Source organism: Brachyistius frenatus, unplaced genomic scaffold, assembly GCF_029030835.1.
Source record: "Brachyistius frenatus isolate BFR_SWC_R1_liver_20210118 unplaced genomic scaffold, ASM2903083v1 Contig_212, whole genome shotgun sequence".
In the NCBI taxonomy this organism is placed as follows: Eukaryota; Metazoa; Chordata; class Actinopteri; family Embiotocidae; genus Brachyistius; species Brachyistius frenatus.
In genome coordinates, this window is record NW_027210811.1 from 5,614 (window position 1) to 77,702 (window position 72,089).

At 39.2% G+C, this 72,089-nt stretch overlaps 1 protein-coding gene across 1 annotated transcript; it reads right to left on the reverse strand.

Annotated features, from left to right (window-relative positions):
* Positions 1–1,221: 1,221 nt before the first annotated feature.
* vstm2a (V-set and transmembrane domain containing 2A) lies at positions 1,222–60,303 on the reverse strand (the record flags this gene model as incomplete). Its single annotated transcript, XM_069719354.1, has 4 exons — positions 59,912–60,303; positions 58,439–58,605; positions 2,932–2,982; positions 1,222–1,558 (listed from the first exon to the last, which is right to left on the reverse strand). Coding segments are annotated over exons 1-4 (634 nt in total), but the record flags the coding sequence as incomplete, so codon positions are not given.
* Positions 60,304–72,089: the final 11,786 nt, after the last annotated feature.

Below are 72,089 nucleotides of genomic sequence, written 5' to 3' on the forward strand. Positions count from 1 at the left end.
CCATTTATTTATCTCCTGGCATTTTACTCACCACTCCATTATTTTGTTGACTAAAAGCATCTTAAAAGGAATAATAAAGCTCTAATGAGCTTGCTAACGAGCTTGCTAACAGTCAGCTGTCAAACTTCTTAGCTCATTTGCTTAGTCACTTTTCAACCCCCACAAGCTATTGTGATTCCTGTCTTAGCATATTCGGCAAATCACATCTCCGAGTGTGCTTACACTAACATTAGTATCTTGGTTTTGTGTCTTATCCTGGCTTCGATCATATTCAGGGTATGACATTCACATGGAACTTGAAACATCTGGTTATTTATACATGATCATCGGGTTTCTGATCATCTGTATACAGTTGTGCCTTTATTTCTCACATTCCAGCCATTATATGTCTGTTATCAACTCAGGATGTTAAAAAAACTGCTCACTCCAATAGTATCCCAGTTTATGTTGCCGTTCTCAGGTGTGAGGTTATATATCAAGGTTTCTCAAAGTCACAATAAGATGTTTACACGTGCCACACCCACCCAGATGCTCCAAAAGTCCAAACATACCGAGGATATTAATTTAAACACAGGTTTTACCAGAGATAGAGATATGATCGACTGTAGTCAGTAGTTCATCACTGCTCAGACAGCCTGCTACTGGTCAATAGTGCAAACTGTGCGTGTCACAGTTCACCAAAGTTTATCTGAAAGTTGAACATTTGCACAGATTAATTTATCATGCTGCAAATCCTTTGCAATGAATTGAAAATTTCAGTTTTAACACTTGTGTGTCCAGGCCTTTAAACAAGAGCACAATCTTGGCAGCATGACAGAAGCCCATCAACAGTCAGTTGTGATGTAAATTTGTGCTCCACTTTTAGTTTTTTTTTTATTGAAGAGTCATGATGTGGTGCTGGTGTTTATCCACAACACCGAACAGCAGGGTAAAGTCACTCTTCAGGTGTGGTTTTCCTTCTCTTTTAATAATTGAAGATCTGTTTTCTGAAGGCACCGTTTTACAATTAATTACTGTATAAAATCCTGCTGCAGTCTATTGTTGGTTATTTTGAATCTCAACCAAACAAGCCTTTTAACCAGAGTGGATGACTCACACATGTGTCAGGAGGTCCAGGATTTATAGATTCATAGTGGTAGGGAAAAGTCTGGCTACATAAGTCAAGAGGGTTTTTAGTGTTGCAGAGTATTCCCATTACATAACCCTCCCCCAGGGCCTTACCTGAGCCGGGGTTGTGTTTAGCTGTGTTGGAGGATGTGTGAGAGGTGGAAGTGGAGGCCACCCTCTGGTCTGAACTCATGTTGTCCTGGCCCAGAGGGGAGCTAGACTTTCTCGGCTTCTTGTCTGTCAGGTGCAGCGGGGAGCTCTTCTTGGGAGGTGACAATGGTCGTCGAGGCCTGGCCGTGGCGTTGACCTTCAGCCAGGCTTGGGCTTTGTACTCCACAATCTCTCCGTAGTTAGCTCGTGTCACCCGGCACTCATACAGTCCTTCATCATTCTTGCTGACTCTGGAGATCTGCAGCTTGTGTGAGATGTCATTGCCCTGGACTTTCACTGTCTGTTAGAGTAATTAAAAGAGACCACAGTGTCATAACATTGGATGGTATAATACCACACGGTTTCATCATCATGTCAATTCATTTTCATATGATCCTTTTGTCCAAATCTATTGGTGCTACATAAAATTGTATTTTGTAGGTTTAGTTTATGTAGTCACATTTGCCATTTAGTCAAAACACCTGAGCCAAATCATAATAGCAGGATTAATATGGTGTACTTTTGTCAGATGTGTGTATTCCTGAGATGGAGGATATCAAATTATTAGCATATTCTGTGTCAGGGGTAAAAATAATAAAATATAGGCCAAAATAAGACGTCCTGAGACAACAACATGCACATGGTACATGCTGTTAGACTGTAACATCAGACTACTCTTCAATCCACAAGTATGTATTTATTAATGAAGGGTGAAGTAGTGACTCTATATGGATCTGAAAGCATCGAAGTCGCTCACCCGTGCCTGTCGGGACAACTCAAGTGGTTTTACTGGTGAGCCACATGAAAGGCAGGTTTCTGCTCAGTTCACTTAACAATATTATCTCTAACATTGATTTAAAATCCTACTCTATGTACTTTATATACTTTTAAAGCACAATTGAAGTAGTTATATTCACTAGCAGTATTTGTTTTCCTGTCCTCAAGTCCTAAGATGGTGTCCGGTGGTGGACGGTGAGTTTACAAAGCGCAGCGGTCTGACTGGGAACTGGTTTTGCAATCCTTTGGAGACCATGGTTTTGATTAAATATAGAAACAATCACCAGGTCCTGTTTCACTAACTCACCGTTTGCTTTTTCTTTTCTTTTTTTTAAACTTTTGACTTTGAAGTTTAGAGTTATCTGGAACACTGCATTGCAATTATTGCTATTGAAAATAACATTGCACAAATTAATTACCGAAATTTAGGAATGCAGCTACATTACTCGAAAAAATGTCAGACAGGATAATACACTGTGATGGAGAGAAATGATGACCCAGTTTCTAATACACTGCCTTCTACAAGTTAGCTTGAGCTTGAATATGTCCTTTTTCCATCTCACACAACTGTTTGACTATCTGAGGGCTCCAGTGAAGTCATTCAGTGGAAGGCTGTGTGGTGCACTGGGCACAAGAGCCACATACAGAGAGGCAGGAAAAAAGGGGCAGGATGGCTGCTGGGACATGAGCGCAGGAAGGGAACCACTTTGACAGTAATAGTAGACTGCCAATGATTTCACTGATTAGCTCCTTTCTCTGGTTGAAGGTGTATTATTCGAGAAATCAGCTGCTGTTGTGTTTGCTCAGAATGAAACGCTGCCAGCTTGGGTCATGACGGCACATGGTTGGGAAGCACCGGGCTTCAGCCCTGCATGCATGATGTGTTCTTCTACTTACACTTATTTTTGTCCCCTCATCATCAGGATCAGGCTCTGCTATCATCTCCATCTGGGAACACAGAGAGAGAAACAACATAAGCAAAGTGATAGTAGCTTACAGAGCTACCAGGAGGACACATTCAAATATGTACAGTATGTAACGCAAGTCTGGTGTTGAACTCCTGAAAGCCAATGAGATTACTACAACAACTTAGAGAATAGACATCATCTATCTACTGAGGGTTATTAATCTTTCAAACGTACATCAACACACAGTTTACAGACGGAGTGATGGCATTGCTACTGTTCTGCCTTTAAAAGTAAAAGCCACACTAGCCACCGTTTCTGATTTATTTTTAGATTCTTTGAGTGCTTTTGTGGAGAAATTAAAGACAGCTTCCAGATGCTGCTGTGAATTGAGGGGGGGGGGGGGGGGGGGGGGGACGGGTTCAAACCAGGATGCTGTGTCACAACGAACAGCTTCCTGAGACTAATTATGCCTCAAAACTGCCATCAGTCTCTGCAGTAAAAGTAATATTACCCATGAAAACGTATGACAAATAAAATGTCAGAAGGCCGGGAATAGCTTTTCACAAAAGCACCAGAAGCAGTGAAAAGCAGCAGCATAGCTCCTGGGCTCAGAAAAGACCTCGGTTTGAGCCCTGCTGGGATAATTCTAGCACGGTGGCAAGTACTAAGCCTACAGCCTACATCATGGACTGGGCATTGATTTTAGTGGCTATAATTTATTTATCCCACATCGGATGCCAAATGGATGTGTGCCCGGGCAAAAAAAAAAAATAGAAAAGGCTGCTGACTACAAAACTGAAGAGGAGCAGGAGCGGCGCTGCAGAAACGGCTTGAGAGGAGGTGGAGGAGGAAGTTTCTCCAGAGGACATGGAAGCAATTGGCTCCATGGTTGAGACAAAAAAAAAGAAGGGCAGGAGAGGCATAAGATGGCTGCTTATGAGCGTTTGCTGCAGAGAGCGTTCCTTCAAGTATTGTAATTACCTCGGAGGAACCGGGGCGCTTTTCTCTGGAGGATGTTTGGCAGACAGGTGATTAATGAGCAGAATTAGAAGCCATAGCTCTCGCTGTCTGCATGTATGCACGACTCGTACATTGTGACTTCACAGATGGACCTGGCATCCTCTATTGTATCAAGGAGACGTCTTTAACGGCGAGGCAGGATTAATTGTTCTCAGTCTTGGCGTAGGGACTGTTTCAAGTCATCAATTTCAGCCTCCTCTTTTACAAACCACTATAACAGTGGTTATATGGGCTGGGTGTGCAGTCTATATATGTCACCTGTGGAGGATCGAGTCAGACTCTCACTGGAAACCAGATGCTCCACTTTGGTCCACACAGAGTGACTGCTGTATTCCGAGAAACACGGTGAATGGAGGGAAATGGTTTAATTGCTGCTCAAACATTTCATTATAGAAAATCCTATGGGGCTTTTAAAATGGCTTTTCATCACAACACAGCTGAACTCGATTATTTTTCAGCTTCCAGCATCTAATCGATTACTGCAATTTTTGTAACATAAAATTTATCATTTTAATTCTTTGTTTGAATTAAAATCATTTGCTGACTTTTCTCAAAGTGCATGTTATTGCTCTGCGCTCTGAGTAAGTTGGTCATGTGGGAATATGGTGAATAGCAAAGCTTTGCTACCACTCTTATGTTAATCTTGTATGATGTCCTGATTCTGGACACTTTGCCTGTCTCCTTCCTCTCTAGCTTGCCCGCCACTGGAAGCAAGTTGGGGCTCAGTGTCTGGCCCAAGGGCACTTCAGCACGTGGACAGGACGTGTCATCAGGGTCATGTTGTGCTTGGTGGGGAGACATTTGAAGCTCACAGTTTAGTACTTGACGTAGTTTTACCAGGCAGCGATCATCAAAAAGACACTGGAATGTGAATTATTTTTGGTGTTTGAGCCTCATGGGTTTGAAAATTGCTATTATACATTTCCATTCACCGACATCACGAGGAAGACCTGAAAATAAGGACCTCATCATTTTCCAAATTCAGCTCGGACTGATCAGAGCTCTACTATAATAAATTCTTCAACTGTAATTAAGTACTGTCTCGGAGCATCGTCCTACTCCAGTTTTTGTCACTTTGATTTTGTCATTGTCCTCATCATTATGTCCTCGTTCATGCTAACTCGGGAAAATCGCCAAGCTTGAAGCATTTTATCATCCAAAGTAGCTCCAACTCCAACCTCTTTGTCGTTATTTGCAATGTATCGGTGTACATCTTAAACGCTCCACCTTTCTTCTGTTATTGTTCAAAAACTATGTCCATAGAGGTCCTGTTGTTGAATCCAAAGAAACATGCTCAGTTTGCATTTCATTGATCTTAATGTATTTGTTCCTATTTTCCCCTAAGAAACCTTTCCATCGCTCCAACAGCTCAATAAAGTCCTCACTGTTTTATCTCCTTCCATCTTGACCATGTGATGCACTTTGTTTTTGTTTAAGCCAAAGTTCCACAGCATATATTCTACAATCAGTGCAAATTAGTCCAGATCCATTCTGCTGCACTCAATAGTCAGTAAGTAAGTAGTAAGACGCCACAGCATTTTTATCACAGCATATCACATGCTGGCTTTGTTGCACTGACTTCCCATTTATTTAGGTTTGGTTGTATCATTTTGGTAGTTACTTTTAATCTCTGGCTTGGCATTAGCCAACTCAGGTCAACAGAACAGGGGTCCTGGTTGGCCCTGCTCAGAATCTAAGACCTGGTCTTGCATTGCAACCCCTTAGCCTACAGTCAGTTAGTTATGCAGTTAATATTCCAGCCATATCAATTCACACTCTGTCACTGTTTACAGTTTAACACACAACAGAAAACCTACAAAATATTTTGGGGGATTTTTGTTCAACAGCTCATACCAGGGGTATATCAGCTTTTGCTTTTAAATACAGTTTTGGTGCTAATATGTTTCAGTGAAATGTTATGAGAGTGTGATCATAGCTGCTATATATAACCTCCAGTTCATGCCTCGTCTCAATCAAGTTAGAGGTGACTTTTTTCACTTATGATTAAAATATATATTTTTTAAACTAAAGCCCCGTTGAGGCTGCCACCGCAAATCAGTTTTTTGTCCTCATATCCAGATTGTATGCGCATTAATTTGTCTGAACAGCAAAAAACACACAATGTTATTTTCGCAAACTGGATCCAAACCACGTTTCGAGGTGGTTTGAAATGTGATTCCAAACTGATTTCTACAAATGCTTCTCAGTCCAGACCCTCTGCTGGCTCAGACCGGATTTATTGCATCGCTCGCCACACGACACACAATGAAGACAACATTTTTAGTGCCAGAGTGAGCAGAATCTATGCCACCACTAACAAAACACTATCTGAAAGTGTAGATGTTGGCGCTGTGGAAGGAAACGACAACAACAGACAGAAAGCAAAATAACTTTGCTGCCACTTCCTGCCCAGCAGCTTCCGTGTTGGAAAGCCGTGTTGGAAAGCCGTGTCATCAGCGTAGCTGCGCATATATGGTTACCACAGCAACCCACGCAAATAGGTTGGTGATACCTGGACACTTCAAATCTGATCCACTCACTTGCAAACAAAAGTGCGGATAGTCTGTCCTCAAGAGCTGATTTGATAAACAAATCCAATTTGGCTGCAGTCTGAACACAGCCTGAGTGACTTTAGCACGGTAACCTTATTTCAATTGCCATATGTTATATAAGTAACCAACTAAAACACACGGGCAGTGGAAATTTGCAGACTTGTAATTACTAAATAAGTAACTTGCAGATGCAAAATATGTCACTAATAAATAAAATCAATGGGAGACATGGCTGCTGTTGTAGTGTCTACATTTTACAGGTTCTGTGTGGGGTGCTGGTCAAAAATATTCAACTGGATCTTTTCTAATGGTATTTCTGATGGTTCAGTCCAAATCAAATCTGCACTGCTATGTACTGCCTCCAGGAAATAGCCACATTCTCAAACTCTAAAGTCTGACACTTACAAAAGCTTTCACCTTTCCCCACCTACTTAAACCTTAAATGGTGTTACACAGTCCCTCAATACTGTGTGAAATAGTTTGAGTTTAAGCAGTGCAGCTGGTGACTGACCTTTGGGGCTTACTGCAGCTGTATTCACTCACCGCTGAGAGCATTCAGTTCTACAAAACCTGGACAAACTGTATACAACCCAACTTGACTTCTGCTCATACCATCTGTCATACAGTCTCACTGCCCTCCACATTTCTTACAAGCTGAACTGCAGCCCAACAAATACCAAAGAGACTGACCTCCTCAGTCAGTGACTGTGTCCAAAATCCTTTATTATTTGATTGAGTTCATATTTTTAGGGGTTAATGATGCATTATGTATTATTTCTTCTTTATTTCTTGCCTGAAGGATGTTTAAATAATTGAGATACTTCCAGACTCTGTACATACTGAGATAGAAGAAATAACAGGAGAGTCCCCCATCACTAACTGTATGTTATATAGATTAGCCTAGTTTAGCTCATTTACTGCAGTTATGGAACAACTGGATTTTCCTTTTGCAGTATCACAGCTGCACAGCATTACAGCACCCGATGCATCTCCTTTTCCCCTTAACGAACTAATTACAGAGAAGATGTTTTTTTGGTCATGTTTCTACAAAGACTGTTTGAACAAAGCCAATCATGTGCATTGAAGATATGTAACATGTCCTGATTGTGGTGATGGTGTTGGCGGCCAAATGTTCCCATTTTTCTGAGTAAATCTGAAGCCTAATCATGTGTTTCTCCATCTTTCAAGAAGGAGCTGATCCTGAGCTCACAGATATTATATTTAAGTCAACATAAAGTCCAAAATCTAATTTCATGCCAAGGCTTACACATAATATAAATTGATTTGTGTCGATCAAACAAACAGAGGAGTCGGCCAAGGTTCATCAGGGTTACAGAATATATTCCACATTTTGTACATCCAAGACAACAGCATCAAGTTGCACAGACCGATGACACGCAGCGGTATTTTAAAACACCAACAGGTCTGACTGTGTGTGGGCGGATAAAAAGAGCAACAATATGAATCTTTTTTGTTTGTGTGTTTGTTTTCCGGATTCTGCTCTGACTCCAGGTCAGATGACTGTGCTCACTTTGTTCATGAATTAAGAATAAATCCATGTCTGGGTTCACCTGCGCCTTTCAAACATTTCAGAAGATTTGATCCAAACTGACTTGTTGAAGTCATAGGCACTAAAACTAAAATAAATAAAAAAGTCTCCATTTTATGAGCGTGAACCCATTAGTTAGCGGGCACTGTGCAAGTGCCATTAAGGCAGTTGTGACTTAATGAATGGCCGATATCAATTCAGGATCCCTGCATTTATCACCTGCCTTATCTGCCACTAATATATTTCTGTGCGTTTCAAATAACACAAAATGAAGAAGGATACATTCTGTTGGATTTAACTATTTCAACTCATCAAGGTTATTTCTTAACTTAGTGTCTACCTGATAAACGTTTTCTGAAGGAAATTTTCAAGCCTGTGACAGCAATGTAAACGTTTTCCCAGACACTCTCTGTGTAACTTCCATTATTTTCCCATTTATATTTAATTTCTATCGCATGAGTGGCTTCTGAGCCAAAGCTGCGGCCACTCGCGAGTATCGCAATTTCAATCGCTTGTCTTTTTATTGCAAAACTCTTGCACCATGACACGCTGCCATTCTTCATGCAAATCTCAAATTGACTTCTTGTAAAATGTGTGCCGCAATTATTGTGCGTCAAAAAAAGCTTCATTGAGTTGCTGAAACTAAATCAATGTCACATGAAGAAAAATGGTCATCATTTAAACTGAAATATGAACTGGACCATCCTGTGTTGCTGCGATAGTATTGCAGCTCTTATTGTGAAGGGATAAGATCACGTTAGAGCCTGAACGTGGATGACACTGAAAACACATCAATGTGACCAAATATTGAAATGAGTTGCTCCAGCGATCATCGGCTTTACAAACACAAACACACTGAGTTTAAACTCAGGTCATGGAATTCATATGACACATTAAAGCCTGTAATCTTAAACTGTGATGGTTGAGGAAATGTGTCAGAATACACTGTGAAAAGCTTCTCTTTGTCAAATTGCATTATAAAACACCAGCTTAGTGGTAGTATTGAAATACGCTTAAAGAGACCTCGAAATTGTCCTTTTACATCTGATATGAAACTATGATATTGAACCTGAATGCCTCTGTAATGTTATGTCATATATGTGTCATGATAGTGGATTTAAAATGAAAAGTCATTCAGTTTTTAACATTCAAATTTGAGATTTTTAAAGTCAGATTTAAATGAAAATTACCTGCCTAATTGGCTATTTAAAAAAAAAAAAAAAACGTGTTAACGTTTGATACTAATTATTTTATTATTTATTTGATTGAAGTCATTGGGCTAATTAGTGCTGAGAGAAGTTGATCTTCCTCATAAAGACAACCTCATCATAAAGTTGAGGGCGTCCCCATGTACCCAACCGGACTTTTTAATGTTGTATTTTGTAGTTGTTTTTAATGAAGTAATGAATTCATTAAATTGATTGAATTAGATGTTTTATAATTTGTGAGCAAAAATGGATTTTGTTACTTTCAAAGAGAGTCAGGCCAGTTGTTTCCCTTTGCTTCCAGCGTTTGTGCTAAGCTAAGCTAACCATCAGAACTCTGTTTCTCTGCTTCACTTTCAGTGTCTTGTTATTGAACACACTCTGTTTGTCGCTGTCATGTTATTAGTTACACCTATGAAAAGGCCATCTTCGTGCTTTTCATCAGCAAACATTGTAAAAATCGACTAACTCTGACTTTGTCGGATCATTTATGTGACTTAGCACAAAAATGTTGTTTGTGTTTGTAATCTTGGATCCCAGAACCTGAAGCATATCCTCACCAAGCTAAAGGTTTAACGTCCTGTCCCACCGGTGCATCATGTCTTGCTGGCCTTTTTACGGATTTTCTGCAAACCCAAAGCGGTTTGTAAAGTGGACCTGAAAGTGAACCACAAAACAACGAATCGCTGCTGGTCTCATTTCTCAGCTGTGGCCTATTGTTTGCGTTTAGCACACAACAAATCTTTCCTTTGGTGAAGCGGCTCTGTTGTGGATTGGTTGTGAGTGGCTTTGAGATATAAATTGCATAATTCGATTTTTAGCTGATTTTTGATGTTTTGTGCAGCCCTAAATGCTTTGTTCTGTCTGTCACATAAATATCCATTAGTGGATACCTAAATCAAGTTTCCTGTCCCTAAAATAGCTTCATACTTTAACAACCATACTTCCACCTCTTGGCTCTGTTCCCTGCACATCTGGATCCATTTTGTTGGTAGCTGATGGTTCTCTTTTGTCATATAACTGTCCAAATGTGTGGAGTGTGCCATATTGTCAGGATATTTCACTTGCACCACTGGGTGTGACAGCAGAGAATGTCTCAAAGATCTGAAACACCATATCTTAATGTCAGTCTCTCAGAATCAAAGAGCAAGGCTTTCTTTGTAGGACCGCCATTTGCACTGATGCTCAGTAATGATACAGAGAGGAATCCATCATGGAGGAGGGCTGAGAGATCAGTGTCTCCACCCACAGTAGCAGGAAATAGACGAGCATCCGATGCAGCAATATGATGATATGTTTTGCGTAAGACAAATATAACTCACAACTGGATGTTCCCACTTTGGAGCTAATTATACGCCTGTACACCCGCTGTGATTGAAAGCAATGAGCTCGAGGCCTTTCTCTGAGGGATGTTGATAAAGGATGTCGGGCTTCATGAACCGAAGCTGAGTTCGATGAGACAACATGTGACGCATTAAAAAAAACCTAAGAGGATCTGTGGGGAGTGTACATCTGCACAAAGTAGTACGGAGACGTAGTTTGGTTTGAGGGATATTGTAAAAAGACAGCTGCCATTAGAGAGGATTGTAGAGGAGGCCACAATTTTTTAATCTTTGCACTCGTTATATGTTTGGGTATCAGCTTTAATTAAGAAGAATCAAAGTATTATTTTAAATGACAGAAATCAAATAATCAGTGAAATATCAGGAGCCATGACTTATTGATTAAACTGATTTCCGTCTTCAAGTTGGAGTAAACAGAACAGGTCTTTTTATGTTTAGTAATTTATGATTTACAGACAAAGAATAAATGAAATGATGGATGACAACAGGATATAACTAATGTCTGAATGAGCAAAAATAAATGCCAATTGATTTATGGAGGAATAATTCATATCAATAATCTCTAGTTTGATGGTTAAAGAGGTTATTTTGACATCAGCCTGAATCATTTGTTTCAGCAGTTCTGGTCAGTCTCAGCAGAATTTGATGTGTGTGGATGCTAGAAACTTCTTCATGGTGGACCAGAGGAGTGTCTTTGCTGACGTGATGCTTCGTTGCCTGGCAATGTGTAATGCCGGAGGGGTCTTTTAGATGATTGAGTGGAGAATCTGCCCATAGATTTCTAGCGTGTTCACAGTTGATTGCAATCAAGTAGACGACTGGCAGATGTTGTCAGCTTGGAGTTATTGTGGGTTGACGGCAGAATAATTGAACTATTTTAACTTGCACTGGGACAACCCAAAAAGTAAAGAAGTCTTTACAGTGGAGCGGGAAAGAAAACAAATCATAAACTGTTGCTAATATAAAGGCATTTTGAATCTGCTGATTCAGTTTTACATTTACTTGGCTTGTAACAATTAAGAACGTAAAATTGCTTTACGTAGAAAAATAATGTTATTTTGATACATGCAAGAGGGGAAAAAGTAGCCTGGCTGCGCCGACTGTGGCTCTCATGGCTGTGAATAAAAGTGTGGCTACTCTGCCGTATTAGTGTTTGCACAGCCACTCTGAAGGGCGGACCAATGAGCGACCAGTGTTGGTGGTTAACCGCCTTTGTCCCGCCCCTCTTTCACTGTGATTGGACGGCTGGTGACAGTGACGAGGGCAACTATCGCTGACCGGAAAAAAAAAACGCGAAATGCTCAGCGCAGAATAAACACTCAGCACCTCGCCACGCTGCTGGCGTTCATTAAAATCAACTTCAAAAACCTTTGGTGGACACAGTAGGTAGTTGCAGCGGTGCCAGAGGATCGGCCAGTTTCGGTGCGAGCTGATTGGTTGAAATTAACCCGAGGTATACGCCCAGTAGGAAGGAACATTTGCAACCGATTTTCTATGGAGCATCCCAAGACCCATATATTTACAGAGGGAAATTGTAAGGAAATTTACCAGTTTTATCAGCTGGAAAACCAGGTGTTACCTGCATTTTCCAATGGGCTGGGGTCTGTCACGTCGCGTCACCTGTGCGCCGTTGTTACTTCCGTCCCCTGCACGAGGACTTCAGCTTTTTCATTTCAGAAGGGAATTGTTTTGTCTGCCCTATTTTATTCTTCTTCCTGTCCCCCAATTGGGGGCCTCTAGGGCTTAAAGGGTTAATGGTTTCTATGTTGTCCGTTTTGTTGTAATTTCCTACTTTGTCCTGTGGTCTCCAAAGTTATACAGCGTGCTTTGTTTTAGTCATTAAAAAAACACTCATGGACATTGATGTCATAATGTGATGTACGATCAGTAGTCTGCACAGGGTGTTTTACTTTGAAAATTGACTGCATGCTCAATGCTTTCCTCTGTCTGACTTCCTGCCAGGCCGATCTGCTCTTTGCAGATTGATACAATCTCTGTCACACTTCTGTCAAAATTGACTCTGCACCTATCTTTTTAGCACAGCGGAGCGCCGAGCCGAAGCTGCTGAGATCCGCAGCGGTGCGACCGCTGGAATATCAAGCATTTACTGGAATGGCAGCAATCAGGTCTGGTGGCTGTGACGGAGCCAGAACATGATGCAGAAGGATTCAGTAAAAATAAACCTTTAGATGACTTTGTCAACCTTTTGTCTGGTTTTATCCTGAGGGAGAAACATTCCTATCAAAGTTTAAGTGGTAGAGTTTTGAGTTTTTGGGCCTAACTGTGTATGTCTCTATAGTAAAGGCATACACTAACAGAAAAATACAAATTAACTGCAAAACAGGAGTTTCATAACAGGATGTTATTAATTGCTAATTAATTAAATGACAAAGGATGCCTAATGTAATTAATATATAAATGAAAATGTCCCAATAATCTTCAACTCAGCCTGTAACATTCAAGTCCTCTGGATGGCAATATGGTCACATGGAAAGAGATGTATGTCCCTGAGGTATACAACGATTTATAATCTGTGTTATCTGTTGAGTCTTTCAGATGCAGTGACTAAAGGTGAAAAAGAGCAAGAGAAGTTCCAAAAGTAGTTATCTGTATATTTTGAGTCCTGTTGACAAAGAGTGATTAATGCAGTCCCTTTTTAATTAAAGATGAAGTTTTACTGTGCTCCTTTTTTCTTCCACCCCATGGGAAATTCATCAGGAATGTTTCCTGGCTCCATGAGTCCAGAGACGGCTTGTAAAAGTCCTCTCAGAAAACAAGACTTATTGTGAGACGTCAGTGTGTTCGGTTTTGTTCATCCTCAAGTGGAGAGTTTTATGATGTGCCCTCAGTTTGATTGATAAACAGCCGATCCTTGGTATGAAGCATGCGCTACAGGATACGTTGAATCATCTTCTTTCTATTGTGGCTCTAAAGAGATGGTAACTGACAGAAGACAAGCATTCTGACTTGTTAAGCCAACAAGAGACGCCAGCGCTGAGATCAATTAAACACAATAATTGACTAAGATCCTTGCATCATCTTTTAAACTATGAAATCTACAACTAGAAGTGCAAGACATGTCATCATCTTGAAAGACTCGTGCCTGTCAGAAAACACAATTGATCAGCAACATAGAAATTTATCTTGAATACCCTGTGCAAGGCATCATCCTCTGACAGCTGCTTTAAAGATTAGATAGAACATTTTTTTAATTGTCTCTCACAGAAAAAGCAAAATAAAAATAATTAAGTAAATGATAAAAAAAAATTCGAATTAATATGGGGAAAAAAACAACAGCTTTTTTTTCAACCCACCACTAGTTAGAATTGTAATTGCTAACAAATTGAGATGCATCCATTGTGTTGGAAATAACAATACTGTATATATTAAAATGTGGTAAAAGGGCAGTCGGGAGGTTTGTCTTCTTCAAAGTAAAAGTCATTTCTCCGTCATTTAATTTCTCCATTGGACAAAGACAATGTGTTTTACCTATAACAATAACAATAAAGTCCATCTGCAGAGGACTGTGTGATGCCATCAAACGTTTTCAGCCACTTACGAAACACATCACATGGTGGTTTTGTCAAGAATGAGCTTTTAATCTCAAGCACTCTCAGAAACCATTATTTCATTAAATTGCATTGTGCTCTTTTGGAAAGAAATCCCCTTCACTGTTATTGATCCTTGAAGGCAAAGGTGTCACTTCCCTCAGGTCTTGAGCAACCTCACCCAAGCTAGTCACTACAGTGATCAGTAATAACAGTCATGTGCTTGTGGTTATTGTAACAGGGTTTTTGTGACATGTCCCACTAATCCTCTGCTTCACTACCAATGTGGGTTTGACAGTTGAGACATCTTCAGTGTTTTTTTTTTTTTTTCAGCTGAAGTGGTTCTTTTTCTGAGCAAACAAAATAATTTTAGAGCAACCATCATCAATCTTAAATGAGACTCTCTCACCATTCCTAACATTGCTTGACACCACAACATCATTCTCATGCCCCGGTCCTGCTTTAAACAATCTGACTCAAGAACGGTACAAACAGAATCCTCATCATCGTTAGCCTCAGGCACAACTTCATTAGCAGAGCTGTTGTCATCAAACAAAGCTGTAAACCAGGTGCTGCACTATCATGTTTTTTGAGAAAGTAAACAAACATTGTCTGGCTCTTTCATTATATATTGCCCACATCCAGATAGCTAACACTCTTTTTTGTAAACTTTTTAGAATAAAAATGAAATACTTTTTACATTGACCTTTCTCATTGTGACAGGGAGGTATTCAATTGAATTAAATTAATCAATTAGACAGGGTGTAGTATAGTTTCAGGTGGCTAAAGGCCTAATATGCATAGCTGAGTTCTGTATGACACCATTAGGTTGAGTTATATACAACAAGATCTGTAAGTCCAATGTGTTTCAATCAAATGGTTACGAAACCATGAAAGGCTTCATGCACAGTACTGTTTCTGAATGTGCCAGTACATTACGGAGAATCTCACCAATTCTTAAATCTGTGGAGGTTTAGGTTTGCTACACTTGTTCTGCCTTTGAGAAACTGAACTTCCCTAACCTTCTGAAAGTAACTGGGAAATCATCCATGTAAAATCCTTTCACCAGTATATGGCTGGATTTAAAGTGCTCTTTCCTCGATTCAAAACCATGGCAGTTCTCTTTAAACAACTGTGATCCAGCCAGGAAACCGAACTAGCTCCAGGTTTTTTTTTTTATTTACTTGTTTTTTATACAAGATCATTCATCTTGTAAAGTACATATCAACGTACCCTCCAGGCAAAATAGCACTGGAGTAAATGCTGCATGCGTAAGGCCCTTACAAACTGACAGTGTATTGATACTCAGTGACACATATCCAATGATGATGGATGTGTTTAGCATCTTTGAGATCCATTACAGCCAGAACAACTTAATCATGCCTAATAATGAGTTGTGAATGTTGCATGCATTTCATATCCAATCTCTCCTCTAGCTGAGACCCCTGGGAGCGATGTGGCCCCTTTTTAAGAACAAAGTGAGGCCTTAGTGGGTGTAAAATACATAAAGCACGGTAGTGTGCTCGGTAAAGTGCTTCCTAATTACAATGCTCACTGACTCCCAGTTGAAGATGTTTTGGGTCTAAGCTTAGTTGTTAACTCTAATTACATCCCACAGCTGACAGGGGTCCCATTCACATGCACACACTAATCCCTTTACAGTCCATTGGTTTATGACAAGAGCTATGTTAATTACATGTAAAGCCCGCAATTGTGCATGTAGAAAACATGAAAGTGCTTGAATTGTGTACAATTACTACATTACTTTATCCAGTGAAGGGGAAATGACCATTTGACAAGCAAATGTTACATGAATTTAAGGCCAAAGCAACACTCCCAGAGAACTGTGAAATGGTCTGAGAGCACACCATAAGCAGGAGGTTTAGACCATGGTTCTACCAACTGATACTAAATATGACATTGGTCACATCTATTACGTCACTATAATCATCTCAACTCTGTTCATAACACCCAAACATTCACTCCCTGTGTACAACGCTGAGTTCAAGAATTAGATATTCACATTCTGTTCAGACGCTGTACTTGCAGTTCAGACGTCCTCAGACGAACACTTGACTCTCTCTGTGTCAGAGCATCAGAATCACACAGCGTTAGCTTCAGAGAATTACAATTAGTGGGCCAGGCCCAAGCCCAAAGGGCTGCTGGAGTGCTTCCAGCTCTTCTTTTCACATTTCATCCAAATCGCTGCACTTAAACAAATAATGCTTTTCTGTCTCATACGTACATAAATTCATCATAAAATGTGCCTGCAAAGGAAACAACAACAACAACAACAACAACAACAACAACAACAACAACAAAACTCTTTAAATGCTACTCTAAAACTTTTCATTATGCATGTTGAAAGTAAAAGACCCACATGATGGAATTATTCTATACCCATTCAAGTTAGGATATAGGGCTAAACTGGAAGTTAGAGAACTCAGGCAGCGGAAGTCTCTGGCGGGACTGATCTGTCAGAGAGCACGGTCAGTTCCCATTAATCTCAGAGCAGGAATGTCACACCTGAAATAAGATGTAAAAACTCTGTACACTGTGAAATGCAATGAGATTTATCTGGTAATAATAGATAATTAATTCAGCAAGGGCTTAAAGGACGTGTGTAATAATATGTAAAAAGGACTAACGCTTTAAAATTGCTGGGGTTTTGGTTTGAGTTTACTGATTCTTCAGATCTCTGACTAAACTTACTTCAAAAGGTTGAGTATGTAGACTGTTCTAATACCATGTGATATAATAAATAATTATATATAAAACAATTAAAAAAAGAAGCCTTGTAGCCCAAGGGCTGAGTTAAAAAAATAATTTAAAAAAAGTAGAAACAGTGCTTTTCCTGTAATTCTTGACGAAAACGATCCTGCTGGGTCAAATTCATTTTGTGGATTTATTTTCTTAAAAAAACTTTTCAAAAAAACTTACCATAAATACTATACTGTATATTTCAATTAATATTTCTGATTTGTTCTTGTTCTTTAAATCTTGAAAATTGCAAAAAGTGGTGGTGCTTTATCGTCCATGTGTTTTGCTACAGATATTCAACCTTAAGATGCCTGTTTGTAAGAAAGCCACAAAAGATGCAAATAACCTCTAACGCTACATGAGAATAGAATCTTTATATTAAAAAATTAGAAAAACACGTTTATTTTTTTCCTCTAAAAAAAAAATGGGCTTGGACATGGTCAGTGTCTGCTGTCTGCAGCTGTAATTACTCATAACTGTAAATAAGCAGCCGTTTCTGTGTGATTGTGTTTTGTCTTCAGTTAGAAAACAATTAGACGATTCTGATTATATCTGATGAGTTTAATTTTGCTCCTCTTAAATTGCATTATTGCATTATTTGTGAGGCAAAATAGCCAATAACCCTGACTTAGAATAAGTTAAAAAAAAAAAAAAAAAAAAAGAAGAAAGAAAGGAAGAAAGAATATTGACTCTTTGGACAGTAAGTGGGCATTTATCATTCTGAGTGCATGCTGTGTACATATAAATGTTTCTTTCTCTGTTTTGTTCCAAAGGTTTTCGATTTTTTTTTTTTATTGCAAAATGTGCTAAATTATTAAAACAACAAAGGAGGGGGTGAGAATAATTAAAAAAAAAAAAAAAACGTGATCCTGTTAATAGAAAGCAGAGGGAATTGGCATCACTGTAGTTTTGTGCTTTAGACACACAAGGACATTACATTATACAACAAGTAGTTCCGACCCAGCGATCTGATTGGTCAACTGTACATTTGGAACATGCTCATCATAACAGCACGCCCTGCACATCACTAGAAATATCACTCTGCCTTCTAAATGGAAATATATAATTGGGATTGAATTTCATATAATATGCAGTATAATGTTGTTTTTACTTGTTATAGGCATTCAGTGATGCTTACTGACCACATCACTGTTGTGCCAATAATCACGTTAAAGCACACCCTCTCGTGTAATATTGCTTACACATTCTGTATGCTGACCCTTGTTGCATGTCATCCACCCCTCTGCTGCTCAGAAAATAGACAGAAGCCAAGTATGACAGCCCATGTTAATAGTCAGTCATAAAAGTATGATGAAGAAGTGTCGCGAGAGGAGAAATAAAGTATTAAACCAGGCAGGTTGTTGTCTTCCCCTTCCACAAGTGTTAAAATGACTATATATATATATATATATGTACAACACTTGGAGCTCTAAAACATTTTGGCATGAATGGACCCGTGCCGTCTAATGGGTACGAGTGTCACCCAGTGCGATGATGCACAAATTAAATATATGAATATATCACAGTGTGAACTTGACACTCTGAACAGGTCTGTTTAAGTTCTATTCATTCAAGAAGATGGTCGGTAATACAGCAAGCTGAAATATCTCATGCACCCCTCGTAATGATGGTAAAACTGTGCAGATAAAAGTATTATTATTATTATTATTATCATTATTATTTTTAATAAAGACACACTTGCAAGAAATAGCAGAGCAGCCGAGCAGTTATGCAGCGAGCCTCCAAACTGACAGACCAGGCTACACCGTGACAGAAGCCTCTCCCGAGCCCGTCTCTCAGCACTCTGAGCCCAGCTCGGCTGCTACCTCCACGTCCCCGATGTCGTTTCATCTGAGGTGGGATCCGGTCCAGGTGATAGCAAACATCCCTTGATAAATGCTCCGGCCTTTTGGCCCAAAACAAGGTCATGTTGTACTTCACAATCAGTGACTGATAAGGCCACTCAAAACGTTTCTCATACAGTTACAAAGTTTACACAAGCCCAGTGTAAATTATATGGTTCCAGAAGGAGACTGCTTATCCATCACGCTGTAGTCCTGAAGACCTAATGAAACTACTGAGATATGTTACATGAGGAACATCTGTTCTGCCCCAAACAAGACAAACACACAAGAGGACATTCATGGAGACAGCTTGTCTCCACCATCTAACAATATAATGTGCTAATTAGCAATAGACACAAAATGCAACTGGGGCTGATGTGAATCCTGTGTCACCAGCTCTGTCGATATCTGGTCATAAATGTGGGTGTTTGAAGTTTTAATGTATGCTAATCAACCCAATAGTTTTAGAGAAACTTACAACCACAGATGTCAACCGCATTTTAGTGCTAGAGGTCAGAGAATCCTTCAAGGGGATAGTAGGTGTCATTTTAATTGAAGTAGTGTAAATGACTTGACCAAATTTAGTGCTTTGAGACCGTAAGGTGATAAAGCACTATACAAGTACAGACTATTTACCATTTACCACTTTAGTGTCAATCCAGCCAAAGCTATGAGGACATTTCACAAAAAGCTAAAAACGTCAACTTGCTCTCAGCAAGATAAAAGAGTCAAAGCTTAAAGTTCATCCTCAGCTGACCAATAATGTCTCTCCATGTGGACCACAGACAGACTGACAGCCAATGCAACCATGTTGCTATTGTGGCTCTATTCAATGTTTGGTTAAGTTTAGGCTTGAAATTAGTCAAGGTTTGGAAAAATAAATCGTTGCGAATAAAAGAGACATATGGCCTAAATAAACAGCGGTCATGGTTTGTTGCATCATTCTTCCACTCCATCCTTCAACTGAAGTAAAATAAATGCAGCTGTGATTGTATTTTCGGCATTATTATAAAAAAGGTATTTTCATTCTCTAATTTCATGTACCTTACAAAAGAAAAACATATTTTTTTTAACTTTTTGATTGTAAATTAGCTTCTTTTAGCTTCTCCCCTCAAATATGTATTTCTGCAATTCTCCACTAAAACTTGTTCGATTAAATGGAGTACGTTGGTGCTCTCAAGAAAATAATCTCTTCACATTGAGCTTCTCTCCTTTTTCTAAAGGTCTACTATTGTAGGTTGGCACGAAGCAGCCAATAATCAGAGGTTGGAAACAGACAAGCGCAGGAAAGGGCGTGATGAACAAGCATGAAAATGAATCGGCACCTTTGAGGAGTCCTAATTGATTTGGCAGTTTAATTTTTGTCCTGGCTGGCTAATCCATTTCCAGGGAGACAAAAAGGTGAAATGGCACGGCTGGGAATGAGGGGACAGAGCCAAAGGCAGCCTCCGAAGAATACAGAATGAAATGAGACACACTGAGTGAAATGCCAATTCAAGTCGACGGCTAGCAGAATGACAAAGTACTTACTACGTGCAACGGGAATGCCTAATGAAAGCCGAGGGGTGACATTTTAGGACAGCCCTAAATTGTGACAGCTTGAGCCAAGTTTTAAAAGCTCAACTAGACCATTTAGTACGTTGGCAGCTCTGACTAACAACAGTTTGAAAGGTGACATCAGCCAGTGTTTTGTGCTGCTTTATCTGAGGCATGCATCGCTCACTGCAGTGTAGGCCAGACCTTTAGAGAATAGTAGATTTCTCTCCTCTCCCGGACAGACTTTTCCATCAGTGACAACACAGAGAATCACATTTAATTTGGACAAGAGGATGCAACTACAGAAGCCCAATTAACCGGAAGCCCTTTTCTCTGCCAGCCCCAACACATCAGTGTTTAGCCGATTACAGTTTGATGTCAAGCCTTCCAACTTCCAAATAAACTCTGCTCTTGGGGTATGTGGGACATGTGATCAACTTTTCTTTTCTCTTTGCTAGATACATTACAATATGTCAGCAGCCTCAGTTAAAAAATAAAAACTAATGAGATCAGTTTTTATTTCAGACCCTGATGATCTTAGCAAAATATGATCAAAACACATTGAGGTGTGCATGGTGCATTCCTAATGAGTTCAGAAAAAACTTAAAAACATTTGATGTGCACCCCACAAGAATCAGGGAGAAGATGAGTCTGAATTCAAAGCACTACAGATGACTCTTATCTGCTAACAGTAATGGTGGAGAAAAAAGCGCCACAAGGGTGGTACAATAATGGAGGCAGAACATGAAAAAGGCCTTTGAAATAACTAGATCACAATTACAAGGACAGCTACACAAGTGAATTGCATTAAGTTGAATGACAATTAGCAGTATGAGTGTCAGCAGAGAACAAATGTGGCATCATTTTGAACACACGACTTTTATAATGAGCAGGATGCATTTGTAAAGCCAGATGAAGAGCTGAACAGTTACCTATATGACATTTTGTACTGAATTGAAGGAGAACTGGTCAGAAAAACAAAAAATATTGATTATTTTTCTTGTATATAAAATGATACATGATCATTTGGCTTGAAATTTGAAAGATGACAATCACTGAAAAGAGCCAGAGAAAAGGTCTCTGAAATACCGACAGTAGACGACAATGATGATCCATAAGAACAGTGGCAGCTATTGGATAGCCTGCCTGCCTGCACCAAATTTGTGTTCAATGCTTCAGTTTTCTTTGATTATTGTCTGGAAACGCTGTTCACTTACCCACTCTGAAGGGCGGACCAATCAGAGACCAGTGTCGGTGCTAAAGTACGATGATGCTTAGTTAGTTCAAGTGTCTTTTTCTAAATGTTGTTACAGGGGTGGTAGAGTTTTGTCACATACTGACTGATTAAAGACGGCCCATGTAGTTTCAAAACGCCCAGTGGAATACCATATGGAGCGTACCGAGCGTACCCGTATAGTCACGCAGTGAATTTGCGTCTCGTAACACAGTATCGGAAATAGAAGCTCATCGTCAGGGTAGGAAATAGATCAAACTGTGATGTCAAGAATTGACAAAGAAATGATTGACAAAGAAATGGATGAATAACTTCAAATAAACCCAATGAAGTATTCACTCCAGTGTAGAAAACGATGGAGAATCAGGTTGTGGATCGGCATGTTTGTGGTCATATTGGAGGCAGTATAAGGAAAGTGTGGGATACAAATGCTGCGTCTGACGATTCTCAAGTCTTATCAGTAGTCCAATGCTTACTGCTGCACAATTCCACAGCGGCTTCATTAATGACTGAATGACTGTTTTTATTGTTCTCGTGTCTTCAATAGCCTCACAAAGCAGCAGATTTAAACACAAAAAGCCCAACTTCCATGAGTTTCAGTTTAGGAATGGACATATGGGTCCTTCATTTTAACCATCAGAACAGTCTTAAATAAAAAGCCCAACTGAATGTTACATAAACCCTGACTTTGTCAAAGTATATTGCAACAGGCAGTACATCAGTCACTATTATTCATGCATCCATGCTCTGAAGGAATGTGAAACAAAGCAACATGAGTCAAACTAATGTGGATGCAAATGCATGCAAATTAACCCTGGGTATTTTTCAATAAAAAACTAAACTAAACTACTCTTTTTTTTCAAGTGCTCAAACTTTGAGGAAAAGAAAGTAGAAACGTAGTAACTGCTGAGCGCTAACTTGGTTTGTTACATAGAACCATCTGAGAAGTCGGCCCTGGAAACTTTCAAAAAATATGTGTCAGGTGATTGGATAAACTATCAGCCTATGGAGTATAACAAACAATCAGATCAGTTTTGTTTTCAAGAGTCAGTTATCTTTGCTGTCGCATCAAAACCAAAGCTTCCAGCGGGTCCTCACAGAACAGTGTTTGGTCCGATCCACTGCTAGTTCAGACACAACTTTAAGCCTGAGAAGATGGATTCTCATGGCATCGCAGGATTTGTCGACCTCAGGAATCCAGCTGCTTCACAAAATAAGCTGCTTTCTGAGTCCAGTTCAAAGTCGGACGCCTAAAAACATGTTCAGTAAATTCTGCACACAGTTGGTGAGTATTCTGCTAGTTACATGTACTGTGTACTTCACAGTGCATTTATTAGTTATTTAGAACAAAAAATCATGGACTGCAAAAACACGATGGTAGTGAAATTCAAATGTATGCAGTTATTGGTTAAAATCCTCCACTGGCTCTTTTCTTCATCACATTTACTCATAAAATCCAGCATTGTCCACATCATTGTGTAACAGCATCATCATGAAAGGCTGTCTATTCTAGGATGAATAATTGTTTTATAACATTATGATTTTTACTTTACCAAAATAAGAGCACCTTCTATCATCATCATGGCTGGAAAGAATCTGCCAGATTCCATTTCACAGGCAAGTTTACTTTATACTTTCATCATATCTAAAATCACGTAAAATGATTAAATCCTAAGTGATGCATTTGTTGAATCTTTTCAGTGTGAAAATTACTCAGCCTAACATTGGCAGAGCAGAACAGTCTATTCTTTGGGTCACACTGAAAAGAAACAGTGGGCAAAATGTTATAAAAGAACGGAAGACCTGGGACATGGCTGACGAAGGAAGATTTCTGTGTTTGAGTGTTTAATTTCATCACCAAGAATAAATCACAGCTGATTCAGTCCCTGAACTGATGTGACTTTTAAATTGTATAAATGCTGTTTGAATTCACTCCAAAACAATTTATGCAATGATGATGCGTTCCTGTTGTTCTCCATTACTTCTGAAAAGTAACCAAACCATTTTATTTTAGACAAAATACTCTTCTAACACCCTTTCAAAGCCACTATCCACGAGGTGGAGTTCCTCCGGGATCAGCATTCCTTAAAAAAAACACCTGCTCTCTAGCCGTAATAGAAGAAAAGGGAGGATGTTGTGCTAGCACGTTTTTGTCTGAATATCTTTGTTCCTCTGAAAATCGAAAACTGAATTTTTCACCACAAGCCATCGTTGTGTATGACCTTACAACTGGACTACTTAAGCAGCAAGAGGCCGCTTCAGCACCCAAAATGGGTATTTCACTATTGATCATTTAAAGCCGCAACATGCTCATGTTTACCAACCACCTCTGTGTGGTGTTTCATAGCAAAAAGATACCAAAGGGAAAAGAGAGGTAGAAAATGCATCATTTTCCCACAAAATTGTGGAAATCATATATATAATTTCCCACGTGGATGTAGAGATATATACGAGGGTGGATTAATACGTATATATGCATCTATGACATAGATGCATATATAGGTTAGGTTAGGTTAGGTAGTTACTTTATTAATCCCCGAGGGGAAATTTTTTCGCTACAGCAGCATACAGAAGCAATAAGATAATAATAGAACAATAGAAAAGCAATAAAATAGCAGTAAAATAGCAGTAAAAATATAAAATATAACATGCACAGTATATACAGTATATACGTATTATGCAGGGGTGGGCAAACTATGGCCCGCGGGCCACATTCGTCTTTTTAATCCGGCCCGCCGAAGATTGGTACAGAATTGCCCAAATCAAATCATATCATAATTATGGCTGCATTCATTTGACCTTGTCCTGTAATACCTGGTGGTCCACCAGGTGGCGCACTAGGCGCAGTGATACATTGACTTGATTTTGCGGAGGCCGGGCTGCTCTCTGTTGTTACTCTGCTGCTGCTCTGAACCCATCTGCAACAATGAACGGGCCAAAGAAAAGAAAAGTCGACAGCGAGTGCCGAGTGTTTAATAAGGAACGGACGACTAAATACTTTTTCACTGAAGTCCGGTCGAATGCTGTGTGTCTGATTTACCAAGAAACCGTTACGGTTTTAAAGGAATACAACATCAGCTGTCACTTTTCCACCAAGCATGCTAATTGCGCCAACAACCAGTCAACGCAGGAACGGATGGCGACTGCTCGGAGGTCGGCAGATCGTTTGCAGGATCAGCAAAACCCCTTTATCTGACAAACTGCCATCCAAGAATCAAGCATGAAGACAAGATGTTTGCTGGCATTCAAATTAGCAAAGACCAGCAAGCCTTTCTCCGAAGGGGAGTTTCTCAAAGAGTGCTGGTAGAGACAGCAGGTATCTTGTGTCCTGAGAGCAAGAACAACTTGCAACAACAAGACTTAACAAACTGGTTAAGAAGGCCGGCTCCATCATCAGCTACAATCTGGACAGTCTGGAAAAGGTGGTGGAGAGGAGGACGCTGACCAAACTATTGTCCATATTGGATAATCCTGACCACCCTCTCCACCACCTGCTGCAGGGACAGAGGAGGACGTTCTCCAAAAGATTCCTCCAGCTCCGCTGTCACAAGGACAGATACAGGAGATCATTCCTGATACAGGAGATCATTCCAGATACAGGAGATCATTCCTGATACAGGAGATCATTCCAGATACAGGAGATCATTCCTGATACAGGAGATCATTCCTGATACAGGAGATCATTCCAGATACAGGAGATCATTCCAGATACAGGAGATCATTCCAGATACAGGAGATCATTCCAGATACAGGAGATCATTCCAGATACAGGAGCTCATTCCTGTCGACCGCAATTAGACTGTACAATAACTCACCTCTGGCAAAATAATACTGTTGACTGTGTTTTTTGGTTGTTTGTATATAATATGTATAGATATATATACTGTACTGTATACACTATATAAACTGTGCATTTTATATTGTATATTTATATTTTATAATTTTACTGCTATTTTATTGCTTTTCTATTATTCTATTATTATCTTGTTGCTTCTGTATGCTGCTGTAGCGGAAAAAAATTCCCCTCAGGGATTAATAAAGTAACTACCTAACCTAACAAATTAGAAAACATGAGCTTATCACGCAGGACGGTGACTCGCCGTGTTGAGATGATTGACGAAGACTTGGCTAGCAAGCTAAACAAAAAAGCGGAGTCATTTACATTATATTTCTTGGCACTGGACGAAAGTATTGACATAAAGGACACCGCTCAGCTTTTAATTTTTATCAGAGGGATTAATGACAATTTTGAGATAACGGAGGAGTTTTTGGCCGTGGAATCCCTGAAGGGGAAAACGCTGGGAGAGGACTCGTAATGTCAACCAAGTCATTTGCTCATTTCCCCACGCTGGCTACGCTGAAAGACGTCCTCGACATGAAGACATACAGGAAATCATTGGACGACCTGCACGTAGAATTCTGCCATTGGTTCTCTGATTTTGGAAAAATTGACAAGTCCCTTCAGCTGGTGTCATGTCCCTTCAGCTGGTGTCGTGTCCCTTCAGCTGGTGTCCTGTCCCTCTAGCTGGTCTCATGTCCCTTCACACGAGACCCTGAAACGGCGCCACAGGAGTTGCAGTGTGAACTGATTGATCTCCAATGTGACACCGTCTTAAAGGAGAAGTTCAACTCTCTTAAACTGGATGAGTTTTATGCTTCATGAAAGCAGCCAAATGTCCAAACATCCAGAAGATGTCCCAGAAGATGCTGGTGTTGTTTGGCTCTACGTACGTGTGTGAACAGACTTTTAGTGTGATGGACACCAACAAAGCACCTCACAGATCCCAGTTGAATGATGAACACCTCAGATCTGTTCTGAGAACACAACAAAACTAACACCAGACTTCGATGCTCTGACAAAGAAGGTGATCAACAACACTGTTCCCACTAAAAGTGAATGTACGTATTAACACTGTAATGCCTTTTTTATGTTTCTGTTTGATATGTATGCATCTGGTGCTGGCCCGGCCCGTCTGTCAAATTTTAAAAGTCAATGTGGCCCCTGAGCCAAAAAGTTTGCCCACCCCTGGTCTATGCTGAAATGACTGTCACTCTTTTTGACCTTTCCCCTACATTTTTGTTTAGTTTTTCCTTTAACACGTTTGTGTCATGATGACAGCTGGTTGGAAATCTGTGTTTGTGCACTCAGTGCTTCCAAATATCCATAAAAAGTGCACAAAGCATCATGTTTAAATGCACATTTTAACCTCACAAAGGATAATGTACCAAACTACCTCAGTTCTTCCTGAAGGCAACCATCCATAAGAAACTGATTGAGCTCAGCCACTTGTGTTAGACTGAGTACAACTCTTAACTCTCACTGACAACCAAAATGCAATACAAAACACAATACAGCATGGTTAAACCATTCCTTGCTTACATTTTTTATAATTTGTCAACAAATTTAATACCACGGTGGCTCTGTCAAAATGACTAATAGTGTCAAATAATATTGTTTGGTACAAAATCAACCATCTAATAAAAATGTCGACAAATGCAACACTCAGCAACAATTAATTTCTTCAAAGTCAGCGCAACAAAATATATTCTAATCTGATTGCATTAAAAAACATGTGGTGTCTGAAGTTAGTGTGGCATCAAGCAGTAGTTATAGTGAAGAGTCGGTGGCCATCATATTCATGTATTGATGATACTGTGTCTCAGATACATAACTAGTTATAAAATTAAACACTGGGGCAAAAATGTACTGCCAGGTGTCTCTACTGCAGCAGGACTAATGTGGAATTATACTTGCTGGTTTGGCGCAATTGCACAATCATTGTGTATCTGCTGCATAACCTGTTCCCTGACAAGCTGCAATGAAAAGTGGAAGATTAAAAAGACACCAGTTGTAGTCAAAGTCCAGTTGCTGTGAACTCGCTGGACTCGGGGATGTATTGTGACTCACTGGTTTGGCTCATCGTGTTTCAGACTCCTCTCTCGCTGTGCCACAGTCTCGTTTTGAATGCACAATAGTTTGGCCTCAAATATAACAATTTGGGAAACCTTGTACTGTAATTTTATTTTTGACACCTGCAACATTGAAGTTACACATGCATATGTGGTCTCCACCTGGCACTCTCTTTGGGGTCCAGCAGAGGTGTCGAGGTTTGTTTAGACCAGGCATGCAAACTGTGGCCGACAGCACTGCTTCGGTACTGGAATGAGGGATGAGGTGGCATCTGTTGGGTTGTTGCTATATGGCAGAACACATTGTGTTCAGGAGAAGAAGTCTCTCTGAAGTTGGACTAAAATTAGCCTGCACCAGTTTCCTGATAATTTCTTGCCATTATATGAAAAGCCGCTGTGTATTCAGAGGGCAGGAAAGGCTGACGGCAGCAAAACCTCTGCCTCGAAGATGTTTGCTCCCTGATCAGCTAGTGGCCAGAGCAGATATTATATAGATTGTGTTTTGGCCTGCTGTTTTGGTCATTCTCCAACACAGTCAGCAATTGGTGCAGCATCCCTGCCTGGCTATTAAAATCCCATATCTTCTGAATGTAGCAATTTGTATAAAACATGTAGCTCTTTCTTTGAGTCAAATCTGAACACACATACACACATTTTTGGATTGAGTCTGATTTAGACCTTTTGAGGTGTTAATATCTGTTTCAAAGACCCTCGTGAACAACTATAAGTCTGCTTAGAAATCAGAGAAGGAAGAAACACCTTCTAACTCAAATGAGAATATTGATGTTGTTGAGTTTTCCAGTGCTAATTAGTGTAGCCTTTGTGTGTGTGTGTGTGTGTGTGTGTGTGTGTGTGTGTGTGTGTGTGTGTGTGTGTGTGTGTGTGTGTGTGTGTGTGTGTGTGTGTGTGTGTGTAGTTTCCAGTAACAAGCTTCAGGCAGAAACTACATCTAACAGGTAGAAGTTTAGTCTTTTTTTTACAATCATTTCACTGCTAGAAAAATGCTGGTTATTACAGAGACTCACAGAGTCAGAGCCATTAAGACATTTTGTCATATTCATGTATAATAATTGCTATAATTATGCAGAGGTTATTACTTAAACAGAGTATATTAACAGTGTGAGATATTATATTGTTTCATAGAAATTAACTGTCACATCAATCACACATGCAGGAGTTCCATTTCTGTCGTCTCCATGTCAGAAGTATTAATGGAGGCTTTCTTCAGGCAACTCTACAAGACAAACACAAGGTGATGAGGAGAGTCACATTAATATCTCGACAAGCTTGTTGTGTCTGAGGTGTGGGAAAACAGCAGTGTTTGTGTCAGTCACGGTGGAAATGAATGCAATAACATCACAGGTGCTTCGAATCCATGTTATTTCACAATTGCTTTGGGTTTTGGAGTTGAACCTTTTCACTTCTGCCCCGGTAAAAAAATAGCCACGGAAGGTGTGTGCGCTGCATTACTGAGCTGCTGCGCTGCGTTGATTCTGCAAGCAATACACCTCTTTAAGTAGATAAAAAGTTTGCGAGAGAGAGTCTCTTCAGAATACGTTGCCATGAATCCATACCAGCTTTGAAGTTTCAGATGCCTGACTTCAGAAAGTAATGAAATAGTTCTCACAAAATTTCCAAAAGTTAAAAGGAAGAAATGAAAGCATGGAAGGGGAGAAATTACACTTAGATGTCAGGTTCCTTTAAAAACAGATTGTGAAACTGCTGAGCTTGATTTCTCATCCAGTATTTAACTCCCTGAATAAAGTAAATCAAGATTATATGACAAAATAGCTTATATTGCATCATTAAAACATTGCTTGTAACATATTTTCATAAATTCAAGCCTGCATACTGCTGGTATTAAAGCTTTCATTCAGTTATCTCAGCCTCGGTAGTCCAGACACACAAATTGTTTACCCATCAAGCTGACAGAAAGCTATTCTATCTGTAAAGTTTAATTGTATGTTGCTCGTGGGTAATGGATGGCATTTCAATCTGAGGAGCAACCTCAGACAACTTCTTCCACTCTCTCACCAGCAGACATTAGTATCTTAATCAATTTCATGAGGTAAATGATCACAGCTGTCAGTGTAGATGTCAGAGGTGTGGCCGTTGGGAGAAGCTGATGGAGAGAAATACATTTAGAAAAAAATGCTCCGTACTGCTGATGTTTGTAGTTATGACAGGAACTAAATTTTAAATTATGTGGTGGTGGAGGTATTGATTAATTGTTGTACGGTGATGCTGCAGACTAAACTATTCTCTTTGGATTCAAAGGTAGTTTTTATCTGACAGCCGTCTTTCCGTCGGTTAGCCTGTCCAACATTTGAAGCAGAGCAAAATATCTCATTCCACTAGTCAGATTTTCATGAACATGTGAAATAAATAGGTGTGAATCCTAACTTTTGTTTACATCTACCGTTTTATTTGTTGTCTCCATTAGATCAAAATATCCCCTCGTATATTTGAAAAATAAAGTCCCTACCTTTCTACTACAAGAGTCTGTCAGTTAGTATGCAGGATCAAGGAGTAAGGGCTTAATTTGAATGGCCTAAAAAAAAAAAACAGTTCAAAACAGAAGATAAAGTGGGTATAGATAATGAATAGATGTACTTTGATAAATCATTACCCTCCTCCACCAGTTACATAACACTAAATACGTTGGCCAATTACAGATTTCTGACAGGCCTTTCAAACAACGTTCCTTACAATTAACCTTTACTAAAATCATACGCAATAGCATGGCTAGAAAAGGGATTTTGCAGTGATGTAATTTAGTTGTTAGCAATTAATCTCTGTTGAAATGCAGTGAGGTTTTTGCTGCAGTTGTTGTTTGGTATAAGTCACACTGTCCTGGGAAACAACTCAATGATGTTCTGTTCTCGTCTTAAAACAAGTGAATGTTAACCCTCTACTCTGACTGCCCATCAACAGGAGACCATCTTACGAACTAACTTCTTCTTCAATAGAATAAAAACAACCCTGGCAGCACAAATGCATTTCCCAACTGTTCAGACTTGTTTACTTTATTGTATGCAAGCCTGACATTTCTGATTTCATCTATTCTGCATGATTGACCTTCCTTAAACTGTGCTGTGTGGTGTCCATTTTCAGACCGTGTTGTAGCTGTTCCATAGAAATTAAACTCTATTTCTGAATTTGAAAGGCAATAATGTAGCTCAACAATTTAAAATAGCCTTTAGTCATATCATACAACAAACTGAAAATAGAGCCTTTGATGGTAACGTTTGAAAGATAAGATGTGTATCTTTTTTGGAGAGGATTGTAATATAAGTTCACTGGCTGGGATGTTGTGCGCTGATATCTCGGAAATTATAAAATCCAACTTCAAATTAGCATTTTTCATTTCACTGGACTATTCAAGCACATACACACATAATTACGCGCCTGATTTCTAGCAGCATTTGAAGGTAGTGTCTGTTTGTTGCTGTTGGGACTGCTGATGTGGCGCAGAACAAATATGGAAAATGTGAGAAATAATTAGGTAAATAATGGGCCTGTCGAACAGTATAATTCTTAAAATATTACAGAGCAAAGTTTAAAATTTACAAATGCACTTTCTGTTTAAATAGATTATTAGACAAATATCACACTGCTGTCAATTGTTTTTTATATGTCAGAATTTAATCTTATTTGTTGCTTAATTTGAATACAGCATTTGGCCTGTTTATGTTTTAATTAACAGGTATATTTAATGTATCACTGTACTTGTAATGCATTTTATTTTATTCATAGAAAATGCTGCAAACAAGCTGCCAGCTGCCTTTTTAGTGACTAAAACCAGAACACAATCATACTATAGACAATGATGCTGATCTTGGAAACACTGATGGTTTGAGCCACTCGGATTTAAACCTCATGTTGTCAGTTTAAGTTTATTTTTTTGCTGTTTTTGACGACATCAACCTGGCAGACTCCTTACCTAAAAACATGTAAGACATGAGGAAATGGGTGGTGAAAAAGTATGTGTGCCTTCTCATCATGACTTTGGCTTACGGCTCTTTCAGTAGCCAATGAGACGAGATTCTGTGGAGCACAATGACCTACATGTTCACTGTGTGAATATCTGGGTCTGGCCATGCTCCACCGGGGATGTTTTCCAGTTGTTGCCTCCTAATGGGCGTAGGCCTCAGGTTCATTTTTAAACTACTGAAACAACCTTTAACCAATCAGCATTGACCCCCATATGACACATGTTGCGCACCGACACTCACCAAGCTGCAAACAACACAGACCCTTCCCCAGTATGAGCAGAGTGCAACACCGTGTTGGTAAATAACTGATGTCGATTTTTTTTTTTTCAGACACCGTTCTTGCTCCATGACATTTTTAACTTTCATTCAACATTGGCACTGCGGTATAACAATCTAGTTTAACAAAACCACAGATTACAACTTCTATTGTTTCATATGTCACATACACAAGGAGCCAATCCTGTTAATATCACAAGCGGGGCTCACCATATCATCAAGCTGCAAGTCAGCAGGGGAGGAGCGGGTAAAGTTAGAGGCGGGGACTATTTGCATAGTTACAGAATAGCCACGAGTTACATCTAAACCAGTCATGGAAACTTCTATATGTGTAAATTTGATGAACAGAGATGCGTTTTTAAGACTTCGATCAGTGCCAGCAGAAGGACTTTAAACTGTGGTTAACACAGGGCTACTACTGGATCAGTTTTAGACTGAACCATTCATTGATTAATTGAGAAAGTAATCAGCAGATCTACAGATCTATTGAAAACAATAGGGTTTTGATTAATTGTTGAATGATAATGCAGCAACCTGAGTTCTTCTCTTAATTAATTTAGGGAAAAAAAAGTATTTTTTTAGGCTGGACAGTGCGACCAGCCCTATGAATGCAAATATCTGTTATCTGTTATCTGTTATCTGTGGCAGAGTGCCACATCCCTGACTGATGAATTCACAGCCGAATGTCACAACTTCCTGTATCTGTTTCAGATTAAAAGTCGTTTAGTATTTAGTCCAGCCGTACACAAGTCTTGTTATCTGACATCTCCATGTTCACATTGGTTGGTATGTCCATGTAACGTGCAGTGGATTTCCACAACCTCCACAGGATACATCGGAATGATTTCCGTTCCGCTGATTTCCGTTCTGAATTTCCACACTCACACTTTACTTCTTTGACCATGATGTTCATAAATTATGATGATGTGTTAAATGCCATTAAAGGCAGTAAAACAGGAGTCTTAAGATAAGAATTGGGTCTTTTGGCGCCTGGAGCTGCTGCAGGTGCACTGGACTGTAATATACATGCGGGAGCAATGAATAATGTAGTAATTGTCTTCTTTTTTTTTGTCAGTTGAGTATGGTCTGTATCTGGATAAAATTAAATTAAATTAAAAAAAGCAGGGACCAGCTAAGCTAATGAGTGAATCAAATTGGCAGATCAAATTTGACTTGGAAAACTTTGATTTAAGTACAGCCTTACGCTACAGACTACATGCATGGACAGAAAGTGATCTGCAGTGACCTGTCCTCAGTTAGGATCTAATGTTACTACATTACAGTATACAGTACACCTCAGTGCACTCTACATGATTGATACCTCCATGTTCAGGCAGATGTCAGCGATTCTCTTTGATTGACAGTTTGAAATGACTTTCTTTACTCACCCAAAGTGCTTTCTGTCTGCTTGCACCTGAGGATATTGAATCTGTCTTTTTCCCGCTGTACCCCCTTCCAAACACACACACACACACACACACACACAGACACACACACACACACACACACACACACACACACACACACACACACACACACACACACACACACACACACACACACACACACACACACACACACACACACACACACACACACGCACTTTGTGATGTACAAAATGTCTTCCTTCTTTGCTTCAAACTGCAGGCCGGCTTTCAGACTGTCATTGACCTGAGACTGATGTGATCCCTGTCGATAGAATAGCTGCAGTGTGGGAGTATTTATTTTCTATCAGCCAGCCGCGACTCATTTGCTGCAATTTTCGTTTTGAATGGACAACGTCTGGAGGACATGATTGCGTTATCTTATCTTATTGTGTTGAATTATTCCTTCAATTTGCTCTGCGTGGACACGCAGCGAAAATTATGTGGTATTTGTAATTTACAGTCACATTCCCTCCTGCAGTAGCACCTTGACAGCACACGTCAGTGTTGTAGCATCTCATCAGCAGTTATACTAGTGGAGACCACAGATAATACGAACATAAAGTATCGTTGTGAATTTAATGTTTGGGCCCCAAATGCAAAAGTGCTGCTGCTTCATCATCTCAAGCACTCTGTGGAAAATTGGTTAAATGTTAATCCAACTGTTGTACAAGCCTGTGATAATGCTGCTGTAACCCCTTTCTTTCTCTCTGTTTCCATCAACAGTTACTCCATTTTCCGTGGTAACATTATTGTTGCAGACAAACAGGTAAAACGAAAAAAAAAAGAAAGGAAAATTAGACACTGAAAGTAATTTAAACCAAAACCAACAGAATGAGTCGAGATTTAAGTGGCTATTTAAATTGTGTGTACAGAGTTGGAGTGGAATGAATTTCAATTCTCAGATGATTTAGCAGGTTTAAAATGATCTCCCAGCATGGCCGAATGAAAAACCGAACATAAAGAATGAAGCATCAGAAAAAAAAAAAGAGGTCGGTGTCAGTTGTGTTTAAGGTGATTTTGACCCTCTGAATTTTTATTTTTTATTTTAAAGCTTTATTAAGCGATAGTTTTGATGTTAATACAAAATAATAACATTGTTGTTTGTGGTTTTTTTTAAGCCACTGGGAATGTACTAGCAAGTCTGCAGCTTGTTAAAGTTTATAGCCTATTTGTTCATTGTTTGATGTGTCATGCCAATATAAATGTATGCTACTTTGTGAAGGAAAGAGACTTAGTAATAAAATAAATAAATACAACTCACTTAATAAAAACTGCTTCAAAGAGAGTAGAAATAAATTCTAGAATCTATATCAAATAAAGGCCCAGTTTTAATTTCAGTTGAGGTAAACAAGGCCGCAGACTCATCCTAAAACCCTCATCCATAGCAAACACATGATTATACACTTTACTGTATAATCACTTAAAACTGCCTTGATCAAAACATTTATCTCAACACTGCATCAAAATACCATCTAATTATGACCACAATTCTTTAAGCTCAGTGTTTTCATTTTACAACCACCAACTTTACGTTTTTGTTTCAGTCTCACCGCTGTGATGAATCGTATTTCTCTGGATGTGTATTATGGTGCTATTTGGCCAGTGTTGTTTTTTTACTTTGACCCAACCCAAAAAAAAATCTCTAAATGAAAGTTTGATGTAATTATTGTTTTGTAAAATAAAGAGAATGGAACAGCCAAAGGACACAATCATCGATCCAAGGTTGGAAATGAAATACAGAGAAGTCAGAGTATTTTTCCAAGCAATCTTTTCCTTATTCCTTCACATTGTTATTGTATGGAAACACAAGTAGTAATACTGTATGTAACAATAAGGTTCTTATGTGGGTTCCACAAACAAAGCACAACATGGAGGTACTACTACCAGCAAGTCCACTCCGTGCTGTGGACAAAAACATAATCCCTGCTGCACTAATGTTCCCATCTATGCAGATAAAATACAAATACGAAACTGTGAAACATGAACAGTATGAAAATGTTCACAATCTTCTATTTCTGTTGCTTTGCTGGAAAAATTGGGTACAAAACCACAACCAAAAATACAGTAATACGTAACATTGCCAGTATTTCATAATAAACATCATGCCGATGCTCAAACCCTACTTAAAATAAGTGTTATATTCATCAAGTAATTCCCACCAAGAAATCTGATTGGTCAACTGTACATAAGGAACGTGCTCACATTAGCATAACAGCACACCGTGCTCATCACTAGAAAATGTCACCCTGTCATCTACTTGGTCAATATGTAATTAGAATTTAATTGAATATACTATGCAATATAATGTTTTTACTTGTTATAGGCCCATTAAATGTGACCCATTTGGCAAAATTGGGTCTTATTTTGTCGTTTTTAGTCGCTCCGAGCACCCGTACTGTAACACCACCAACAGTTGTGCATTTAAATCCATGCTGTGGCTAGCTTGACTGGGTTTTAACACGTGACCGCAGCCTGATGAGTGGGCGACACGGCGCTACCGTCTTGTCGTTGTTAGTCATACCCCACATATTGCCATGGAAACAGAGATCAAACGAACACACCAAAAAGTTTGTATGTTTTGAGCGCACACTGCCCCACAATATGAACACATTTTAATTACATATTTTATTTAGTTGGTAACTTGTATAATCACATATTACACGAGAGGGTGCGAGCACCTCTACAGCTAACTAGTGAACAATTAGCCTGCAACAGTGTATTCTTTTTATATTCACAGTAAGTTGGTGATTCACAGTTAATTCTAAGGGATTTCCATTCTCCGACACGTTGAAAAGTTAAACGTTAACAGTTACAATACATTGACCACACAACCAAACTCAAATGAAACCGCTATGGAAAGCGCTCCACACTAATTAACTGATTAACGAGAAGAAGGTATAGAGTTATATAAAAACTAAACTTAGATTCAATCAAGATGACATTGTCAACAAGACTAACAAATCACTAACAATTACAAAAACAGCATTTTTCCAATAAATAAAGTCCAGAAATCACAGTAACAGAGCACGAAGGGCAAGTGGCTTCCAAACCTAAAGTTCTCTGACCCATCATCGAGTACACAATGGATTTATCATGAATATGTAAAAGAAGCTTTGGTGCTGCAGCTTGGCACTGGACACAATGAGAGGTGGACATTTAATAACCTCACTGTGGTTCTATAATCTATCAGAACTTTTAAAACACCAGCTGCTATCTCCTGCTGTCAATTGGGGCTTCTATTGTGAGACATGGCTGTAGTGCAGCATGAAAATAACAATTTGACTTTTTTGGAAAATACACATTAATTATCAATGAGAGGATCAATGTCGTTTTCATTTCTGTGCATCCACTACACAGATGTTTAAAGCTGGATTCTGGAGGGAAGTCGTTCTTTTTGCATCTTTAATCAATACATAATAATGCATAAGATTGGTTAGGGTTAGAGAACCACAGTAGATTAAATTGAAAAACTGCCTCATCATATAAAGGGACAATTTGGATAAAACACTTAAGATGGTCATTAATTAAAGTTTGCCTGTTGTAAGAAATCCTAAACGGAGGTCATATCAAGACATTTAAACAATTCTGCTGACACTATAACTTGTTAGACACAGTTTTAGTTTTACAGTCATAAGAGTCACAAACAAAACTGCCAATGCCGAGTCATAGGTGAGATTTGAATACATATGCATATGAATACAATGTTGCATGCAACAATTTTAAATCAACGTTAGATCATTTCAGCATTCTTTATTTGCTATATCCCACTCAAATTTGAGTGGATTTGAGCTGTTTTTGTATGTATAGGAATGGATCCATCTAAAAATATAAAATAAATAAAAAAAATTGAAATAAAAGTAAATAGAAGCGTCCTTTAGTCAAACACGAATGATGGTGGGTTCATGCGTCACAAGTGTTTGATCGTGACCTGCGACTGAAAATAGACTTCAGTTTTATTCCTCCGAAAGCCAGTGTGGACAAAAAAATCATGCTGAAAAGAGATGAGGGCAGAAATGCAGGAAATCATTAGTGTGGCTCAATAAAATATCCATGCTGGATGGAAACAGAAAGCGTCTCTTTCTGAGTCATGCCCCCACACAATTGCCGTAATTGTTTGGTGGCGGCCCCAATCGATAAAAGTATTATTGGCACTGACAACACATGAGTACATATCAGTGTGTGATCAGTGTCATAACTGGTCTAGTGCAACAATACATTGCATTTAATATCCTCGGCCTGATATCCAGCCAGCTGAGGCCTAAAGCAATTAAAGGCAGAATCAATGCCCTGAGTCAAAACAGTGTGACAGCTCTATTATCCCTGGATCTAGGAGGCCCAGCCGAGTCCCATTTCTCTACTTCTCTCTCTTTCTGTTGCACAAACACACATATTCTCTAACATCTGTCTTTAACTATCTGCAGTGGATACACTGCCGCACTGTCACACGCATAATACCCTGACCTCTCCTATTTTAAACCATTCCCCTCCTCTTCTTTTCCTCTTCCTTTTTTTCCCACGAACATTCGTGCCGCCTTTCAGTCTGAAATAATCCCTTCCAGTATTTACTTATTTTTTCCTTCATTACCTGCCTTTCCTTGTTCTGTCTCCCTACCTGTCAGCATCAGTCTTCTGCTGCTGAAATCCAACCCATCACTGTCAGCCACACATCAACACTGACGGTGCTTTTATCCAATCACACTCTTTAATGTGCTCAGGCTCTTTTAGTCCTCCAAGGTATTGCTGGTAAAATGATTTTTGGCTGCATTTGTTCATTTTGACACATAATACTTTGCTTCATTGACCAGTGTAGCTACACTAAGATTAAAATGATCCCAAATAAATCTTTCAAAATTGCATTTTCCCATTTTCTTTTTCTTCTAGCAGCTTGGCCAACCAACCAAAGACATAACCACTATTTCGGACATTTAGGTCATTCTTTCTGGGAAAATTGAAGTATTTGCATAGAGGTTACAGTGTACAGTTAAAATCCTGCAAGTTTTTGAGCTAAATACCTGGAAAATAATTTGGAACCACTTTATTTTAAGGGCCCATCATTTCCAATTAATTTCCTTGAAGGTTTCATGTAATCTGGTAGTAATGTAGGGTATTAACGTTCAACTTGTAGTTAATCGTCTTAAATTAATAAGCAGAGGTTTTGGAGCTGATTCAGAGGAATATTTCTTGAAACAACTGTCACATACAGTCAAAATCTGCTATAAATAAACTTTAACAGCAAACAATTACACAATTTAAAAACTCGTCTTTTTTTCAGATGGGGTGAGGGAGTCATAAAGGTGGTTAGCATGGCATTACCGTGTGTCTTCTGTTGGTAGTTGTACTTGAACACACTTTATAAACAGTTTTGGGCTTTATGATGGGTGACGTAGCCATCCATTCTATAAATCTATAAAGTAACTCCTTCGTTCAAGTCTCTCTGTGCACAGTCACAACTGTCCAAAGTGACAATATCAGTGTTAATACTCAGATCTAAGTGACCATAAAGCAATCATTTATCCATTTGTCTCTGAAGCTACATCCAGCCTGACCTTATTGGTGAGGGTTGTTGGCGCCTGAGAAGAGCACCTGCAGACATTACTCCCCAGACAGCAAAATTATTCTTGTCCACTTCTGGCCTACTTCTACCACTTTAATCTGGCCCACATACAGCATGTAATGATAGCCAATAGGTGGTCCACTCCTGGTTGGCAAATCGTGGCCACATGCGGCAACCACTTTAGTTGTTATCCAGTGGCAACTTGTCAATGTCTGTGACATATTTAATGTCGCTGACAGATTTCTCACAGGAAGTGTCAGCCTCATGGTGGCGCTAGTTGTAAAGGAGATCGCCTCAGGCAGAAAGATTCTTAGGGACCATTAATTTCATCTGTTGTCAGAGGCAATATATCCAGTCATGTTGTCAATAATTTTCAGTCTGGACCAAAGTGGCTGGCTGTCCTACAAAAAGACATTACCATCCAGTGCAAACAAGGCTAAAAACAGCATAAAGTGCTAAGTAAGTAACAGCTGCAGTGTTCCGTGTCTTAGACGTCAGGGGAGCTCCGGAGGGAGATGAACAGCACTCTTCATCGTCTGGTTACGATGGTGGAGAGTCACCGTCTCACATGTTGCTTACGTCTTTTCTTAAAATTTTCACCAATCACCATGAATTCTCTGTGCTAAAAAGCCCGTCAGACCGCTGCCTCTGCTGCTGATTCAACATGATGGGTTGCCCAAACGGCCACTGATGAGGGGAGACCGCAGCCAACAGACATTGCCAAACACACTTGCCAAAGCTAAAGGCGGCAATCAACCACAGATGCTCAACAAAAGGCCACCAGTGCCTGGGTATCTTGTAGAAATGGTCAAATGTAATATTGTATTTGCTTTTTTCTGTATGTGTTCAGTATCTTTTCTCAAATCTGATTTGTGAGATGTTTTACACAAATGATGCAAGTTCTACACTATTTATTCACCAAAATTAAAGAAAAATCCACTCCTCCGTTACGCCACTGTGCAATTATATCCTCACCTACGAACCAGTGTATTTTAATGTAAACATGAGTCTAATAGAATGCATCCGTTCACCTGTGCTGCTGTGACTTAACAGACCTTTAACATACTGAGGCATCATGGCTGTTGGTAATCTTAATGCTGACAGACAGACAGGGATGACTGATGAGAATGCTGCCCGAGGAAGTCCCACTTTCTGCACAGTCCCTACATGTTTTTTGTCACTTAACTGTCACCAGGTTGCCTTAATGAAGTGTAGCAGGTCCTGCAGCCTGCCGGCATCACTGCACACGTGAGCATTGTCACTTAACAAGCATCTCTAATGAAAACTGCAGGCTTGTCATGCTTGACATTCACAACATTCACATTTCTAGTGTGTCCTGTCTTCATTAAACAGCTGACACTCCAACAAAAGTGGAGTTTTGATATTCACAGTGTGTTGAGAGTTTACTTCCATGCTTGGGTTACTGATGTGCTCTGGAAGTTGTTACATTCCTCCTGATGTTCCAAACTTGACCAAGACATTTCATTATAATCCAATGAGCATGTCCACACAGCGTGTATAGAAACTATCAGAGCAAATTATAACTATTCTTTCTACATTGGGGCAATTTGTGATGATTTAATTTTGCCCATCACTCAGAATAAAAGGTCACGGAGACATGAGTTGGTTCATACTGGCTTTAGGGACAGCAATGTCGGTCAGATCACAGCTTTGGCCCACACTGAAAAACCTTAGTTATTTGATAGTCTGCCATCAATTTTAGCACAAACCTGTAGGTCATGTTTAAATTAGAGCTGGAAAACAAGGGTCGACACAATATTTACAATTTAGAAGATTCCAGTGGTGCCAATGGTTCCATCTTAGCTTCAATGATGATTGTTTTACGTGAGTTCAATAAGGAAGATCTGTAACTTCACGTCATCATTCCTCTTCTTTAAATATCATCATAATTCTGTCATTCTGCCTTTCAGAATTTGTGATGTGCAACCCTCCTCTTTCCCATCACCACTTGATTCATCTGGTTTTCCTGGTAATCTCCACTGAAGTTCCCATCAGTCGTCGCTGATCTTCCCTATCCCCAACCGGTCGAGGCAGATGGCCGCCCACCTCTGAGCCTGGTTCTGTCGGAGGTTTTCTTCCTGTTAAAAGGCGTTTTTTTCCTCCCTGGTGTCGCTCATGTGGGATTTGTTGGGTTCCTTAAGTGTGCTGGGATATCTTATGTTATGATTTGGTGATACTCCACCACCTCCAGCGTCAAGGCTCCTAGGGGCCTGTCCTGTCTCCTACATCCATCTGGGACATCGCTCTCCGAAGCGACCTCTCATCATCGGAGTCTTGCCACCAAAACTTACTACTAGTCTAAAACGTATTATTTCAATAAATCGTTTCCCACTCCTAATGGTTACCTACCTGGTAGCCACTGGTATTTGAGCTAATTTAGTTATATTTCTGAATGTGATATTTGGAAACACGTTTGGAAATCGGTTTCTCATTGATAGGCATCCTTAATTCAAAATAAAGAGGGAGTTCTGTTGATTGTATCAGTGTGCTTGCTACGTCTCTGTTTGCCTTTCCCATGACTTTGAGCAGAAAGAGTATGAGTTCAGGGAATATAAATAAACATGCAGACATGTGAATGTTGTGATGGAACAATATCTCAATAATGTATTCATGTTCCGTTACACCCCTAAAACTTCCACAGAGGGAAAGCAATCCGATGGTCGACAGGGGCTGACAGCCCCGGCTCCCCTGTTGGGTTAATCCAGTTCTACTACTGTTCATCATTTCAAAGGACTCTGCACTATTTCTGGGATCTCAAAGGGCTCCAATGAGTCACCTCGACATATCTGGAAAAACACACCCAGAAAAGATACTTGATACAATTTTGAGCCAGTTGTCGTTAAATATTTTGCCTGAGGATCCACTGTGGCGCCCACTAGTCCAGACAAAACCAAAGATAATCGTGTAGAGTTTTGGTTTTTGGTTTGGACAAAGATTTAAAATCTTTATCCAGACACCTACAGTGAGCTTCCTGCCAGGAACTGTGTGTGTGTCTTTTTTCAGAGTGATTCAGCAGACATAGACATGCTATTTCAGGTATATAATGTCATGCCTTTGTTAAAAAAAAATATGGATAGAGTGGTACTTTTGTCTCCTAAATAAGGAAGAAAACAGAAAATATTTGAAATCTAGCAGTGCGCATGTAATTATCTTTATCTTAGTGAAGGTAGGTGAATAAGGAGACTCGGAGCCATTAGAGGAATTAATCATGAAGGCCAATAAAAATCCACTACATTAGATCTAAGCTCCTCAGGGAAAGCATTATGGGCCATGAGTCCTGTACGCTGAAACAAATCATCCACCACTCTTCCTCTGGCAACAAACTGTAACCATTATGATCTACAGTTAAAGTAAAAGCAATACTGTCCTCCTTTTACACAGTATGGCTGCCCTGCCCTCCAGCTTACACTTTGAGTTTCACAAACTCAAGAACCAATAATCCCTGTCTTTTCAATCATCAGTAATTCATCAAGTTTTGTTTTTTTTCACATATTTCTCAGATATGATCGTTTTCAATGGGGAAATGTCTGACAAAAGGCAATGTGTAAATTGGGTGTTCATATCAAATTCCAGGCTCAAATGTCCAATGCTTATTGCAGTGGAACTAAAGCAATCAATTATTTTAAGTATTTCAATGCATCTGTAGGATGGCTTCATAGCTACTGAGGCTAAATTTGAAGCCCAAAAAGAGAGGGAGAATATATGTAGCAAATGAGGTAATCAGATGTCATTACTGCAGCGTCAGATTATATGAACTTGGGTGTAGCCTGGAGGACTGACTAAGTATGCTGAATGCATTTCTTTTCTTCAAAGCATCAAATAGTTTTTGAATATGTTGGGATCGATTTCATTTCTAACTCACAGTGTTGTCTTTCTTGTCTTTTCTGGCTCCTTGCTGTGTTTGCTGACCTGTTGCCGCCACCAACAGTTGATCAGTAAAACCGTGTGTGCTGCAAAAGCCGCATCATTCTCAATATTCACACCCACACAGGAGACCTGCTCATGAAAACACGAATCCATGTGATCAAAAACTCCACAGAACACTTCTGACTGAAACTACAGTTCTGCATGCTTAATGGTTTTACTGAATAATGGATGATATATAGTTTTATGTTTTAGGTGTATTTTTCTGGCAACGTGCTAACAGCCAAGGATTGTGATTCATTTAGGTACATTATAAAGTAAATTAACAGACTCGTCAAACATGCATGAATTGTGTAATTCATCAGAGTAAATATTAGGTCTGCATTATGTTCCTCAGTATTTTTGTAAACATAATTTTAGCACAGATTGATTCTACGACCAGGCAATCATAATAACAGGCTTAATGTTCACAGTGATGGATGACATAGTTCAAGGAAGTATCAAGACGTGATAACTGATCCTCACTGTTACAAAAAATGTATTCATTCAAGTCCATCATCAGTATTATAGAATACTGTAAAAACATGGGTTTACATGTAAAAAACTCAAACAGCTCAGTGAACAAATACATCAGCAACTATTTTTTTTAAAAACATTAATATACTTTGTACCAGCGTCATGTACAGCTGTAATTAATCATGTTCTTAATTAGTTACTGAGGGACATCACCGTATCAAGCTTCAACATGTGCTGGATATGATTCAACACCATATCTGAGAGATGAGTCTCCAAGGTGAGTATGAACAGATGAGAAACTAATGTTCCTCGGAAACATGGACAACCTTGAACTGTCAAATGGTCCTTTTCACTGTTGTGTTGTGTTGTGTTTTGTTGGGCTGTCCCAGACAATTTCGTAAAATGAACTTGACAACCATAAGAAAACACAAATGCGTTAATGATGTGCCTGTGTTTCTATTTAGGCAACATGCTATATCAATAATGTGATGTAAGAATATATATTGTCTTAGATTTTGATATACTGTAGTAATAGCATTATCACATTATAAGTGTTGTATTTTCCTGGTTTAAAAGCTGCATTACAGTAAAGTGATGTACTTTTTCTGAACTTACCAGACTGTTGTAGCGGTTATATTATTTACCTTTACCCACTTAGACATTGTATCCACATTACTGATGTTTTTTTGCTTTTATTTTTTTTTTATCAGAGATCTCATTGTGTATATATTTTGTGAAACTATCAATGGCCAATTATTTGCTCAAACATAACATAATATTTGATTGTGTCCATATCCCCCTGCCTTAATTTATTTTTTTCTCTTTCTCTGTGTGCAACCTGTCCCTGAACTGCACCTGCAAAATGTGAAGCACTATCATAAAACAGGCCGGTGCCACCAAAAAACAATTCAAGAAGGCAACGTATATACTGACAGTAAGTTCCCTGCTCGAGCACTCACTGACCTGGGGCTTCATTTTCAGGGTATTTTGTAATGAATCCTTAAAGTATGATTGAGGAAACTCATTCCATACACTGAAATTTATGAACATGTAAAAACTATGTTTAGGTTCAAGTTGTAATTTTGACAGAGGGAAAGAAGGAAGTGATGTGATGTAGCTATGGAGTCACAGAGTCAACAAAGGGAGGAGGTCTAGGTGGATGGATGGGTCAACAAAACATATTGATGACGTTCTGAAACCTTTACTAAATATCTAAACTACTATGTTTGAGCCTAAACCTAAAGGCTGCATGGATATGCTGTTTGTTTTCTTTTATTAAATTCAGCTTGACTCTTTTCAACAGTAGTTCAGCATTGTTAATGACTGAATAAAATGTGCTTTTACTAGGGGTTAGGGGGTTTAGTATGATTTTAACATTCTGGATGAATGGAAAAGTTTGAGAACCACTGACATGATCAAACCTTTACAATAGCATTGTCACACCATGACATGGTTAATTATCAATCGTTCAATTCATCTGTGGCACACGCCCCGCTGCCAGCGTACTCCTATGAACTGAACCGGAGGGTTGTAACGAGCTACCTGTGTGGTTGTTTAGTTTGGAGGATATAAGTTAAAGCAATGGAAGGACATGGTTCCAGCCAACGTTTTCAACAAAGGACAGCTGGATTGTTATTGTCAATGAAATAAACTGTTAAAAAACAACAACAACAAAACACCTCTGGACGGACGTATTATTAAAACGTAAAATGCTGTAAAAAAATGTACTGTAGACATGCAAACAATTATCACTGAGGACTGTGCAGCTAAGCAAAATAATTTGTTCCGTCTGATAGCAAAGCACAGTGATACAGCAAGTAAAAAGGCTGCAACTTGGGAACGTTTCCAACAATGGAAGAGCATTCTAAGAGGGCTGACATCAAAAACATAATCTGTCGGCATTTAGAGAAACGTCTGATTCAATTTGAAAAGTGCTTCTCGGAGTCTGACAACTGCTGTTGTGACACCAAATGGATTCAGTTTCCTTTTGGTGAAAATGTAACAGATGGGTCAAGAAGACCGGTGGCAGCAAAGGATCCGCTGATTGAAATATCTGCCGTAGCTGTGAGAAAAAGGCAGATGTGAGCTTCAGCAATAGAGTGAGTTTGTTGTGTACAATGTTTCTATGACTGGGGATTCCCCACCATTTTGTACGATGAGAACAAATGTAATGTTGCGCATCAGATGGAAAACAACGAGTTTGTTGAATCTATACAAATGGATGGTCTGTAGCTTTGGATGTTCAGATTCTCCACAAGCATGACAGAAAAAGCATTTACATTTTTTTGTTTACATTATTATTACTAAAGAATGTTCCAGAAGTATGTTCAGAGATTGCCTTGGTGAAGGTTGAAATCCAGTGTAATAGGGAAGCAGTGCTATTATGAATTGACATGTGCCTGAGATGAGGCAGCAGCAGCAGCAGGTTTTCAACGTATTCAATGTAATCCTCACAGCCACATCAGCAATACAATATATAAAAACAGAATGTGTGCATTCAGATCAACATGAAGAAAATAGTGAGTGTAAATAAGATGATTTCCATGGTGTTAAAGTCAGAGCCAACCTTAACACCTCCATCATTACCAGTGAATTATAATCTGCCTCTGCTATCAAACAGCAAGGATAAACCATCTCCCTAATCCATGTTTAATTTCCTGTCCCACTGTGATGCATATAAGCCCTTTTTCTGCCATCACTGGTCATTATCTGCTGCTGATTAAAGCACCAAAAGGAATATGGTGGATTAAGGGGAAGCTGTTGGTAAATACATTGGCTGTGGTGAGTCTATAGACATGTGATAGCGGCACTGATTGACATGCATTCTGTAGGCTTTCATTATTATTTGTCTGAATCAATAACATGTGGTAAATGATTCCCTTAAAGGTTGTGATGGCAGTTTGAACATTAATGCATTTATAATAGTGATTCTTGAAATTATCACTCAAATACACATCTTGTTGTCTCTACTTTGTCACTGATTGATGAAACAGCCTCACTTCTACCCATGAGAGGTTTTTATTAGATGCTTAAAACTGTTATCATTTTTTCTCAGGAAATTATGCATTTATATTGCTAATGTGTGTGTCTGGGTCTTTAAAAGTTATGTGTTGCCTATCAGTAGATTTAGAGATTAAATAAAATAATAGACTGAATAAATTACAGAGGAATCAGGATCATAGACCCACAATTTTTAGATTACGTAGTTTTATTTTATTGTACAAGTGTCCACAATTTTTAAGGTGCAGGTGAGGTGGAGTATAGTAAGTAAACGGTACTGCATAAGGCCTGTCAGTAGCTAAACCAGTCACTCGCATATAAGGAGACTGTTTTAGTCAGCCTGTCAGTCACACACACGACTGTTGCGCGTGTGTCCTACCATTGAATTCATGAGTTTCTCCTAATGGCCATCGAAATAGTATTTTTGAGGCCTGATGTGATGATTTGTAACCAAAAAGCAGTCAAGTAATTATTGTTTACCTTCGTTCGCTCACACCGACACAGAGGAGAGCTACAGAGAGGAAGGGAGAAGGACCGCTGCAGTGAAAACCCGCCCTTCACCCGATAAAGTGTCATCATTCTATTTCATAAATGACGCACCGCACACGAGGTGTAGGTGAGACATACTTCTCAGCAGCCAGTGTGGACGCTCTCACCCGTTAACACGGACGCCAAAATGAAATGATACCACGCAGCAACAGGCATCTCTCACCCCAGGCAGTGTGTTCCAGGCCTTATTACCGATGCATCCCTGCTCTGTCATAGTTAAGGGCTCCGAATTTTCGTTGATAAGACCTGACAACAGACTGACTTAGTACAGCATGGTGGCCTGTCTGAGGTCAGGACCCTTCCGTTGTAAATCTGACTGGCTGCTCGAAGACATGGCGGGACAGGGCACACGCTGTCACCAGTCACAAAGGGTGCAAACAAAAGTCCCAGAGGTGCAAGTAATGCTGGTGATTCTTTTAATCTCATACATGAATTTGATTGCTGTGATTACACACTAAAAACTACTGAGTTAAATAGTGACCCAGTGTGAGTGGATGCTCTTGAACCTCTCGTGCATCAGTACACAGCATTTTAAAATAATTTGCAATGAATTTACTGAGTCCAGATAATGAGATAATTTATGTTGTGATTTGGTGCTATATAAAGAAAATTGGATTGAATTGACATGAGTCATGCAATATAGTATGCATTGATAATACACAGTACACTGTACAGTATATAGCAGTGTGAGAACATTTCAATTATATTCATACACGGTGGTGTAGCTCGAAAAACACAAAATCAGATCAGCATTTTCTGTGAGCATCTTTCTTATGTACACTTGCACACACTTATTCAGGATCCTTGGCAGGGAAGTTAGAAGTCGCCACAGTTCGTCTGTGTATTTAGTCTGTCTCAGTGTCTCTCTGTGTAATCCCACACTGACTCCATGATGTTGACATCAGGGCTCTGTGGCTAAAGATAGTTATTTGTGTGTTTGCTGCAGAATGAATTTGGGATGAACAGACACCTCCATGGTGGATAAGAAATTAAACATGCAGAAGTATCTCAAACTTTTACACAACATGTAGACCTGAAGTCATGACTAACCTCTGTTAAACCAGCTTCTGTGACTCAATGCATCTGTGAACCTGTTTGGTCTTTTTCTCAGACAAACTGCCCTCTGCTACAGCAGATGATAATAGAAGGACAAAATATAAACAAAAAGAAAACTAGAGCTCCAATTACAAATATAGCGCAACAGTGTGGCCGCTTGTTTCAGCATAAGTTGGTTTAAGCATATCGATAAAATTCACCAGCTCTCTCTATGAAACATGTCTGAACTAACAGCGACCCCTCAGCTCTCATCTTTTGTTGAGCCATGAGATTGTATCCACAGGGTAACGGGCTTAGAGCTAAACGCCACTCAAACACTAAAATACTAAATAAGTAAAGCAGTTAGCTTTACAAAAAAAAAAAAAGAAGAAAAATGACATGATTACAACTTTCAGTGGGATCAACTCCTACTTGGCAGTTGCATGAGTTACATGAGATGATGTTACTGTAAGACCTTCTTTAGGATCACAAAGTATGTAGAATAAGGCCAGAATAACACCAGACCTCTGGGGAAGATTCCGATTAAGATATTAGACAGTAAAAGTCAACATCACTGGGAGTTCTCATTACAAAACACAATGAAAAATAAACCAAATTTAATATTTCTCATTTACCCCAAGCATCTCTTTCTGCATTAGATAGATAGATAGTTACTTTATTAATCCCACAAGTTCTGTGAAAAACGTGTTCTTATCGGCCAACATGCTGTTACTGATACATTGATACATCTGTGACAGGCCAATATAAGCTGATCAAATCGTCCAGCCGAAACAGTATATTGCACAGGCTCCAATACTGAGCATGAACTGCACAGTCCGGTTCCCATTAAAAAAAAAAAAGCAGCAGAAACTGGGAACTAAAAGGTTAGAGAGCTGAGAGATTCATGAAGTGAAAGTCATACCAGTAAACTAATAATTCTCTGTCCATGGCTTGAAATCTTCATTGCTTTCAGAGCTCCAGTTTCACAATGTATAATTTTGTCAGTAAACAGACTTGTTTCCATCCGTGTGAGCCCAAAACGGTGGTTTGAAATGAGTCACTAAGCTCACTCATCGTGGTGGAGCAGCCGCGACAGCTTGCTTCAATGAAGCGTCAAGTCCCTGCTTTGTGAGTCTACTGTGTTCGTGTCATACATTCTGGCCAATATACAGAGCTGTCCAGATACACACGGGACGGCAAATGAGGATTTGCTTTGCGTGCATGTATGAACCTCCTCCAGATATTTCCCTCGAGGTTTCCTGTATCCTTATTGCATCACACCTCCCATATGTTTTTCCATCTGCGCGTCCCTTTTACCCCTCCCTCCATCATCTCATTCCTCCGCAGCACATGAATGGACCCGACATGGCTGAAGCTGCCCTGGCTCGAACAACAGAGCCATTTAAAGTTCCACATCAGGGTTTTCCTGGCACGTTGCAAAGGAGAATTCAAAGGAGGAGAGTGATACGGCTGGCAGAAATAGAAAAAAGATGCCTTATTTATTAACCATATTTTCAACGTGGGCACGTGATTTTCTAAATATGTATTGTTTATTTAGCCATTTCTAAATACTGAAAACCTCATCTTTATATAGTCTATACTGCCGGGCTGTAAGAGCACCACGACACCATGAAAGGCAGACCAAATAAAAAAATGTGAAAATCTAAGCACAATTAAAATCCTTGAAATAGTAAAAATCTTCCCTGTGACCTTCACATTTCAAAACACATTATGTTTGTAGTGCGTGACAGCCCAATGAGTCACTCCAGCCCTTTGATTCTCAAAGAACAGAAAAGCAGACAGGCATCTGAATCTGATTTATCAATATAGAGAAGAAGCGGCAGGGCTTTTTTTTTTTTTTCCGGAGATATTACTGAGCCGGCTGACAGAGCTCCTTCTCTCAGTCTCTCTGACACCAGAACAGTCAATCATACTCCGTAACATTCACTCCACTGCCATCATAAAAGAATAAATGCCCACTGGTAAAACCTTGGAATAAACCTTCTCTCTTGTTTACTCTACAGTGTTGTTTACCATTTACCATGAAATAATGTGCTTTTAACTGTTTAATAACTACATTTTAAAGGATGAGTTTAATTCATAGAAATATTAGGTGTGTATCAGAGCCTGACTTATTTTATTCCATAGGGCTCCATTATTCCAAAAACGCTGTTACATTGAGGGACTATGAACACACACTTTAGTGTATGTCGACTTTGTTTCACACACATTATTGTGTTGCCTGAAATTCTTGCTAGTACAACAACTCTGGATTCATGCGGAGTTAAAAATAGATTGTTCTCTCCTGTTTGATTAAAAAAAGACCATTTATTGACCCCACTGTTGCTCTGTAAATGGCATTCATTAAATTTGGTCACTATCCAAAAGGGAAAATGTAAATGTTGTTATTATGTTCGAGCTTTTTTTTAATGTACCGTGTAGTTAAAGAAACAATTTTATTCAAATCTGTGTTTGCATAAAGAAGCAATCAATTCAAATCCAAGCACAGTTCATCTGTATGGAAAAATGTTCACATACACACACTCTACTGCACACACATGCACGCACACATTCGTAAATACATACATTTACATATCTACATAGATAATCGGATATTTACACACACTCAAAAATGACTTTTTGGTTAAATAAAAATGTCTTAAGTTTGCTTTTAAAAGAAGAATCTAACATCCTCATGTCTCACCAGAGTTGCTCCGGGGTCATGGAAGAGAGTCAGCTTATGACCTGAGGGGTTCACAATGTGAACTGAATGTACAATATGTACTGATGAACCAGACCATTAGGAGCTTTATCTACCAGGATGCAGTGGTGCTGTACTGTGGACTGACTGACATCAGTGTACGTCTCAACCCAAGTTTTAACAACTAGGTGAGCTAAACCACGTTAGCAGCATGTGACCAAACAAAGTGCACTGCTCACTTCAGATAGAAACGCTGTAATGATGAATATTTACAGGCCTTACTGTTCATTCTTCAGTGCTGCTGCTGTTCTTGGTTTGTAAGCTACAGTTTCTCATAAACAACTGTCTTCACATGTGTCACCATGTGAATGTCAGCTGTCAATCAAATTCATACATGGGTTCGGAGCCCAAAGGAGTATGTCTGATCAATGTCTCATTTTCTATCTGTTTTTCCTCCTTTTGATGATATAAATAAAGCACAGTGCATCACTTTGAGAAGACTGTTTTGTTGCAAAAAGTGAAGAGTTGTTTTACTGATTGGATGTTCAGATTTATGTCTTAAGTATGAACCAAAGGCTTTGCATGAAACAAATCTAAGGCCACATTTGGCTGAAGACATCAAGTAAAATGCAACAATTATTTTACATTGTTAAAGTATATACTCATAAACTAGTTCTCAAATGTTGAATTTATTGAGAAACACTTTAAAAGACTGGCCTAAAGGATGTGTTAAGTGCCATGAAATAACATGTGTTGCGCTATATAAATAAAATGGAATTGAATTGAACCTGTCTCTAGCAAAGCTTAAGCAGAAGGAAACAAAGGCCATAGAGTCGTAGTCACTTTCTGGGACTACAATTTAGCGAGTCAATATTTGAACCTTGAACTAATTTTCTTCTAGAGATATAGTCAGTGACACCCGAGCAGTACAGTACCTTGCAGTGATTTGAAAAGAACCCTTCCTTCCATGACAGGTTGTGGTGGAGCCTGACAGCGAGCGCTCCACAGTCCGCTAGTCCAAAATGAAAGCAGCAGGCTCTTTCATGTGTCGGTGCACGCTCACACGCAAACGGCAGCCGCCTGTGGAGAACTCATGTTCACCGCAAACCTTTTGGAAACTATTACAGATCATTACAGACGTCTGCATGCATAGCAGGCCGGCGGGGCTGATGAGAGCAGTTACCGGGACGACGTCTGGTGCATCATATTGACTCCGGGTGCAATTATCTCAGCCTGAGTGTAGGAGGAGGCTGCACAAGCTGCAGTCAGGCTGTGATAGAGGGGCGGAGAGGCTGACAGTAAGGTCACTCAGAGAGCATGGCAGCCAATGGATTTTATGTTTCCTTGCTGTTACACCCAGTGGATTTATAAACTCACTTGTTAAGAGAGGTAAAGCTTGCTGTGGCTTGAGTGCATTTTGGTCAAAGTGCGCCGGTGGATGTTTTATGTAATGGTCGTTTGTATTCCGACCGCAGGCCTCAGCTGATCCCTCTTTTCTCCTCCGGCACCGGTCGAGGGTGGCCACACATCGCGTCTGCCTTCCTCTTTTTTTTTTCTTTTTTTTTATTCTTCTCACTTTTACAGACGCATTACGGCCCCTTTTAACATATCCCACATCAGGTGAATCCAGGTTTGAATCCAGCAGCAGCCAAGCCATTCGAGCACTCCGGCTGGTATTTGAGGAATGAAATGCAGTATGAATTTTTAAACAGCACACATCTGCGTCGAATCTCCGCCATCACCTCTGATTGTTTGTGCCTTTGCTTGATCCAACTTTGGAATTCATACTGTGAAGGTCTAGCCTTTCTGATATTCCAGGTTTTTTTTTCCACTTACGGAAAGCATTAAAGCAATTCTGAACTGCTTTTATTTTTGTATGTATATATCCTCACCCTCTGCAGGAATAATAAATACAGGACTGAAAAGTGGCAGAGCACTGGCTGAAAGGATCAGAACAGTTACCTCCGCAGATAAAACTCAGCTTTTCTCCCTTTTTTCCCCTTTTATTCAAACATAATCCCACACCAAATAGAATTACCAGTGGACAGGGTGGTAAAGATTTACTCAATAAATTGATCTTATGGCAAACAACAGGGGCTGGATTAGCTGGATAAAAACAGAGATCTAACCCTGAGCAGATTCCAATCCACCTCTTCAGAATAAGAGGGATTTAGGGGTTTCAAACCAAAAGGGAAGTTCACTAATGTATTTTTAAATTGAAACACATGGAAATAAGGCTCTGTCCACCATGTGTGACATACCTTTCAAGTATTACCATTACCCAGGAGGCCGTGCTCTGTTCTGTCTTTCCTTTCTGTGACGGAGGTCAAAGCAGCAGAGCAGAGACTCACAGCCTCCGGATATATTTATTTAGTGTTGGTGTATTTATTATCTCCCCCAGTGAAAGCATTGTATGTATGATGTCACAAGAGTAACTACAGACCTGACTGATGTGTGCTGTTTAAATAAGATGAATAGGTGGCATTAACCTGGATGTATCATGTCCAGTCAGCTACTGTGCATTAGCATGTTATTTTAATAGAAAAGTGAACACAGTAGACAAATGGAAACCAATCAGATGGATTTTTGCCTTTTCAGCTATAGATTTAGAATTTTGCTTTAATCTTGGAAAAGTCTAAGATTTTTCTTTTAAAATCACAGTGGATTGAATGCATAAATGTGCTGCTAGAGTTTTAAACAAACAGTTCTCACTGCATCATATTTGCAAAGAATTAGGGGTCCCACTAAGGGCCAACACACCAAACACACAAGAGTGGAAGCACAAACACACTCCAAATCCAGAAATGCAACACGGTTTTTTTTTCAAAGCTTTTGATTGCTGTCCAATCTGTGATGAAAATAAAATAAAATTTTAGACAGACCACATTCCTCTGGTTCATTTTATTATATAATATCTTTGGGCTGTTAGTTGTTGATAAATGGGTCTTCCCACCCCACCCAAAAAAAACACAAGACTGGACTGAACGGGAAAACAGGACTGGACGGGTTTGCTTTTTCATTAATAAACAAAATCTAACAGAACTGCATGCAGAACTGTGGACGTGTAACCCCATGCAAGGTTTTGTTTGCCTCGCCATTAAACCTGCCACCTCCACACACAGGTCATGAAAGGAGCACTTTGTAGCAGCAATTACCAAAGTCTATCTGGCAAAAACAAATCTGATGTATTTAAATCAAATCTCTAGAAGACGGGATCACAGATAAACACTGCTTCACTTCAACGTATGTAAAAACGATTGGAAACCACTGATATATACATCACGTGACAAGATGAGCGAAGGATCATAGTGAAACCAGAAACATCTGAGAAGAGGAGCAAACTGTAGGTGAAAAAGGTTTGCTGGAGAAGACTCGTGCAACTTGTTTAATGTAAATCAAGAGATGCAAACCAGAACAATCTTTGACAGAGATGCCAAAACCAGAGCTGAACATCCGACCGACTGCACACTGGATCTGGACTCTACATGACTCACTACGCTTCTAACTAACGTCCTCGTCCTGCTCATTACTGTCAGCGCGGATAGCTGATTTGAAAAATGTATCCTGCATCAAAAAAATCGTTAAAAAAGAAGCTTTTCTTTTGCACTTGCCTCTTTTTAAATGGCAGAAGTGCATTTTAAGCCCTCCACCAAACTGCTTTTTCTGCTCACAAGTTAAACGCTCAAATCCGCAAATCCTTTCAAATGAATGTGCACAAAATTGTGTCTTTTTGTCTTTTAAGAGCTACACTTTAGCCTTTGTGGATTATAATCCAACATGCCAAAAACAACACTACATAATCATATGTAATCACAACCCACACAGCCTCAATTTGCAGTTAGAAAACAGCAGCCAAAATGCCATATAGAGGGATGACCCTGCGCTTCCACACCAATCTGCTCATGTTCTGTAACAGCAAATGTTTAGCTCACACTCGTGCTCTGCCATCACTCTCCTCCTCTCTGTGTATCTTTCCTCTTTGACTTGAATCAACAGCATCACAAGTGTAGCAAATCCCGTCAGCAGCATGACTCCTCTTTGTCATGGAGGTGTGAATATTTTGTTTCTGTCTGTCTGTGTTTGTGCATAATTATGCTGGCAGCTTGTCATTTATAATCTGAGAGGAGAATCATTTAGCACTTGTTGTGGAAGCTGAAGCCAAACAGCAGCTCTGAGTATTGATGTGTTTGTTTCCTTTTTCCTTCCTCTAATCCGTGTCCAGGACAGTCTCGAGAAACAAGCAAACTGCAAAATCATGAAAACAAATGATCCTCTTTAACAAATATGATTTAAAGAACACAACACAAATTGGGCAATTTTCCTACGTTCATCATCATGTAAATAAAAAAATTAAAAAAAACCTACATCTAGCTAAACGTTAGACTAATGAAGATTTATGAGAATCTGCTGCAAGAAAAACTCTTCAGAGCAGCACATTTGGATTAACAGCTGCAAACAGTTCCCATCAACTTCCTTCTGTTTACATCTAACACTCAACATTGTTTTATTTTGCATTTTCTTTTTTTTTTTAAACTTAGCAGTTTTGAAAATGTTTACAGTTTCTATGCTATTTAGGAAGATAATCGCATGCCATATTTTGTTCTCCCAGTTGAAACCAGCTGACTAATAATGACACATTTGCAGAAATGATGCTAAATGTCCGTTATGATGAACTACATAAATTAATACAATTACAATGGAAAGCTCTGTGCAAAGCACAATACATCAGAGGATTCCCATTTGATTTGATGTGTTTTAGTTAACAGAGACTTATATGGATAAAGACGGTCACATCAGAAGAAGCACTGCTGCGGATGCAGTGTGTGCAATCGATTTCAAATTCTGGTCAACTCAATAAATGAGAAACTAATCAGTGATAACTGACTTCTGTGTTTATGTGTTGTGCATGGCTCTGTCTGCATTGTGTGTGTGTGTGTGTGTGTGTGTGTGTGTGTGTGTGTGTGTGTGTGTGTGTGTGTGTGTGTGTGTGTGTGTGTGTGTGTGTGTGTGTGTGTGTGTGTGTGTGTGTGTGTGCAACTACATGAATATAATATGAAGGCATCGGAAATGTTTTAAAATCTATTTAAATCTATTTTGCTCCAATTCCAAACACAGTTTTGAGTATGTTTTTATTGCAGTGTAACAATATGCACCACTAGATGTACTGAGGGGAATAAGGTGGTTCTCCGGCCTTTCATCTGCTTAAATAGGTTAATATTGGACACTTCAGTACCTTCTTATTATGAGAGGGATAGGGGACGGTAAGTATTGCTAATTTATATATTAATGTCTCCTAATTCACTCGGCTCAAACACATTTTTGAATTACCCACCTCCTCCCTCTAAATTACAAAGTATGTTAAAATGAACATCTTCAATTTTAAACATGTAACAGGTAAATTCTTCACATGTGATCAGATGCAGACATGAAGAGCCTCACCTTCAGGTTTGTACATTAGTTTCCTAAATTAAACTGGTCCATCCATTAAGTAACTGAAGCCCCGGGCGATTTTGTGAAAAATACTGTAACGCCCGAATTCAGCCAATAACAGCTCCACAGCTGTGAGGCCAAGCAAAACTTTGAAATGCAATACGTCTCTGTGTCTCCATCAGCAGGCCACACTGACATCTGCCCATTGAATCAAAGCTGAAACACTTGTTTCAGAAAATGTTGCTGCACCTACTGGCTGCAGTCATTTTAGTCATCGTAGTAGCAGGCAGCTTCTCTCACTGAATGTACACAATGCTTTAAGCAGATACTGTCCTGGTACATGAGGGACCTTCAGGGTGGAAAGGGTTAAAAAAAAGAAAAGGAAAAAAAAGAAGAAGCCATTTCAAGGATAGTTTGACTAATTCAGTTATGGGTATGTGTCATTGTTCTGTAAATTCAATACATCATTTAACTTATCTAGACTACTTTAACCTTATACTCAAGCAAACAACATGATTAATTCATTCCAGTTTCAGAAATCAACGTCATTGTTTAGTCACTGAAAGTAACATATTGTAACTTTTTTTAAAGACTTTAATTCCTTATTAGAATAAAGGGTCCTTGAGACAGTTCAGTATCCTGCTGCATGTGGGAAATATTAGATATACGATGCAGGCAGAACATTCTGGATTCTTAGATATCTGGAATCCATTTCTCACCTTCTTGAGTGGACCTGAGAACACTTCGGAAGAACTGAGTGTTATTGATTTTTTTTTTTTAAATGTCTGAATCCAGTTTTTACCAATCCATGAAATGTATGTATGTCGGGAAAACTAAAACCTGTTATTCCATAGCAGGAAACTGACATCTCTTTGTGTATATATGTACACATGGCTGGGTATGTGTTTGTGTTATAAACACAATATTTCAAAAGGTTTTACAAGAAGGATTCAAGCTTAGAATTACCACAGTCTGATGGAATATGTCTTGATCTGAGAACTGAACCTGTGTCATTAAAAGTTGAAGATTAAGTATATACCCACCCACCCAATTCGTACATTCCTTTCTCTGCACTCTTTCAGCATGAAGCTGCTGCCTTTTTGTTTTCAATTCTTTTCATGTCATCCTTTCAAACATCCAACAACTCTAACATATCATCCAGGCAGCTTATATTTGCATAAACATTTGCATTCTAAGACATCCCGCTCATTTCCTCTAAATTTCTCGAAGACCAGCTGGTTCCCGAGCAGCTTCTCTCACACACAGCCTTGACTCTGTTCCCATTCAAACTGCAACACTGCAGGACAAATACACACAGCGGCTTTCTTTTCAAACAGCCTTCCCTGATAAGAAATATGGGTAACAATGTGATGTCTGCATCAATAGGCCACTTCAACCCAACATCCAAGAGTCACGTGGGATCAAACCCACATCAAAGCCTGGCCGATGCCGCGATGAGAGCCGGGCAACAATGGAACAATAATTAAAGCCACATGGATATCGAGCTACCCCCCTGTCACACACACACACACACACACACACACACACACACACACACACACACACACACACACACACACACACACACACACACACACACACACACACACACACACACACACACACACACACACACACACACACACACACACACACACACACAGATCTCTCTCTTTGCCTTTGTCACAGAAATAGAAAGAGCACCGTTTGATGTCTGTCATGACAATACACCAGCCCTTCCAAATTTTGACATGCAGCTACCTGCCACACAATGTGTAAGCAAGTCATTTCCATCCATTTGAATGCAGTAAACACATTTAGTCGTTCTCATCCACTAAGCAGTCGATCATTATGTGGGGTGAGGGGAGCTGTCATAACCAGCAGTAATGCAGCAGCAATACATAACAAAATGCCAAAGCGCTTCCAATGCGCTGTTTAATGAGGCAATATGCAAGAATACGCTTTGGATGTATTGATTCAGCCACTTTTTATCCATTCATGAACAGTCAGGCTCATTTACTTAATTTATCATGTAATTAATATCCAGAACGAGCTCATTTTTTTCTCACTAGTCTTTGATTAATGCTCTTAATTTTTATTCTTGATGGGACTGCTCCCTGCTCAGTGTGTGGAGGGATTATTTTAACTGTTTCAGGGAAACAGGGAGCGATCAAACCAGAATAATCTTATTAGATGTGAAAAACTGAAGTTGCACATTCAGATTTGAAGAAGAACAAAACATTTCTACATAATCAATTCTTATTAAAAAAAAAAAAAGTGTCTGGGTATGAGTGTTAACTGGTTTAAAGCACATAAGGGTGTTTAACCTTTAACAGAAGGAAGTTGAGCTGCACATAAGGTTTTTGATCACGTCAAGGCAGCAGCCTATTTGAAGGTCACAACATGCTGTTCCTTGTAGGAAAATAGTTCAATAAAAGTTCTGGCCTGATTGCCCGACCTTGCCCCACAGGGCTGCTGCTCAGGCACGACGCTGATGACATAAGGTGCTCGTGCGTAATAGCGCAGATACATGTTGGATGCCCTTATTCTCTTTATGAGTGGGTGTGCTTCAAACATAACTCGCAGGGCTCTTTATGTGGGAGAAAAACAACGAGCATCCCTTGTACCTCTTGAGCATCAATGTCCTCCTCGCTGTCAGTGGGCTCCGGTGCTTTCACGAACCACCACTGGATCTCCAAATACACAGAAGCGGTTCCGCTCTGGAAAGCGCACGCCATTTCTATGTTTTGTCCCTCTTTAACCGTCATGTTGGAGGGCAGATCCGTGAAGCGACCTGCAGATAAAAACACATTTTTTTTTTTTTTAATTAAAAAAAAAAAAGGGGGGGGGGAATCGGGGGTGAGCGATGGGTAAATATGATGAAGACAGTTTCAGTGATTCCTGTGAAACCAAATAAATCCCAATGAATTCATCACTTCAACTGTCTGCTCGTATAGCTGCGGTTAGAAGTGCGTGTGGACGGCATGTAACGGCGCCACAGCAGCTGTCTTATTGGAACCAAGCGCTTGATAAAGGTGCGTTCTTGTTTTAATTGAAGGGGATGGCGGGGGCACACGTTTCAAACCCCTACCCCCCCCCCCCTGTCCTCCCGTGTCAGAGATACTGACGCGTCTTCATCAGGAATTTACATAACGCACGGATACATTATTCAGACACTTAATTACGCGCAGGCTCAAGAGGGGGCTTTTATGGAGAAAAATACATTCTCTCTTCTTCCCTTTCTTTTTACGTGTCGGTCTGTAGCCGTCGCGGAGTTTTTTGTAACCACTTCATAATCCTAAATAAACTAGACTGAACCAGCATCGTGTCAAACACAAGAAAGCGTGAAGGGAACAAACAAAACAATAATAATAAAGGAGTTTCGTTTGAAGGGGGCTAAATCGTCAAGGAGAGTGGTGGCGACATAACAAAAAAATGATACCGGTGCGTGCAAACTGTCACACCAAAGCAGCATTCTGTCTGTCAAACTCTTTATAGGTTTGTATACGTTTATACTGATGGTGGATGCAGCTTTAAGGAGGAGAAAACGCACAAAGACAGTTTGAAAGTGATCATCTCAGCCAGATGAAGCAGGGCATGCAGAATCTGGAGCGTCGCTTTCAGGACCGCGGACAGCCGCATGCAGCAGCAGCTGTCCGTGGTGCTGAAACCACCGGCGGATCGCTCACTTTTTCATAAGGCAGCCTTCAAAAGAAGTTATGTTTCTTTACCGAGAAATATATTATTTGGCATAAAAGAAATGCAAGAAAAAAAAATAACACGGCCACCCCGCTTTCCTCGACGCGACGTGAAATGACTTGATGTCCAACAATCACCAGTTGCATTTTTTTCTTTATCACTAGCGGAAAAACGCAGTCTTCTTCATCTTTCATCGTGACATTGCTATCGCCCTTTCACTGCTCATTGCAATCAATTGCACTTCAAACATGTCATCTAAACAGCCCCCTTTGCTTTTACCAGAAAGGCTGCGCACTTTTAACACTTTCTCCGACCGAGCAGCTGCCACCATGCAGGGCAGCGGAGCCCGACACGATCACACTCACATACACTGGTTTGGTAGGAAAATGTGACGTTCTTACCCTCGAAGGAGAATCCAATTTGAACACAAAATCCGGCTAAGAAAACAAATCCAACAGTATCATGAGAGGTCCACATCATTCCAAGATAGAGGGGCTTGTTTTTATTTTACATCAGCCGAAGGAGGGAAAAAGGCGAATCTTTCCAAAAAATAAAAGCCTGCACACCAGCAAAATCAAACAGTTGCTGGGCAAGCGTGTTGAAACGGAGACTTCCGAAGGTTGAACATGCTGGAAAACTACAGCCTGTCGTTGCCGAAGTTCTTTTTTTCCCCTCCCTCTCTCTGTCGCTCTGCGGGAGAAACTGTCGACTGCTTGGCTGTACTGAAGTCTGTGAAATAACGGGGCTGCGGTCTTCTTCTGCGCTACCGGAGACACGTCAGTCTAGTGATCGCTGTGGCATCCACACACTCCACACATCTGCAAATCCAGTCCTCATCCGGTCCTTTATTATCACCTTGACCGCTTGATTAAAACAAATATCTCGGCCTCAATAATTACTTCTTAACGATAGAATTATATTTTTAATGTTTTTTTGCAAATGATTTGGGGTTTTCTGCTGGGTTCGTGTGCTGCACGATTACAATTCAGATATTGATTGGCCCTCCAACGCAACTTATTGTCAAAACAGATAGGAGCAGTTTAGTCTGCTCCTATCTGTTTTAAAGTCACGTTGTTTTTTTTTTTAGTAAACGTGTCTTTTCAAAGCTTTAAAATGCCATAGTGTGGGATGTGTTAAACGCGTCTAAGAAGCTTTAAAACAATATAGTGGCATCGGAGGGGAGCAAACAAGGAAGGGGGGTGGCGGCGGACCAGCGGCCCGGCAAGTGCAGGGCAAGCACAGCACGTCCTGAGCCATTAGGATCGGAGAGATCCTGTTGGAATATTATTAGTCTCCCGGGCAGACTGAGAATACTTTGCCCTTTGTTGCAATGAGCACAAATTGTGCCACTCCTAATATTTGCTCTTAATTGAATCGCAGACCAATCAGGGACCATCCTTTGGGGACCAGCACTTTGACTCATCCCTTAACAAAAGTGTCTTCAGGCAGAGGTGTTAAAAGTGACTGCTGTAGAGTCAGCTGGGTGATGTGTGGCCCTGCAGGCGTCTGATTCACAGCAGATTTAATGGATTTGCAATAAAGTTACACCTGATTTCAATGATGGAAATGAACACACAGATTCATCCTGATGTTGGTGGAGCACTATTTTGTATATGGACAGTTTGTAGTAAACAATTTCCAACTGGAAAATATTAACAAATATATTGCAGGTATTTTAAATCATATATTGTTTTTTCTGTGTTACCAGAGTTCAATACTTCCCTATAATAAGTAGCTCCTTCCTTCCCGCTTCTTAATTTCTTTGGTATATTCTTCTTTATGAGGAAAACTGCCTTTAAAAACTCAAGGTTCTATGATCATGTGGTTGTTTTGTTTTTTGTTTTTTGAGGACATCCTTTCATGTTTGTCTTTGTTGAGCACAACTTTAACTTTTCCTACTCAGCTGCAGTTGTCAGTTTGAGGAACAATATAAAATAATCAGCAAGTTCAGGCAATGAAAAAAAAAAGTAAACAAACCTGCCAAAAAATATATATAAAATATATATACTTTAGTTTTCTCAGAGCTATCATCAACATTCATAATTTACCTGCTACAGATAAAAGGCTCAGATGTCACTTGTTGATTTAAGGAAAAAAATTGACAAAAAACTCAAATTAAAGATGTTCAAATGTGTCAAATGTAGAGAGTGCTTTATTTTAACTGTACTGAACACCACACTCAGACAAGTCAAGATCAGTTACCTTGAACAAGCCTCATAACGGCTTAACAAAATAATTTATCTTTGATAAGCATTTTTTTTTTATTATCCTATAAGATGCTATGACTTCCTCTTTTTTCAATTTATTTATTTTTAAGTATGAAACTGCCAGGTCATCAAAGACACAAACACATTTAAATATGAACAACTCTTCAGTGATAATCACGTAAAACATTGTAATGGAAGTGCTTATAGTTGTGAAACATTAAATATATTGTTTCAAGTAATTATACACAAGTGCATCAGAAAAAATAAAAATCAAATTGACTTTTTATATGTAATGTAATTTGAAGTTGTTTTTGTGTGTTTCTCACTCACCAAACCTCTTTTGAAATAATGTATTATGTTGTACAGACATAAACGAGGAATCCCCACGTAGGCACATTGAACTGGTTATCTTACATATGAAGGACCACTCCTACTATGGAAATAATGATCAAGTGTTTCCTTATTTATTATTTAAATGGCAAAAGCAGAAAGATGAGCAGCAGGAACATGGAAATGCAAATGGCAGAGGGAGCTGCCCTGATTGAAATCTGAGCTTATAACTCTCTTTTGAACCTGTATCTTTAAATATAATTTGAAATGCCATCATCCATGAAGGTATTCATTAATCTATTTGCAATTTCAAATCAAATATCCATTGATTATTATCTTGTTTTTAATACATCTTTTTTTTATTGCGTATTTAAAAACTTTTATTTGCATTTTAGTTGATTTTTCAATCAGTTTCAATATCTAGTATTCTTTGTTCTTCTTGTCCCAAAAGATCCTTTAATGAAATTATTTTGAATTATTTGTATGACGTGTGTCTATCTTTATATGCTAAGTTTGACAATATATGAAACATGTACTGTATGTGTATAGTATGTACATGTATAAACCGAGTCCAGACATAAATCATGTCTTTGGCTGTTTTGCTTGTTTTTCTTTTTTCATTTTAAATCAGGTATGACTGTTTAAATACTTAAAGGGTGGCATTTACTGCCTTTATTTCTACAAGGGCTGACTTGTAAGAAACTTATGTTTAGCTTGCAACACTTGAAACATCAACTGTAACTTCAACTTTTAGCGAGATGAAACAACAGAACTGACACGATGGAAAGTGTTAATGTCATGAATCCCATATTGTCTGTTTCTTTAAGACCTTTCTGCGGCACGATTTTGTCATATGGACACCGCTATCTAAAAATGTGTTCACATACAAGTTACTAACTAATAAAAACTATATGCTCACAATTATTAGCAACTTGAAAGTGAGAACTTACACATTTATAAATGCTGTTGTAATTAGTTATAAAGTCACTCAAAGAAATGCATGTTTTTAAAATGGACAATATTGCTTTGTATTGTTATTCTGAAAGGTTTGGACACATCAATGTTCAATCATCCATCCTCCAAATTTAAATTGCGGAATTTTAGAATAGTTAAGTCTACTAAATACATTTGTAATTAGTTCAAAGATGTTCAATATCAAGCCTCCCCTGCAAAAAAAAACAGAAAAAAGAAAGAAAAAACAATATGTTTCTTGAAATATTTCAATACACATTTTAGCCATTTTGGTTTTGAATGGTTTTAACACTGTACACGCCGCCTGTTTACATGATTTACTCACTGCCTTGTATCCACTTCCCACTTTTACCAATCTATCATTGGTAATAAAGAGTTGCATAAATCATGTTTTACTAAATCAATAATCCATACATTTAATGCTAAGTGGAAGCTTAAATCAAAGTGTCATCTTCCATTTAAGCCATTAGCCGTGGTTGTGTGACATTTATGAGATGCTATGAAACATTTAATGGACGTTTATAATATTAGGTGGAAGTAGATCCAAAACTGCTCCAGCTGAAAGGTGTCAGATATTCTATTAAATATGTCAAAACTCACTCAGTCTGCTGTATCAGGACTGTGTGGGTGTGGTTTGATGATTGACAAGGGAAACATCCCTCATGTTAAATAACCAAAGCTGTTATATAACTGTATAAAAATTGTAGGTTCACGTTGGTCCACATTCATCATGGTAAAAAGATGGCTGAGGAAATGTTTTTATCAAAACCTTCTGAGGGTCTGTTTGTTTTACTGCTGTGGGAGAAAACGCAGGAACACAGCAGATCAAAGCAGAAACACAACTGTACTACATCCATAAGGTTACAACTCCAAACAATGATTTCATTCATATGAATCAGAAACTTTAGATTATCTGGATTTTGATGGTACATGATTTTAAAACTTAATATACAAGCAAGCGATGTGAGGATTTTTGCTTTTACTGATATCATGAAATAATGAAGCAATAGAATATGCTTGGACCAGAGAACACAACCAACCATCACAAACACAGAGAAAGAATATGTATTAATATATATTGATTTTCAGTTGGCAGCAGTTGACAGGTACACCTGACGAGCGTCTGCCCAACTACACGTTCAGCTTGTCTTTGGTTGGAACGTTTTTCCTCTCATCTGTGTTGCAGTCTGTCTTGGAGACGTGGTTGCTTCTGTTTAGGTGGAGTTGTTCAGGGCGTCATCCTCATCATTACTTCATATTGTCACACTGTGTATAAGACTATGCATCAAAATGCACCTGTTGAGAAGATCGCAAACCATCATTATTACAGTTATACCGTCTAAAAATGATTGTTCACGTGTTTAACAGGCATTTTCATGAAGCAACATAATGTGTTTATATTATTGTTACCAAATCTAAGTTACTGGATCTACAGCGATACCTCAGTGAACTTATCTTCTAACCTTAATATGTCAAAGCTCTTCATCCAAATCGAGGTATTTGTTGTGATATCTATACATCCATTAACCCTCATATACATAACTCGATATAACACTCTGGGTAATTCATGAACGTGTTTTCGTGAAGCACACACCTCCCTGGTATACTTCTTTAAAAATGTTCTGATATTGTGTCAAAACTCTTCAAAATAATGTTATTTTATGCTTTGTTAAACAACAGTACACTAAAAGAAAGCAACAAGTTGATGTTGTAATTTCCAGTTTGACCTGATGGTAGCACAATGCAGTGCACTTCTCATCCTCAACGGTCGCCATCTTGACTACATAGAAGAAGACACATATTTTAAAACGGCTGTTCGATGGAAGCAGTTTGTATGTTTATTCTGAGGGCACAAAAACATGTGAATTGTTGAGTGAATTGAGTGAACAAGGTCATCATATGTTTTGGTGGGAGGTACATTCAAATGTTGCCGTTGTCATAGCTGGTACGTGCACGACGGCTGTGTTTGATTTGAAACAACACTACTCTGTGGCTCAGTTTGTGCTCTACCCAAATAACATGTAGTTTACTTCATGGAAGCGTACTGGAAGTGAACAAATTGTGAAACAGACAATGTCAAAGGCTGTGTCTCAATCCAAAAAAACTATGGGAGAGTTTCTGTTTGGCTAAATGTTACAGTAGGATGATGTACTGCAGCTCTTTGCGGGTTTAGTTTACTTTACTAATAAAATGTGAAAATATACATAAACATGAAATAAAAACATTTTCTCTCACTTTCCAAATGTCTTCAATGACAAAAACATACTAATACAAGGATTATAAGCAGAACATTTGTGGCAGATCACGAACGACCTGAGGTATGTAATCGTGTTAGAACGACCACCCAGGCATTTGATGAATCATTTGTTGCTTAGTGTGAAAAGTTAAAAACAAAAAAAACCTTTTAAAAGCACCTTAACTATAAAGATATGTAATTATTAAATGGTGAGAATTTTAAGAACCATGTCTATTTGACTTTCTACTCAATTTACACATTAATTAGATATTTTGAAGCTTGATATCAGACAATTCAAGCAATTATCAGGTGAAGATGTCATCAAAAGGTGTATTAAAGTAGGGCTTTAATGTCATATTTCATCTTGTCCATTTTAAGGACCTCTTAAAAACCCTTAAACTGTGTAGAGAACCATTAAAATACAACAATATATTTAAATCTATCTATTTGTGACATGCAGAGACAGAGATTTGTTTTCTGCTTTTGTTGAAATTTAAGTTATTTAGTTTCATTGTGATTACGTCCCTGTCATCTGCAATGTGTCTGGAATAATTATTTCATGTAAGAGACTACATCCGTGCATCACTGCCTCCACTTCAAATAGTCTGAACAGTGAGCCAAGTGCTTCTTTGTTAAGTTGTGAGCTGTGTGCATCAGTGGAGTCGGTGCTGTGGCCAGCTGGGCTCAGCTCTCCTCAGTATGAAGCAACAACAATTTACCACTGAAGGACTGTGCTGCTCGTCGTGCCAAACTCATCTGGGCAGAAAAAGCACACGTTGGTGTCTGATATCCAGCAGTTCTTTGACAACCCAGTGAAACACAGAGAGAAGCTGCTACAGCGCTCAGATGATTCTAAAACAGATCTGAATGTTTGAACAGAATGGCGAAAAATATGAGACTTTATGTAGTATTACTTTTTTTTATTAAAACATGGTGTTTGAAGGTGAGAAATATAGCTGTAAGTTGTGTGAAGTATTTTTCTACTGTCTTATTTTGTTGATGTTTTTTGTACCTATTTTTCAGATAAGTTTTCTATTTAAATTTAATTTTAAAAAGGAAGAAAAAAGCTCCACTTGGTGCATTTTATGTTCATAGCGTGCCAGTGCATTAACTGTGTTATAAAACGTGTCATCAAAATGTATATTGACCCCTATTAAACCCCCAATTTTTACAAAATTGTTTGTCAGAGGTTGATTGAAAAGTTTATATCACTATCATGATTTCACTGTTAAAATGTAAAAATGAGCATTTCTTTGACATTTTTGTACTTTTATGAATTCTAAGAAGATGCAGTTTTTTTTGTGCTTTATACATGGGGCCCTCTGTGATAAAACACTGCATGTGGTAATTTGATTAAACCACAAGTGTTTAGGAACATGTTTGTTAGCGTCATGTGTCTGTGACTTCCTGTTGCTGAAAGTTTTATTTGAATAAAGTGGCAATGCTCTGGTCAAAGTTTGGTTTGGCTCAGGCACAAAAACTATCTGGTTCTGTTTGGGAAAGATAATGGTTTAGGTCAAAATATGTTTTTAGTTAAGGTTAGAGGACTTTCGTTGTCATGGTTACAGTACTAAACGTACGGTTAATGTTATGGGAGGATTGTTTTCCTTGTTTAAAAGAAACCAAAGTCGACTGCAGACTAATGGTCTCCAGTGTAACGGGTGTTGGGTTTGTTGACACATTAATCCACTCGGACCTCCTCCCTCTGTGGAGTCTGTGACGAGGTCCCGTCCCGTCGTAATCATTACAGCGGCCACTAGAGGGCCCCGTCACTTGAGGTTGAACACAGTTTTGGAACATTTGCTAAAACAACTGATGCTGTAATTGATCTTGGAAGAACAACCTCAAACTGATAATGCGATGTGATGTAGTTTGTCAGCAGAGCTGTACAACCCTTGATGCATATTTTATAGGCTGATTGCAGTATTATCTTGTGTTTTTGACACAACATATTTGACTAATGATATAGTTACCAATAAGCTTTTAGCCTTGCACAAATAACGGACTCAGCATTTCTTCACCAGATTGTTTTTTTTTTTTTTTTCCTGGAGAAACAATATAACTGACCGATTAACACAAAACATAAAACATTTGACAGGCTTTTATTGTGTCCTCCAGGAAGTAGCGGGGACTCAGACGGCTGACCTCATTATTTCTGAAAACTGGTCTGCTGCTTTATTTGGAGGACTTTTCAGCTTTTAATCTGTTTAAGAGGGAACATCCATATCTACAGTCTAATATGTTCTGGTGCCTTGATGTTGAGCTGCTGCAGACATTGATCATTACGAAAAAAGAAAAAAAACACTTTGAAATGAAGCCGTGTCACCTCTGCTGCAGCAGACCTCAGTGCATCTCCACTGTCAAGAAATACCATCTGCCCTGCCAGTACAATAGCCATTAGGCAGTGAAACCACATTTTAGCTGGTTCCCTGCCAGCATCCATTTTGTCAGCCTGAGCACACTCCACCAGGCTCACAGAGTGCAACAGAGTGCATCAAAAAATAATTAAACACTTTTTCCAGGGTGATGATGCAAGCAGTAATTAATTGCCTTAGCATTCAGTAATGTTCATTAATGTGACTGCCACAATAGTAATGCTTTCTACCAAACTGTCTCATCTATTGTTATCTCACCTCCTTTATGGTTATAAAATCTGGTTGTGGAGAACTGCTAGCATACCAAATAGACCCCAAAGCCCCCACTAATCAATGCAACACTCCAGTTACGAACATCTACAATACTCGAGTCTCTAGTGCACATGAGGAGGGAACAAATGAAAAAAGTCGCTCATCTGAAATTACCTTTACTGCCTTTTTTGTGCTTCAGTAGTCTGATCTTTTTTTTTTCAAGGTGGATGGTTCACTTCTTCTTATCATCATCAACCTCCCAGCAAAGTGTGACATTCTTCCTGAAACAGCGCGATGTGAGAATGATGATGCAGCTTTGGTGTCTGAACAGTGCGAAGGGTCTACGAGACGAGCCCGTGGTGTGGCTTTACCTTTCTTCCACGTAGAATGTCATTTATGAAAGAACTACGTACTTGAGCTGAGTCTCTGAGTGTAATACAAGATAAAAGCCAATGAACCTTTACTGGAATGCATTTCATGTCCCTGTGGGGAAATACGCTATTTATTTTTCTTGTTCTGTTCCGTGAGCGGGTCAAAGGTCACGGTCAGCTACAAAAACTAGAGGCACGAGGGATTTGACTGGTTGTCGGCTTTAGTCATCACATACAGTATGTAACCTCAGAGTGTAGAGAATCTGTGGTGTGTAGTTACACTACAGGCTATGCTATGGTTACTGCCATTTTAGCTGACTCCTCAAGGATAACAGATCTAAATATTGTGGTGGGAGGAATACACACTTTAAACTCCCTTTAAAAAATGTAAAAGACCATTAACCTACCTTGAGAAACCAGTGCATTTTTATCAGTGGATTAATCCACATTGGGGTGTGTGTTCATGTGCATGATGAAGGAATGTGTCTGCCAGTGCAGCAGTGCAGCTAATTGATCTGTTTTTTAAAAACTTTTGAACAACAACTATGGCACAGTTACTCTCTTTATTGTGATTACATTTTTTAATAAGTAGAATATAAAAAAAAAAATCACCAGATGTATTTATGCTTTATATCGCTGCATCAGCACAAATGACACCACATGTTGTGAACAGTGGCTTTAACAGGGCCTTTTTTAATAGTACTGGGAGGTTTGAGGTTTTTTTTATGTAAAAATACTTGATAAAAAATATTAAATATTTGAATTGGATTTATTTTAAGTTTGATGTCAGTCAAACTGACATTATATTGTGTATCCAGTTGTCAGCAAGATAAAGCTAATAAATATTAAAATCTACAAGTGTTTTTACATTAATTACTATGGTAAAAGTGATGATGCTATGACATGCGTGTAATATAAATTTGCCAACAATAAGAAATGACCTGGAACCATTGACTGTTTATAAAATAGGACGTAACTTCCGGGTCTAAAATAATGAGGCAGATGGATAAATGTTTTAAACTGCAATACCACAGAGTCTTGCAAGAGGTTGGCTCCAAAAAGCCTCTGGCTCCATTAACTCCCATTCAACGAGTCCAATAAAATTCTAACAAAATTTCACCCGGTCGTTCCTCCCCAGCTCGTCCAAATATGGTCACTTCTGGCTCCAAACTGCTTCGAGCTGGCAAGATAGCAGCGGCCAAAATCCGAACTCGAGGCTTCATAATGCCCGTTCACAAACCAACGGGCGACGTCACTGCTGATTTCCTCTTGCCTGGAACTGATGAAAGTATAAACAAAACATACTTGTTAATACCAAGGGCACTACAAATTGTGTAACCGTCAGCCAAACTTCACAGTTAGGCTGCTCATATTAACATCTTTCCTGGTTGGTCAGATCACAAGTGGTCAGCTGGAAGTACAGGTGTGAACACACCCAAGACGCATTGAGATCCGATCTGCGATTCGGAGGTGGTCTGGGACACATATGACCACATTCCTTTAGCAGTGTGAGCGCAAATGGGTTTCGGTTCACATTGAAGGAGCACCTACTCAGACGGCGTCCTCGGAATCAAATATTGAATGCAGTTCTTGATTCCATGTTGTTTGTATGTAGCTCGCTGCTACCATTGCTATTGTTTTTTTGGGGTTTTTTTCTCCATTCCAACATTTCTTAAATCTCTCCTTTCTTTATTTGTTACCAGATATAATATCCTCGGGATCAATTTTGAAACTATTGGGGCAGCTTTTAACCAATCGGCATTGACAATATATCTTTCTATAAAACCAGATGAAACAAATCAGTTAGTCAAACTTGAAGACTGTCTAAAAGACATAAAGGCCTGGATGACCAAAAATGTCCTGCATCTAAATTATTTGTCCTTTAGCCACCATATAAAGCAAAACTCCAGAACTGCCTTCTTTTATCTACATAATATTAATAAAATCAGGAAAATCCTTCCTCAGCGTGACGCAGAAAAACTCATTCATGCATTTGTTACTTCTAGGCTAGATTATTGTAATTCCTTGTTGTTAGGATGTCCAAATTACTCATTAAAAACCTGCAGCTGATCCAAAATGCTGCAGCAAGAGTACTGACGGGATTTAGCAAGAGAGATCATATTTCTCTAGTTTTATCTTCTCTTCACTGGCTTCCTGTGAAATCAAGAATATAATTTAAAATGATCTTGATGATTTACAAAGCTCTTCATGACCATGCTCCATCTTATCTCAGATATCGTATAGAACTATATAATCCTGACAGAGATATTCTTTCCCAGCCTGCTTGTGGTTCCTAGAGTTTCCAAAAGTTGTTGTCTCCATTTAGTTCCTTCGCTCGTGTAGTTTCTGTTCTTTCTTTTCCAGATGTCCCGTCATGGAGCTGCATGTCTCTGTCCTGTGATTGTCATCTCCACCAACAGTTCTTCTCTTGTATCTCTATGCTGTCCTTTTCTCTCTCTGCTCTCCTCTCACCCCAACCGGTCGAGGCAGATGTTCTCCACCTCTGAGCCTGGTTCTGTTGGAGGTTTCTTCCTGTTAAAGGGAGTTTTTCTTCCCTCTGTTGGAGGTTTTTCTCCCTTAGAGGGGAGTTTTTTCCCTCCTAGCTTATGTGGGATTTGTTGAATTGTTGGTTTCTCTGTATAATATTGTAAAGTTTTGCTGTAAGGACTTTAATGTGTTAAGTGGCATGAAATAACCTGTGTTGTGATTTGGCGCTATATAAATAAAATTGAATGGAATGGAATTGAATGGAATGGAATTGAATTGAATTGAATTGAATTGAATTGAATTGAATTGAATTGAATTGAATTGAATTGAATTGAATTGAATTGAATTGAATTGAATTGAATTGAATTGAATTGAATTGAATTGAATTGAATTGAATTGAATTGAATTGAATTGAATTGAATTGAATGTCTACCACTGAGCAACTCCTGATTCCCTTCAGAGTGGCTGAGCAAACTTTAGTGTGAACAGGGTTTTCAGACTATAACCACAGTGAAGAAAACTGAAACTGTGAGCAATAGTGTGGTAACACCAGGCTAGTGTTCAGACACTAGAGTTTTATAAATAAATAAGTCATAAAAATCCCATAGACGACAAATTAAAATGAGGAGACATTTGATATCTGTCAAATGTCTGTTGGTTCGACTCTGTTCATCACGTTTCTGTACGTATTGATGTGCTTCCTTACGTCTATATTTGCGTAATGTACGTGTTCATTTGCATATGGAGCGAGTAAGTAATGCACAATGCCATGTGTGAACAGGCTCAATATGTCTAGAGGCATGCAGGAATATGATCCACAGGCTAATAGGCTAACAGGCTGACTGAAAATGAAAGTGAATCTACTGTAGCTCTGATACATGAACACGTGATGAGCCCAGAAGCCCCCGAGCGATCCGTTTAGTATTCTTTGTATCGGTGGAAAAGATTTGCCTGGCGCTATTTTTGACTGGAAACAGTTACAGATAGCGATACGTTTCACTCATTGTGAATATATAAAATATCGGCTGCTGCACCTTTAATTTTGGTCACAAAGTAACTACTCCTATTTGAAGCTATTTCACGTGCTCCTAGACTACAACCTGACATTCATGTTTGATATAAAATTCTTCCACTTTACCACCGTTACTGCGTTCATGAACAGAGTGCTGGATTAGCTAACCCACATTTAACCGAGCAGCTCCACACCTGTCATTCCATCCAATAAGACCATTGACTCACAGCAGCTCTGAGACGGATTAAAAGTTCTTGGCATTACCATCCACCCCAGTGAATGCTGCAGTGCCAGAAACATGTCGGTCTAACTTTAAATAGGAGCTGCACACAGACAT